Source organism: Hemiscyllium ocellatum, chromosome 28, assembly GCF_020745735.1.
Source record: "Hemiscyllium ocellatum isolate sHemOce1 chromosome 28, sHemOce1.pat.X.cur, whole genome shotgun sequence".
NCBI lineage: Eukaryota > Metazoa > Chordata > Chondrichthyes > Orectolobiformes > Hemiscylliidae > Hemiscyllium > Hemiscyllium ocellatum.
The window spans coordinates 47976142-48047732 of NC_083428.1; the positions used below are offsets into that span (position 1 = coordinate 47976142).

General features: G+C 43.9%; 3 protein-coding genes across 3 annotated transcripts; all 3 read left to right on the plus strand.

The window, feature by feature from the left end:
* Positions 1-211: 211 nt before the first annotated feature.
* Positions 212-28218, plus strand: LOC132829047 (cystinosin-like). Its single transcript, XM_060846334.1, has 11 exons — positions 212-272; positions 2826-2904; positions 3779-3863; positions 5872-5975; positions 10084-10221; positions 13995-14094; positions 14923-15042; positions 20404-20574; positions 25602-25719; positions 26397-26499; positions 28164-28218. Exons 1-11 carry the CDS (start codon positions 212-214, stop codon positions 28216-28218), a joined length of 1134 nt encoding a protein of 377 aa, XP_060702317.1.
* A 13417-nt stretch (positions 28219-41635) lies between these two features.
* Positions 41636-50547, plus strand: LOC132829049 (zona pellucida sperm-binding protein 4-like). Its single transcript, XM_060846335.1, has 5 exons — positions 41636-41840; positions 47186-47375; positions 48149-48296; positions 48413-48485; positions 50432-50547. The coding sequence occupies exons 1-5, from the start codon at positions 41636-41638 to the stop codon at positions 50545-50547; spliced, it is 732 nt and encodes a 243-aa protein (XP_060702318.1).
* A 12498-nt stretch (positions 50548-63045) lies between these two features.
* Positions 63046-71430, plus strand: LOC132829050 (zona pellucida sperm-binding protein 4-like). Its single transcript, XM_060846336.1, has 9 exons — positions 63046-63250; positions 66789-66967; positions 67043-67140; positions 67223-67356; positions 67450-67639; positions 68715-68862; positions 68973-69045; positions 71107-71214; positions 71291-71430. The coding sequence occupies exons 1-9, from the start codon at positions 63046-63048 to the stop codon at positions 71428-71430; spliced, it is 1275 nt and encodes a 424-aa protein (XP_060702319.1).
* The last annotated feature ends 161 nt before the right edge of the window (positions 71431-71591 follow it).

Consider the following 71591-nt stretch of genomic DNA (forward strand, 5'->3'; position numbering starts at 1 on the left):
ATTGGATGTGTATATAACTTAAGTCAAATGATGGTAGATTTGGGAATTCCTATGCTTTGAGTTGTACTGCATTGCTGAATGGTCTATTTGGATTGGACTGAATTGAAGTTTTTAAATTTTTTTTCTATCATCCCTTGCTAGACATGGGTTAGTTTTAAGAAGGCTCATCTCCATTAATGCCTCTTTGTACCTTAGGTCTAAAACTTCCAGCATGAAGCTCCTGGTGTTCCTCTTGACTCTCTCTTACAATCTGATCAACGTGCTACAATGTGGTAAGCTTTCAGGTTAAAATGGCTGCAAAATTTCTCCTGACCCTCTACTGCTCTCTTCAGTGTGATAATCACTGACCAAGCTATTTCGTTGTCTCCTTAGTTTTTAACTATTTCCAGCAAGTCCCGTTACATGTTTGGCTTGATTTTTGTTAACTGAACATTTTTCATTTGAACCTCTGGAAACCTTTCACTAAACTAGCCCTAAATTCTTGCAATGGAAAGAGTTTCATCAGATAACTTTGAAAGTGTGTACTCATGCAGAATCATTAAGTATTAATAGGATTGCTTTTGTATTAGTAAAGCTGAGCCATCTTCAAGAATGAAGGGATTATCAGAAAGAGGGTTGCTGGAAAACACTGACCATAAGGATATGAATTTCAAGATGAAAAAGCAACTTGTCATCTGGCTCATAACTGCTTAATAATCACAATTAACTCTCTAACTCTAACATGAAGCAAGGAACTTTTTTTTTGTGGAAGAAGACGGCCTTGGAAGCAAACTATATCATGTCACATGATATTCCAAAGGTACACTTAGCACTGGGGGTGTCAGTTACCTCAGTTGACTGGACAAGTGGGATGCAGTTGTGATCCAACAGTAGATTAAATTACAGCACCTGTTAAACTCTCCATGAAGGCTCCTTCCCAGCCTCTTTCCTCACCTGAGGTGTGGTGACCCTCTGGTTGAACCACTTCTAATGGGAGCAGCCCTTTGTCTGGGACTAGAGCAACTTTAAAAAGCAGATTTTAGAAAATAAACAGAATCTAACTAGATATTTTATCTGCTCCAAGATAGCAGTGGAGTAGGCTCACCTGAGTATTTGCTTTTCCTCCTGGTTTTTCAAAAATTTTTTGTTCTCTTTTCAGCTATGTCCTGAACTCGGTTGAAGCTAGTGTGGGGCTGTTAGAAAGATTTTATTGTAACTTTTTTTATTTCCTTAACTTATTCCTATGATCAACAGTAATGTTGGACTTTAACTTTTTGATAGTTCCTAAGAATTTGCACAAAATCTTAAATATGTAGGTACTTTTATACCCAAGATGGTGTTGTAAATGATGACTTGTAAATGTTTTACTGTACTGAGTTCATGTGACAAAACTAATTCTGATATGGGAGTAAGGTTCCAAAACTGCATGAGGTATATTTCTCTTATTGGGAAGGGACTCAAATAGGCAAGGTAACAGCTGTTCCTAACTGCAGCTTGACCCCAGTAACACTGGGGACTGTGGGCATTGCTTACCAAGGATCTGTTGTCCTTGGAATAAATAGAACAAAACTGAAGACACTGTCTCCCAATATCTTGACTCAAGCCAGCCTCTTCTGTATTTCCCAACTGGGAATACTCCCAACTATGGAGATGTAACTAAATTGTACTGATTCCCATGTGGAACAAATGTTTTGCTTTTATTGACCCTTTCAGACATTTTTTTCCTCAAACTGGCTTGTTTCTAATTGGCAATATTCTTTACTTTGTGCAATTTCTGAGGCAAAGGAAAGTTGAGCATTCATTTTTTGAGAAATGTAGTTACTGTGGTTTCAAGGGTGAGAGCAAGTATCCAAGTGAGATTACAGTCGTACTTAACCCCATGTATTACAGATTTTTAAACTCCTATTCCTGGTTGGCGTAGATTTGAACACTTGGCTTACGTTCCTTTTGGATTATAAGTTGACACATCTAATTGAGTGGATTTAACGAAGGGTGTTCAATAGTTTGAATATTTTGTGAATCCAAAAGAAGGTATTAATGATTGAATGTTGTAATAAGTTTGGTTTTGATCAAAAACAGGTCTGATTCAAACCATATGCTCAAAATGAGGGGAGAGCTTTGAGTCCTGTACAGCTAGAACAATGGTCTGTCAAATGGCACTGCGGATCTCCTATAAGCACATGGACTCTCTCTAAGGCAGCTCACCATACCTTTGAAGCCAACTAGGGATGGGAATAAATTCTGGTCCTGAAGGGCTTTTGCCTGAAACATCAACTCTCCTGCTCCTCATGCTGCCTGACCTGTGCTTTTCCAGCACCACATTTTTGACTCGGATCAGCATCTGCAGTCTTCACTTTCACCTAATTTTGGTCCAGCCAGCAATGTCAATGTCCCATGAGTGAATAAAGTGTTGGTTGGTTAGTGAGGTTGCAGACCATGACTTTTTGGATGAAACTTTCAGCACTTATTTTATCTTGGGTCGGGACTGTTTGCTGGCTGGACCAGGATTAGATGAAAGTGAGCACTGCAATGCTGCTGGAGATCAATGTTTGTAATTCACCTTGAAGGTGGTGGTGAGCTGTTTGTAACAACTGCAGTTGTTACAATGTAGTTAAAGCCAATGATGATGTGAAAGGAGCTCTAGTAGTTGTTTTACTGTTTCATCCAAATCCATCAATACAGTTCCTGGATGGGAGAGAATATGCAGGTGACAGCGTACTTTGTCAACTCTTGTTCCCTACCTTGTTCCAGAGGTGGCTAGATCAGAAGTGCTAGAAGAAACCTCTGCATTGCCACAACCCTTTGTGTAAGGATACATATGAATGACTTGTCACATTGCTTTGCAGAAGCCTCTGTGATGCTGAGTGTGCCAGAGGTTGTTCGCTTGCAAATAAACAGTATGAAGGATATCAACATTGCTTTGAGGTAGGTCTTGTTAACATAGAAAAATACAGTGCAGTACAGGCCCTTTGGCCCTCAATGTTGCGCTGATCCAAGCCCTCCTAACCTACACTCGCCCACTATCCTCCATATGTCTATCCAATGCCCGTTTAAATGCCCATAAAGAGGGAGAGTCCACCACTGTTACTGGCAGGGCATTCCATGAATTCACGACGCGCTGAGTAAAGAATCTAACCCTAACATCAATCCTATACCTACCATCCCTTTAATTTACAGCTATGCCCCCTCGTAATATCTGACTTCATACATGGAAAAAGGTTCTCACTGTCAACCCTATCTAAACCCCTAATCATCTTGTACACATCTATCAAGTCACCCCTAAACCTTCTTTTCTCCAATGAGAACAGCCCCAAGTGCCTCAGCCTTTCCTCATACGATCTTCCTACCATAGCAGGCAACATCCTGGTAAACCACCTCTGCATCCGTTCCAGTGCCTCCACATTCTCCCTATAGTATGGCGACCAAAACTGCACACAATACTCCAGATGCGGCCGTACCAGAGTCTTATACAACTGCAACATGACCTCAGGACTCCGGAACTCAATTCCTCTACCAATAAAAGCCAGTATGCCATATGCCTTCTTCATAGCACTATTTACCTGGGTGGCAACTTTCAGAGATCTGTGTACATGGACACCAAGATCCCTCTGCTCATCCACACTACCAAGTAGCCTACCATTAGCCCAGTAATCCATCTTCTTGTCACTCTTACCAAAGTGAATCACATCTCACTTAGCTACATTGAACTCCATGTCATGTCACTCTTGTAATCCAAAAGTACTTTTAAAAGCATGTTGTGGCTCCTTGTAACATGGTTTGATTTTATCCATCTTTTTAGTGCACCCCTGCAGGAGACAGTAATGATTACAGTCAATGTGACCTTCTCATCAAAACAAACTTGCATTGTTCAACTACCTGAGCAAGTAAGTAAAAGCTTTAGTGCAAAAAGGACTGACAAACAGGTGGTTCAGTGGTTAGCACTGCTGCCTCAACACCAGAGGCCTGGGGTCAGGAGCTTGCACATTCTCCCAGTCAGTAGGTTTTTTCCTGGGTGTCCAGGTTACCCCCAAGATATGCAGGTTAGCTGGATTAGTGAGGCTAAACTACCCTGTAGTGTGCAGGGTAGGTGAGCTAGCCATGGAGAAATTCAGGGTTACAAGGATAAGGAGGGGAGTGGGATGCTCTTTAGAGGGTTAGTGTGGAACCAGGCCACTTGGTCCAATGAGGGATTGGATTCAAAGTAAATAATCATTCTGGAAATGTTGGAACCAAATCTTTGATTTTTGGCCAGACACTTGATACAGATCATGCATCCTAACTGCATAAAACAGGATATTTTGCAATTCTTCACAAATGTGGGTTTACAAGTTCCCTTTTTACTGGTCCAGAGTTGATTCAAAGTTGATTGCCTGAGTTGACTGAACATTACTGAAATGGAAGTATAGTAATTGGAAATTGGAGCTGATCTTTGAGCAGAAGGACTGGCCATTGTAAAGGCAAGGTGCTCTGAACTGACTGAGGCAAACAGCAAGGAGAAATCAGACTGACATCCCCTTGAAGGCTGGTCAGGGCTGCTTTTTACAAAGGCAAGATAATATCCCTCCATCTTATGGGGCTTCTCCCTTGTTCTAGCCTTTCTGTAGGCTGCAACTGCCCACAGCTGGCATGAGTTCTGCTTGCTGCTTTTGAGTAGCACTAAGCCCTCACTTGTATCATCTACCCATCGGTAATACCAGGTGAAGAACAAATCCTCACCTTGAATGAGGCATATATTTGAGTGACAACTAGCTTATTCCATAAAACATTACAGATTACATTTACTACATCTGCCTGGTTAGCTAGATCCTTTAGAGATACCTAACTGACCAAACCCATAAGTTATGGCTCTTTAACTAGAGAAGGCTCCAATTTGTATCTGGCAGCTCCTCAGACACCAATGGGTGTGGCCTTTCAGAAAAGCAGGTATTTTGTCAGCAAGCAGCAGCTCTGAAGTTAGTGACTCAGTGAGAGCACTTCATTAGCAGGCTGTTCAACCATGAGAATCTCATAGGAGAAAATTCTTTGTCTGGTTTTATACTTTGTACACCCCAATCAAACAGCTTACTGCTATAGCTGCTTGGTACGTAAGGAAATGTGGGGTTAGGGGCTGGGAAATCTGATTCCTTGGCATGGAATGTTGTGTAGGGTTTCTGTCATGCCAGTTCCAATCCATGAATCATGTGAACATCCTGTACAGGACGTGCTGCAAGCAGGGCTTCAGCATTACTGACTAATGTGTTCAGTGGGATTTCAAACCAATGCTGAAATTGCTGGTGTAACTCAGCAGGGGACAGCGTCCATGAAAAACTAGAATCCAGTTGAATCTAGTGACTCTTGAGTAGTGGGATTTCAGTTACTTTGTCTTGTACAAGCACAGTAACATTACTGCCTGGCTTGACTTCACCTGCACCTTGTGCTGACTTCTCTGCCAAATAAACAACCTTTTTCCTCAGTTGCTTTGGTCTTTATAATCATTCATCTTGTACCAAGACTCTGTATGGAAATTGACGACTCATACCAACAGTCTGACCCTTTTTTTACTGACCTCTTGTGCCCTGCCTTTTGCTAAATGTCCTTACCCCCTGTAAAGAGTCCACTAATGAATACTTCCCAGTTTCCTTTCTCTGCTCGTCCAAACCATTGTGTAACATCCTTCACACATGTATGCCATTAACTGACCCTGTCAATCTGTTTTGGTTCCTGTCTTTAATATTTAAAACATTCTTTCCTGATAAAATAACAATCTTTGTATCCAGACATTTAAACTATTGACAGCATTGAGCCTAATCTTTAGTGTTCTTTACACAAAGCTCACTGAAATGTACCTAATGTGACCAGGATTCTGGTCTCCTTCATCTTCTCTCTAAAATAACTGGAATTGTCCTTCTTCAGGTAAGGCTGCCTAAAGATGTAAACTCAACAAGTTTCACCATTAGAGGAGTTGAAGTCGGGCAAGTGACTACCTACCTCCAGGCCAACAACAGCAAACTGATCAGGTGTGTGACTATCTCCACATTGAATTGCTGTGTGAAACGCTCTCTTATTACTGATGGGCAGAGATTGTTCTGACCATCGCTCTCCTTAGGAAGTGGCCAAGTTCCACCACCTTATCTTGAGAATTTTTCACTGTAAAACTTCACTGAATCAGGGTGAAGGTTTTTTGTGTATTAGGAGGGTAAGAGCAGGAGGATGTGGCAGATGAATGCTTGGCTAAAGAATTTTGGGAAGGGATTCAGATTTTTAGATCATTGGGATCTTTTCTGGGATATTTTCAAGAGGGACAAGTTGCACCTGAACTGATGGGGGACCAAATGACTGCCAGCTTTGCTATTGCTGCAAGGGAAGTTTTAAACTAGATGGGCAGGGGTGGGTCCTCCACACAGGCTGGATGGAGAGACTATCAAATAGTAAGTTGGAGAGGTCAGACCAGAACATGACAGGGAGGGAGGAATGCCTATTGGGTTAAATTGCATTTATCTCAATGCAAGAGGGCATACAAGTAAAGCAAATGAACTCTGAGCATGGATAAGGATATGGGACTGGGATATTATTTCTACTACAGAAACCTGGCCAAAGGAGGGACAGGACTGGCAGCTTAACATGCCAGGGTGCATGTGCTTTAGGACAGTTAGTGGAAAGAGGGAACAGGACATGCATTTTTTGATTAGGTAAGTATCACTGTAGTATTCAAATGAAATAACTGAAGGATCATCCAGTGAGGCTTTATGGGTAGAGCCATGTAGTAAGGGGGTAGTGATATTGGGGTTTGACTATAGGCCCCCAACAATCAATAGGAATTGGGAACAAAATATGCAGGGAGATTGGGGAGACCTGCAGGAGTAACCAGGTTGTCACAGTAGGGAATCTTAATTTCTTTAATAGGACAGGACTCCATGTTTAGGGCTTAGTTGGTTGGAAGTAAGTGTGTTCAGTAAAGTTTCCTCAAGCAGTACATAACAGGTCCTACTTGGGAAGGGGCAAAGCTTATTTGGGGGGTAATGGGGCAGGACAGGTGACTGAGGTGACAGTGGGGAGCATTTGGGACCAGTGACAATTCTATTCCTTTTAAAGTAGAGGGGGACAAAACTTGTCCACAGGTTCAAGCTCTAAATTGGAACAAGGCAAATTTTGATGGAATTACACACTAACGTGCAGGGGTTGGAGTAATTCCTTTGTAGGCACAAGGAACTGCAGCAAATGGGTGGCCATTAAAATGAGGTTGCCAGAGTTGGAGGTTGATACCTTCCTGAGTGTGAAGGGTAAGGTTGGCAGGAATGGGAACCCTGGATGAACTGAGATAGATACTCTGGAGTGTGGCTCAGGGTATAGGCAGCACAGATAAATGAAATTTCAAGAGGTATGGAGGAAATTAGAGGGTGAAAATGGGACATGAGGTACCTTAATCTTCTCAGCCTAGGCTGAATCCAGAGAGTTTAAGTACGTTAGAAGGAAAAAATAGAATAGGGCCCCTCAGGACTAAAGTGGATATAGATGTGTAGAGCTGCAGGTAATGGGTGCAGTTTTCACTGAATATTTTTGACTGGAGAAAGACCTGGGAAAGTTGGTGGTGATATCCTGGAGACACTCCATATCACAGGTGTTGGATGTATTTTAATATGAAGGGGAATCAATCCCCTGCTCCTGACCAGATCTATCCAAGAACTCCTAAAGGCTAGGGAAGAAATTACAGGGGCTCAAGCTGACATTTTGTGATTGTTAGCTACAGGTGAGGTTCTAGAATACTGGAGGGTAATGAATGTTGTGCCCTTAAGGGCTGCAAAGAAAAGCCTGGGAACCATAGACTAGCAAGTCTAACACTTGTGGCGGGTAAGTTACTAGTGAAGATGAAGATGGAGATGCATGCATTTGAATGACAGGGTTTGATTAGGAGAAGTCAGCATGGCTGAGTGGGAGCTCATGCCTTAGTATCTATAGGCCAGTGAGTCTCACTTCTGTTGTGGGCAAAGTCTTCGAGAATTGTAAGGGATAGGATTTATGAACATCTGGATAGGAATAATGTGATCAAGGATAGTCAGCATGGTATTGTGAAGGGCAGGTCGTGCCTCAAAACCTTATTGAGTTCTTTGAGAAGGTGACCAAGGAAGTGGATGAGAGTAAAGCAATAGATGTAGTGTATGGATTTTAGCAAGGCATTCGATAAGGTACCCCATGGTAGGCTAATGCAAAAACTACGGAGGTATGGCATTGAGGGTGCATTAGAGGTTTGGATTAGGAATTGGCTGGCTGGAAGGAGACAGGGTAGTAGTTGATGGTATAGGTTCATCTTGGAGTGCAATTACTAGCAGTGTTCCACAAGGATCTGTTTTGGGACCATTGCTATTGGTCATTTTTATAAATGACCTGGAGGAGGGGCTTGAAGGCTGGGTGAGCAAGTTTGCGGATGATACAAAAGTCGTTGGAGTGGTGGACAGCGAAGAAGGATGTGGCAGGTTACAGTGGGATATATATTGCAGAGCTGGGCAGAAAGGTGACAAATGGAGTTCAATATAGCTAAGTGTGAAGTCATCCACTTTGGTAGGAGTAACAAGAAGATGGATTACTGGACTAACAGTAGGCTACTTGGTAGTGTGGATGAGCAGAGGGATCTTGGTGTCCATGTACACAGATCTCTGAAAGTTGCCACCCAGGTAAATAGTGCTATGAAGAAGGCATATGGCGACTGGGCTTTATTGGTAGAGGAATTGAGTTCCGGAGTCCTGAGGTCATGTTGCAGTTGTATAAGACTCTGGTGCGGCCTCATCTGGAGTATCGTGTGCAGTTTTGGTTGCCATACTATAGGAAGGATGTGGAGGCATTGGAACAGGTGCTAATCTTTCCGCTAATGGAGTCAGCTGCTACTAGGGGACACAGCTTTAAATTAAGGGGAGGTTGGTATGTTAGGGGTAGATTCTTTACTCAGCGGGTTGAGTGTTCATGGAATGCCCTGCCAGTAGCAGTGGTGGACTCTCCCTCTTTATGGTCATTTAAGCAGGCATTGGATAAGCATATGGAGGTTATTGGGCTAGTGTAGGTTAGGTAGGCTTTGGTCGGCGCAACATTGAGGGCCGAAGGGCCTGTACTGCGCTGTATTTTTCTATGTTCTATGAAGGGTTTAGAAGGATATGGGCCAAGTGCAGGGAAATGGAGTTGTCCATGCCAGAGTACCATTAGGCTTAGTTTAGGCCAAAGGGCCATCTCTGCTGTAAGACTCACTCACTGAGGAGAGCAAGTTAAGATTAACTTGAAGGGCTTGTGCCCATAACCTCAATTCTCCTGCTCCTTGCCTGACCTGCTGTGCTCTTCCAGCACCGCACTTTTGACATTTTGAGTTACTTTTCATTTTCCACTGGAAAACTAACAACACAAATTGGAGAAACTATAAAGTCTGGTAGCATCTGTTGAACAAGTAGAATTAATATTTGAATTCAGTGACTTGAATGAAAACCACTGCATTCAACAAACATGTCTCTAACATGGTACAATATGCTGACTATAATCAGGAATAGGCAGTTTAGCCTCTCCTGCCAATGAAGTCATAGCTAATTCAACACCTTTGCCCACTTTCTTGCATTTTCTCTTAATCCTTGCTTCCCTGACTGAACAACTACTTGTCTCCACTTTGTATATCCACAGAAGCTCTGTCCCTGCAGCTGTGGTCAGGAGTTCCAAAGACTGTCAACCCTCTAAGAAATTACTGTCTTAAATTGGTGCCACCTTTATCCTGAGACAATGCCCTCTGATCCTAGGCTCTCTAAGGGAAACACCCTCTCAGCATTCACTCTATGAAGAGCCTTAATCTGAGATTAGATCGTCTGTTCTAAATTCCAGTCAGTAGGGTCCCAACATGTTTAGCCCTTGTTTCTTATCAGGGCTCAACCTAGTGAATCTTTTCTCTGAACTGGCTCCAATGAAGACTAACTATTTCTAAATATTATCCACCTGCAAACTTCTAACACCCCTTGATCATTTTAATAAAGTTGAGATTTTATTCATGAAGTTTACATTGAATAGTTACAACAGGCTTGTGCTTAAGGGTCTTGTTTTTAATTTATATGTAACTTAATTTAATTGGAGCAAATTTTAATGGTCTGAAATATTTTGCAGGGCTCCAGTTAAAATGCGATTTCTAGTGGTGCACAGCAATGCTCTGGTGATAATAAACCAAGTGATTGGATGGATTTACTTTGTGGCTTGGTCCATCTCCTTCTACCCACAGGTTATTGAAAACTGGCGGCGGAAAAGGTAAAGTGTAAATGATTATTTGCAGAAATTTTAGACTGAGTTTTACATATCGCCTAAAAGTAAATTTTTTTTAATTTCAAAAACATACTTTATTCATAAAATTATTTGGATCTCTATACAATTGGTCATGCCATTCTTGTGCACACTACATGTCCTTACAGACAGCAAAAGTTTTTTTTTCCTACATAAGTCTGTACACTTACTATCCAGCTTTTGAGGTGTCAGCAGAGCCCAAATGACTGGGTGGGCCCCCTGTTCTTAGGCAGGCAGATGTTACACGGTGGTCTTTCCCCACCGCGCCTTGGCAGCAGCTGGCCAAAGCTTCAGCACGTCCATCAACACGTAGTCCTGCACCTTGGAATGTGCCAGTCTGCCACACTGTCAAGGTTAACTCCTTCAGCTAGAAGATCAACAGTCTTCAGACAGACCAAAGAGCTTCTCTGACCAAGTTGATGATCCCCGAGGCACAGTTGATGTTCGTCTCAGTGTGCTTCCCGGGGAACAGACCGTAGAGCAGAGAGTCCTGCGTCACGGCGCTGCTTGGGACTAACCTGGAGGTATGTGACAGTCTCGTTTCTTTTTTCCCCCCCCACCGCAGCCACTTCGAGGGCAGCATGTGGTGCGGCTGAGTGTCTGAGTGTGCATAAAGGATCTCGCAGGCTGATCATCCTGGACCAGGAGAAAGCCTTTGACAGGATATCACACAGATATGAGATGTTGTCTCCAAAAATGGGCTTTGGGGAGGGAATCTGCAATTGGATCAGACTGCTCTGCACCAACATTGTCAGTGCAGTGGGAATCTGAGCTTCCCAGTAAGATCTGGAATCAGGCAGGGCTGCCCTCTCCTGCCTTGTTTGTGTGCTGCATAGAGCCATTTGCCGAGTCCATCAGGAAGGATGAGAGCCTGAGGGGTGACTATTCCTGGCAGCGGGGGCCTGCAGGTTGAGGCCTCCCTGCACGTGGATGATGTCGCTGTTTTCTGCTCGGATTCACTGTCCGTATGCAGATTCGTGTGCATGTGACCAGTTTGAACAGGCCTTGGCAGGGGACCCAAGGTAAACCGAAGAAAGAGCGAGGCCATGCTCTTCGGGAACTGGGCCGACCAATCCTCTATCTCCTTCAGTCAGAACCAACCACCTGAAGGTGCTGGGTATTTGGTTCGGGGGCTGGGGCGTGTGCCAAGTCTTGGGAGGAGCGTATCAGCAAAGTGAGACAGAAACTGGGCAGATGGAAGCTATGGTCGCTCTCCATCGTGGTTAAAAAACCTGGTCATCAGGTGTGAGGCACTGTCATTGCTATTATACGTGGCACAGGTCTGGCCTATTCCCAGAACCTGTGCGCTGCAGTCACCCAGGCCATCTTCCAGTTTATATGGAGTTCAAAGATGGACCGGGTCCGAAGGGACTCGCTGTACAAAGATCTGGGCGACGGGGGAAAAAATATACCCAATGCCACCCTCACCCTGATGGCCACCTTTGTGTGTGGCTGCATCAAGCTGTGCGTGGATCCCTGGTACGCAAACACCAAGTGTCACTACGTACTGAGGTTCTACCTGTCCCTGGTGTTACGAAGGATGGGCCTGGCCTCGCTGCTGCGGAATGCTCCGAGTAGGTGGACCGTTTCATATCACTTCTCCTTTTGTGGAGAAGTTTGTGAAGAAAAACACCTTTGACCACAAGTCCATCAGGAAGTGGTCAGCACGTAGTGTCCTCGAGACCCTTCGGGAAATGGAGAGGGCGGATCCTATCGAGCGGTTCCCTGAGCAGACCGTCAAAGCCATTTTGGCAGAATGCCTCATTGCCAGAACTTTCCAACCAGCACCAAGACCATGGCTTGGCTGGTGGTAAGGGATCTGCCTATGAGATCCTTTATGCACGCCTGGACACTCAGCCACACCGCATGCTGCCCTCAAAGTGGCTGCAGGGGGGAGAAGAGACTGGCACACACCACCTTCTGAAATCTGCCTATGCAGAGGAAGTCTGGAGAGGAATGCAGTGGTGTCTGTCTAGGTTCGTCCCAAGCAGCACCGTGACACGGGACCCCATGCTCTACGGCCTGTTCCCCAGGACGCACACCGAGACGAACGTCAACAGTGCCTGGAGGATCATCAACTCGGTGAAGGACGGTCTCTGGGTGGTCCGAAACCTGTTGATCTTCCAGCTGAAGGAGTTGACCCTGACTGTTGCAGACTGGCACATTCCAAGGTCCAGCACTGTGTTGAAGGACATGCTGAAGCTTGGGGCAGCTGCCACCAAGGCACGGTGGGGAAAGACCATGTGTAATGTCTGCCTGCCTAAAGAAGAACTGGGGGCCCGTGCAGTCATTGGGGCTCTTCTGACGCCTCAGCTAAAAAATTGTAATTGTACCGACCTGTAAATAGGAACAATTACTGTTTCAGTATGCAAAGAAATGGAATGTTTACATATGTATAGCATGTCCACTTATATAGATCATCAAAGTATTTTATGAATAAAGTATATTTTTGAAATAAAAATGTAGGTGACTTTTTTTACCTATTTCAGTAAATGTAAAATGTAAACCCTGTCCCTTGACTCGTGTCTGGCATACAACCCACAGGTGGTGATTGTTTCTCCATTAGATCTGGAGAACAATTAGGTTTTGTTTGTTTGGCCTTCTCTTAACCCTCTAATCAAGAACCTGTCTATCTTAAATATCCTCTTGCTGAGAAGGTAAGTTTCCTGATCTCTTGCTCTTTAGGACAGCTTCAAACAGCTAAGACTTTAAAGATATGACTTTCTGGGATGCACATCCAACATTTCGCTGATTTCCATGTTTAGTTTCATTATCATCCTGACTTGGCTTTGTCAAAAGTTCATAGACAAATGGTCGACTATATTAAGGTAGTAATGAAGATTCATTGCATTCAATCTAATACTTCTGCAGCAAGATGATAACTGGGCTGTTAGCTCTGAGTGCTAGTTGATTTTCAACACTTAACATCAGACAGAATATGAAGTCCCCAGCATTCTGCCACTTCAGGGTTCCTTTCAAACCCAATAAACTGTTCATTACGCACTTAAGTGCTTTGGAAGTGCTGAATTGCAAACATATGCCCATAAAACATATGGACAGAAATTAGTCCATCTAGTCTGCTCTGCCAATCAATCATGGCTGACAAGTTTCTTGATCCCATTCTCCCTGTAATCCTTGATAGTCAAATATCAAAAACATACAAGGTGAGCATTCAGGTTTGAAGTGTGCAGACTTCCTTTATAGGAAGCATAATTAAGCTGGAGAGGGTTTATAGATTTACTGAGAAGGGAGGTTTTGAGTTGAGGATATGTTGGGAGTTTTCACTGGAGGGTAGGTGGTTGAGGGGTGACCTTGGAGGCTTAAATCATGAGTACAGATAAGGTAAATGATACATGTTTTTCCCTAGGGTGGGGAATTTCAAGACTGGGCATATTTTTAAGGTGAGGTGAGAAAGACTTTATAGACAGAACTTTTTGTGGTTTGTGGAACTGTAGATATAATACAGCCAAATGTTTTAAAAGACAACCTACACAAGACGCTTGAAGTGATATGGACCAATTGTAGGAAGGGAGGAACTATTATTTGGGATTATGGTCCCCATGGGCTAATTGAACCAAAGCATCTGTTTCCATGTTTGATCTAAAGAACAGGTTTTATAGAGAGTCAATCATACATTAAGTTCAATAGTGTGATCACTTCTGATTTGATTCAACCAAGGGAATAAAGCTCATTTCTCAAGGCTGCCTAGAATTTAGAATGATCTGTTCTCTTTTAAACAGTGTGATTGGACTGAATTTTGATTTTCTGGCACTGAATCTGACTGGACACTTGGCGTATGGAGTGTTTAACATCAGCCTTTTTTGGGTTCCAAATATAAAGGTAAAGTTTCTAATTGCCTAGAAGCCTTAAACCAATAAGGACATGAAAAGAAATAGCGGAAATTGGATTTTTTGGGGGGGGGGGTGCAGGGGTGTGCAATAGTTCACCACAAATAATTGCCATAACCACAATTTGTCTCGGGTCCTCAGTTTGGCTGCAGAACTGTCATCTGTCTTGGGTTAAACTCTTCCTTCCAGACTAAACAAATTTGTTGAATTCAACAATTAATTGGGCCAATGGTTCACTATGTAATGTTTAGCTTATTCCTTACACATAAAACCCAAAGGGAAAGTAGTTCCCGACTAGTAATTTGTTCAAATCTCTTTTTACATCTCAAGCCAATTGTTCAGACCTTTACTCCTCTAGCAGTCTACTAGTTTTCTAGGTGAAGAACTAGACTTTATCTCTCCAGAGTAACTGAGCTGCTGGTTCTGATCTTCCAATGCAATTGCAAGGAAGCATTTCAAATCAACTATCCTCAAGATGGTTCATGTTCAGTCATAATGCCTTAATATCTGATTCCCAACTTTAGCTCGGCATATGCATTTTATGCACTAAATTGTTACTAGTCGATGCGCTCCACTCAGGATGTAACTAAGTTTTAATCTCGTGAGCAAGTTAAAGATAAGTAAAATCTTTTTTGATACCAACAACAGCTCAAACAGAGGCAAGACTTCTGGGGCAGTCTTTGATCTGATATACCAGCAGATAGCCGTTAGACCAGCCTGTCTGTGGCATGACTCTGGTTTCAGCTGGCCAGGTTACAATTGTCTGTGTCTGCAAGCTGTTCTTACAGATTTGTCACTGATTAACCTTGTCTCTCTACAGAAACAATTTCTGGAGCATAACCCAGATGGTGTGAACCCAGTGGAAGCAAATGATGTCTTTTTCAGTATCCACGCCATATTGTTAACAACGCTTACTATATTTCAGTGCCTCATCTATGAGGTGAGTAACTATGCAGCAGTGATGCAAACTTCATCATTGAAGATGTAAGACTGCTTGACTACATAAAGTATCTTGGTCATATGGCACTGATCAACACCTAACCCTCCCTCCTCCCAAACTTTTTATTGCATTTCTACACCATCTAGGTTGTCAGTGTTTCTTATTTTAAGGGAATAAGGGTGGCTGTTGGCTAGGCCACATTATTGCCCATCTGTAATTGCCCATGGAGCAGTTCAGTCAACCACGTTGTGTTCTAGCGTCACATAAGCCAGACCAGGTAAGGATGACAGCTTCTCTCCCTGAGGACATTAGTGAATCAGATTTGTTTTTTTTCCCAATAAAATGAGTGGGTTCATGGTCACTAGACTCTAATTCCAGATTACCTTGTATGAGAAGTAGCTTCATAAATGACATTTTATCTTAAGCAAAAGAGGAGATTTGGAGCAGATGGGAGGAAAATCCTTTTTACATGGTAATGGAAATCTGGAACTAAGGGTAGTAGTGGCAAAACCTTCCAAAGTGCACTGTTAACAAAGCATACAAAACTGAGCCAAGTACTGGAAAATTATAGTTGGGTGGCTTTTCACTGGATGGGTTGCAGAACCTCTGCTATAAATCTGATTTCTGATCAATGTTTCTAATTTGGGTCACTCACTTAGACAAGTGAAGCCAAATGTTGAAGACCAACAGCTGCCTCTTCTATACAAACCAACTTTTAATTTGAGATCCAAGGAGTAGCTTGATTCAGTGACCACAAGGTTGGATCATATTTGGATAGCTTTGATTAGATTCCCTACAGCATGGAAACAGGCCCTTCAGCCCAACAAGTCCACACTGACCCTCAGTAACCCACCCAGTCCCCTCCCCTAGCACTACCCCTGACTAATGCGCCTAACAATGGCCAATTCGCCTGACCTGCGCATCTTTCTGAAACCCAGAAGAAACTCACGCAGATACGGAGAATGTGCAAGCTCAAAACACTGGTCAGGTGGGAATTGAACCTGGTGCTGTGAGGCAGCAGTGCTAACCACTACCACCATGCTGCTCCTGTTTGGAATTCTAAAACTGTTACAATTGTAACAGTTTATCTTGGAAGGAGCCGCAAATGAGGCTTGAAGACAGATTAGAGGGCAGCTACTTTACTGGGAGTGTTATAGGCCTCTAAAGATTCAGTGGAGAAATCAAGTAAACATGCAGAAGGGAGAAAGTGCCGATACTGGAGATCAGTAATGTCCTGCTGGAAAAGCATAGCGCGTCAAGCAGCATTAGAGCAGGAGAATCAACATTTTCGGGCATAAGCCCTTGATCAGGTATGAGGCTTGTGGGTTGGGGTGGAGATAAATGGGAGGGGGGGTGGTAGCTGGGAAAGTAATAGGTGGATGAGGGTGAAGGTGATAAGTCAGATGGGCAATGATTGACAGGTCTGGAGGGCTGTATAGAGTTGGAAGCTTGGGACTGGGATAATGTGGGGGGAGGGGAAATGAAGCTGTTGAAATCCATACTTTTCCAGTGTGGTTTGTTGGGTCCCTGACAAGGGGGGGGGGTCTCTGGGAATTTTGGAATGCTGATAGGGGTGGGGGAGGGAAACCTCTCTAGGGCCACTTCATAGGTGGTGGAGGATGATGTGTTATATGGGGAGGACGGGGTGGAAGGTGAGGACAGGAGGTTTGGCCCTCTTTTGTTAGTAGGGGTGGGGTTCAAGGTCAGTAGTGTGTGAAGTGTTGACGATGCCCTCCAACACATCTACAATGTGGGAAGGGAAGTGGTGATTGTGGAAGGAGGCCATCTGTCTTTTGAGGTGGAATTACTCCTGAGAACACAACTGGCAATAAGGGGGTGTAGTTTCTACAGGACAGTAGTCTCGGTAGCTGCAGGAGTCAACAGGCTTGTCAGTTGCCAGAGACTGGAGATTTCCAGAAAGGAAAGGGAGGTTTCAAAGATGGTCTAGGTAATTGAGGTTGGGGTGGAAGGTGTTGGTAAAATTGTTGAATTGTTCATGCTCCTTGTGGGAGCACATGGTGGTGACGATAAGTCATTGCAGCAGAGGAACAGGTGGGCTGTTGGTGCTGATGTAACTGTGAAAGATGGACTGTTCCACATACCTGACAAACCAGCAGGGTCCTATATGGGTGCCCATTTGCTTTGGAAGTTGAGGGTGTGGACCAGTTGAGGGTGTTAGTGGAAGGATACTGGTTGGGATGGCATGAGGAAGAAAGGCTTGGAGACCTTGGTGGTGGATTGATATGTGCAGGGACTGGATGTCCTTGGTGAAGAGGTGTTAGGGTCTAGGAAAACTCCTCTTGGAGGAGGTGAATGACATGGGTGGTGTCAAATGCAAGTTGGGGTTCCTGGATTAAGGGAACAGGACTGTCAAGGTAGGAAAAATGAGTTCAGTGGGCAGGTGCAGGTTGAGTCAATGGGTTGACCAGGGCAGTCAGGCTTGTGGCTCTTAGGAAGGAGGTAGAATTGGGCTGTGTGAGGTTCACTGACAATGAAGTTGAAGGTCCCTAGAGGTCATGATGGTCTTGGTGATGGGAGGTGAAGTTGTGATCAAGGGGGCAGTTGGCACCTGGGTTTGTGGTGTAGAAGTTGGTGCAACACTAGTATGCAAAGGGTTGTGTTGGAGGTGGGAGAAGGGGTGCTTGGTGGGTGGGCTGGTGTCTTGGTTGAACAAGTGAGCTCTGAGGCAGAAGAAACATTCAAGGTCGCAGCATGTGTTGAACTCCTTCCTCTGGGAGCATAGAGGGATAAAAGTGAGGCCTTTACTAAGGACTAAATATTTGTCCTCCAGTGAGAAGGTCTAGGGAATGGTGAAGACATGGCAGGTATTGGAGCTAGGACCTGGAACAGGGCTGGAGCTCAGTGGGGATGGAGACTGTTGCTTGAGTGGGCATGGTTATAGGGCCAGTAGCAACATCACCAACTGGCATACTCGGGGCAGAAGTGGCAATTATGGCTGTTAATGACACTGGAAATGGCACCATGTAGACAGTTCAGAGGTGTATAAGAATAATTGGATGATACACTAGGGGATTTCAGCTTTTGCAACATAACACTGACTATCCCAATTTAAGGGTTGATTTCTTGAAATGCATCTAGAGAATTTTTCTGTCAATCTATCGGAAGCCCAACAAGGGACAGTGAAGTGCTGGATCTTTTTTTGGGAAAGAAGCTAGATGCCTCTCCCTGAAGTGTTACACCTGAAATGTCAACTTCATCTGATGCTGCTTGGCATGAGGTGTCCTTCTAGCCTCCTGCCTGTCTATTTTGGATTCCAGCATTCTGCAGTTTCTCTAAACAAATTGGTATTGGGGGAACACTTGGGTGATAAGTGATCACATGGTATGGTCCAGATGACCTTTGAATGAGTGAAAGATGATTTTGGGTTGGGGGAAGCAGATTGTTAATAAACACAATCTGGCCACAGTAGACTGGGGACAGCTCCTTTTCTGGGTAAGTCTAAAGCAGGACAGTGGTGGGGGCCTTTAAAAAGGAGCTGGGGAGACTACAGTCCAAAACGTGCCCTGCAGAGGTAAGTGCCCAAAGAATAAATTTAGAACCCTGGATGTCGAGGATGATCCAGGACTGGATAAGGAAGAAAAGGTAGGGCTTTCATCAACTCCTAAGGGAGTAATTAAGCTGTGGCCCTCTGAATAAAGGAAATTTGGACTGAAACTTTGTCGTTGGAACAAAAAGAGCATGGAAAAAAAACTTGCAAACAGTATTAGGGAGAATCCTAATATCTCCTTAAATGCATTTAAAGGGAAGTTAACCAGTGAAGGAGTAGGGACCAAGGGGACAACCTCTATGTAAAGATGCAGGATATTAGTGTTAAATGAATACTTCACTTCAGCCTTCTCTGGAAAAGGAGAATATAGATGCAGAAGTCCAGGAATAGACTGAGGTACTTGCAAGAGTCTCCCATAAGAAATGGAGATATTGGAGACTCCAGCTTAGAAATAGACACCATGCACTGGCCTAGACTTCAATCCCAGGCTATTGAGGTGAGGCAAGAAGCTGCAGGGGTTTGGAGACCAATTGCTTTCCTCTCTGGCTGCAGGGAAAGTGCCACCCTCATGCCACTCTAAGAGGGATGGTAGAGTTGAACCAGTGGGAGGGAACTAAGGAAGTGAATTATATCCACTTGACAAGGCATGGGTTAAAGGGATAGCTGGCATAGCTTCAGAAGAAGGTCATGCCTGACCAACTTGTTAGAAATTATTTTGTAAAGTGATCATGTAGAAGTTCAGTTAATTGAATATAGATTGATAAGGTTCCATGTGGGAGACTAAAGCACATGGACCTCTGGGAATCTTGGCAAGAGGTCAAACTGGCTCAGTAATGGGACAAAGGGAGCCTTGAGTCCAGTTCTTGGGACTGTTATTGTTTATATTGATAGTTAATAGATGAAAATGTGGAGGAATGTTAAGCCAACTGCCAAGTGGCACCAAAATGGTAGTTGAAAATGGTTGTAGAGTACAGAAAGGTATAGATATGTTGGTCAGATGTGCAGGCCCATTTAACCCTGATAAGTACCAGGTGATGCACTTTAGAAGAAACAACAAGATAAGAGAGTATGTAATGAATGGCAGGACACTGGGTAGCTTAGGAACAGATCTTGAGAGAATTATTCAGATCCCTGAAGTCGTAGAGCATGTGAATAAGATAGTGAAGGGATATAGGACATTTGCTTTCATCAGTCATGGCACTGAGGATCTGAGCAAGGAGGTGATGTCTGTTGTACAGAAGCTTGTTCAGTCCACAACTGGAGTACTGTGCAGGAGGGGTGTGATTGCACTACAGGGGGGTTACAGTCGAGGTTCACCTAGGATGTTGCCTGGGATGGAGAAATTCCTATTGAGATTGTATAGGCTTGGATTCGTTTTTGAGCAGAACTGGGAGTGTGCAAGAACAGGTACATGATTGAGGCATGTAGATAAGGAGAATAGAGCAGCTGTTTTCCTCCTTTTGAGGGTTCCATCACGAGGGCTCCCCTTTAAGGTAAGGGGCAGGAAACTCCATTTTTGAGGGGGAGAGGGTATTCACTCAGGTGGTGGGAATCTGGAATATACTGCCCAGTAAGGTAGTGGAGGCTGGGAGCTTTAAATGGTATTTGGATCATTATTTCAAATGTCCCATATCTTTGTTTTGATTAAGTGCAGAAAATTTGGATTCTGTTTTGACCATTTTGTGCTCTCCAACTCAGCAAGTTTCTGTATCTGTAGGGTTCCCCTCCTGTTTAAGATGTGCAGATCTTTGTCACCTATCCCAGTATCTCATATGGCTCTGAACTTTGATATCTGTGCTTTGTAAGGATGTTCTATAACATGTTTACTGATCTATTCTTTATTTCCCTGATAGAGAGGGTCGCAGAAAGTATCCAAGATTGCTACTGCACTGGTGGTGGGTTCATGGCTGTGTGCTCTTGTCACCTCTATCATGGCATTAGCCCATCAGATAACATGGCTTCAACTTGTCTATTACTTCTCCTACATCAAACTTGGCATTGTCCTGGTGAAATATGTCCCTCAGGTAAGATTTTGACATGCTATCTAAGTAGATTAAACGGTTTGTATAAATCTCTGCTTGCGCCACCCATATGGATGAATCTGAGATCAGTGGGAGCTCTATACTTTATACTCCCTCAGTATGTTAGTGAGGGAGCAATTGTCTCCAAATGTTGATTAGTCCAAAATGGGGCAGCTCCGTGGTTCACACTGTTGTTTGTGCCAGGGGCCTGGGTTCAATTTCATCCTCTGGCAACAGTTGGGAGTTTACACTCCCTATGTGGTTTCCTCTGGGTGCTGTTTCTTCTCTCAGCCTGAATGTCTTTGGACTAATTCTATCATATTGTAATCCCCTTTTTTTAACTGGGTAATGATTCACTAAACTTGGTTCATTACACAATCAGATTTGGATCCATAACTTTGCTCTCAGAAAATTTGACTTGAGTATGCTGTGCATTCTTGCTCACTATCTCTGCCAATCAAGCTCTGCTAACTGACCTCTGTTTAAAGGCACCCATGAATTAATATCACCTTTTTACACACTTAGTTCTTGCCATTTTCTGTTGTGTTTAAAGCTATTTGGGGCTCAAGGCTACTCCAGCCCAATGTGGTCTTCCCCTTTTGTAACCTCCATCTGTATGGATTCTACATTTTGAACTAAGCTTATTTCTTTCTTTGGTATTTGTTCTATCTCACACTAACAGCGACGCCACCACCTAACGTTTTTCTGGAAAAGTTGTAAGCCACAGTTAATAAATCACTGCTTTAAATCTCCTGAACCAAGTCTCTGGCTATCCACTATAACCATAAACTCTGTTAATCTCTAATTCACTACTTGTTCCAATACACCATCTTTTAAGTGGCTAACTTTGCCTTGAGTGACTTACTTCCACACCCCCAACTCAACTGTTTTGGTTTGTATACTGTCCTTGCAGATTGCACTACCTTTTTATAGATATTTTTATTTGAAATTTAACATTTTTACAAGCTTACAAAAATAAACAAAACTCTCAAGTGCAAACATTGATATACAATTAAATCTTAAATATTTAATAACCAAATTTAACAAAAGAAAAATACTGAAAAGAAAAAGCAAAACTCAACTAATCTAACTAGAGTGTATAATTGAGTCTCTTACATTATTCAAAGAGGAAAAAAAACAACAGATAACATAGAAATACATAGTGAGATACATGCTCAGAATGTGTTAACATCAAATGTAACAATCCGTATTCGTGGGGGATTCTTCTCCCAAGGGGCCCCGGACCAGCTAGGTTTACGAACTCAATTAAATAAAAGCCCTTGTTAGAATGGCCGAAATATCTGTATTCATATAATTCAAGAAGGGCTGCCATATTTTAAAATAATTCAGTCTTTCTGTGCACCATATTTGTAAGGAAGTCAAGGGGAGTACATTCCATAATTAATCTGTGCCAATTTGAAAGTCCGGGGGGCCCTCAGCCACCCAGTTCACCAAAATATTTTTTCCTTGCACAGAAGGAGAGAATAGAAAATAGTCTCTTCCTGTGCATGTCCAGGGAGGATAAGTTTGAAAAGCCCAAAAGGAGAGATACGGGGTCCACTTTAATTTCCATTCCTAAAATTTCTGTCAAGGCACTTGCTATTTTAGTCCAGTGCCTACGGACCTGTCATAAGATCCGTAGATAATGTACAAGAGTGTCCACCTCTATTTTACATTTGGGACACATTGGGGATGCCCCTGCCTTAAATTTTGCCAATTGATCTGGTGCTATATGGGCCCTATAAAGTATCTTCAGCTGGATAGCCTGGGTTCTGTTCCAAATGGTGATTCTTCTGGTATTTTCCCAAATGTCATTTCACGTTTGTCGACTTTCTAGTCCCAAATCCTGATCCCATGTTTTAAGCAGATTGTCCATATCTCACGATACTTCATGTAGTAAATGATGATAGATAGTACTGATGAAGGATACCCCCATTGGTCATAGTACTCTACACTCTCTTTCTGATTTATAAGGACTATCTAATAACGTAGTCTTTGTCTGTATATAGTCTCGAATTTGGAAGTATCAAAGAGGTCTCCATTAGGTAATCAGAATTTCTGACGCAGCTGTTCAAAAGACATCAGGTCCTTCAAATAGGTCCCCTAGACATGAGATACATGTGGATCGCCAGACTTTAAAAGTGGCATCTGTTAAACCCTGGTTGAAATCTCCATGCCCCCACTATTGGCGCATAGGGGGATGTTTTACGTGAGTTGCCCTCATTTTGCCACATTATATTCCAAGCTTTAATTGTGATTAGTATTATAAGGTTTCTACAGTGATCCATAATGACTTTCCTCTTGTCTGAAAATAAAAGGTTAATAAGTGGGCATTTTACTTGAAGCTTCGATGTCTAGCCAGATTGGGTCCTGTCTGATCCACAATCAATCAGTTATGTAACTTAATAGGGAACTTAGCTGATTTCCTAAAATCTGGGAAGTCCAACCCTCCCCTTGCCTGTGGAAGCTGTAGCTTCTTCAGCTTAATGAGAGGCTGTCTCTTTCCAGATAAAGGAACCCAACCAACCATATTGATTGCACTACCTTTAAAAAGAAAACCTACATTATGATGCTGCCTTTGTTTTTTGTTCTTGGCTCTGGCTCTAGGCCTAAATCTCTAGATTAAAGTCCTCCTGTTACAGCACTCCTAATTCAATTGGCCTGAACACTGCCTCCAGGGAAGCCCATCCAGATGCACCATGGCTTGGTATGGCAACTGTTCTGATTAAAACAGTAAAACCAGAGTGGTGTACATTGCCCCAGTCCATCACAGAAGCCACCCTTCTATCTATTGACTGTTTGCCACCTCAGGAAGGCAGCCAACATCATAGACCCTTCCCACCCAGTTATAATCTCTTTTTTAACCTCTTCTGTCAGGCAAAAGCGTAAACATACGCCAACAGATTCAAGAGTGGCTCTTGCTCGTAAGATTAGTTTTACCCCAGGCATAGACTGTATGCTAGAAGTGAGGAAATTTGAGAATTAATCTGCCTAAAAAAGCTACATTAAAAGCACAAATCCAATAGATACTAGGGTCTCAATTGCCTGGAGTACGTGAAGATCTAAAGTTGTGAACTCACTATTGTTTCCTCAATTTTTTTTGGTGTCAGCGATGATGACTTTACAATTTGACAAATCTCTTCCAAAATGGAGAGAAGTAATTGTAGACATGTTGGCCTAATGTCAGTCATTGAGGGAAATGCTGATATCTTATGGGCAGCAGTGACAATGGTTGGTACTGCTGCCTCAGTGCCAGGGATGACATAACTGTCTGAGATGGAATTGAAACTGGATGTGCTCCAGTTTCCCCTCAGTCCAAAGGAGTGTGGGCTAGGTGGATTAACTATGGGAAATACAGGGGTAGAGGGGCGAGCCTGAGTGGGATGCTATTCAAAGGGGAATCTGATATTAAGTAGGCTTCTGATCTAGTCTGGTGGCTTGACAAAAATTTTCATTTGATTGCTTTAGTTCTCCTGGTACAGTAGATGAAGTGGACCACACAATTTTCTAAAAACACACTCCCTTTTTGAGTTCGTGAACAGTCGGGAGAGAGGAGGTGAATGCTGAGAATGGGCACTTGCTATTTTTAGCCAACAGCATGCTTCAAGGTTCTCTTTTTTTAATATATAGGGATCCTATGTCAAGAATCTCATGTTTTGCATATACTCAATGACTTGTCTCCAAGCTTCCATGGCAATGGATTCCTTCATCACTCCCTGGCTGAGATTTTTCTATCTCCATTCTAAAAGTTCTTCACATTACTCGAAGGCTGTGCCCTCCGGCCCTAGTCTCCTACCAATGGAAACCTCTTAACAAGCAGTCTATTGAGGCTGTTCCGTATTTGTATGTTTCGATTAGATTCCCTCATTCTTTTAAGCTCTGGGTCTTGACTCAAGAGTCTTCAAACCTTGTGTTAAGCCTTTTTATTTCTGGGATTATTCTTGTGAACTTCAGGGCCAATATATCCTTCCTGAGATGTGGGGCCCAAAATTACCCAGATATTACTGTCTCTCCTGATGCATGTTTTTAGTAAGGTGAACAGAGGAAGCTTAAAGTATGATCTTGTACTGGAGGCAGTACAAGTTTCTAAGCCCTAACTCTAGAGATGGATATCATTCAGAAGCTTTGGGCCTAAATTCAATGTCTGTCTCTAAGTAAAGTTTGATCAGTGAGTTTAACACCGGACACAGTCTCTGCATGAGGAGCAACTCATTTGGAGCAAAGAAACAAAGTTCCCTGCAGTTGTGAATCTTGGGAATTCAAGTTGAGGTTTGTAGTTGCTTGTAATGAAGTTGTGGGTAGATAATCCCCTCTGGAAAGAAGGCAACTGCTGTTGAAGCCTTTTGGATCTGAAGACCAAACTTGTTAATGGTCTGGCTAGGGACTGTAACACTTTGTCACTGAAAGCAGAAGTTGCTGGAAAAGCTAGGTCTGGCAGCATCTCGAAGAATCTAAGTTAATGTTTCTGGTCCAGTGACCCTTCCTCATTGATTTGATTTCTTTCTAGATGCTGCCAGAGCTGCTGCACTTCTGTTTTTTTTCTGATTTACAGCATGTGCAGTTTCTTCACTTTAGTCAGTTTTTAAGATCCCAGCTACTTGGAGAATAAAGTTCAGGATTAAATGGTTCTAAACAAACCAACTGTACTAACTTTTTTAATTGAAAAGTATTGAGTATATGTGAAGTATCGATAACAGGCAAAATGGCCTAATGTCCCTTTAGAACACCCAATAATCCAAGTCGCAAAGTAATTTTCACTGGTTTTTCAGCCACCACTTTCCACATCATTCCTGATTTTTGGATCACTAGCTAACCCATTAACTGCTCCATCAGATTGGTGCTTCAATGTATTCCTACAGTATTCCTGGAACTGTTGGCTGCTCATGAGCACAAACAAATATATCTCTGCCCCTCCCACTTTGGAACGCTGTTTATGTATTATTCATTCCTGTTTAATTTTGTTTTTAATTGAAATCCTCTAATATTGGTTTAGATACTGGCACTTCTGTAAAAATAACATCTTTTTCCAGGTCTACATGAACTACCAAAGAAAGAGTACAGTTGGTTGGAGCATTTGGAATGCACTGTTGGATATTACTGGAGGCACTTTTAGTCTCCTGCAGATGTTCCTGCAATCATATAACAATGGTAAGGTTCCCAAGCTTGAATGCTAACAGCTCCCCAATCAACTGTGTGCAAACACTTCTGGAGTCTTAGTTCAGAAGTACAGGATGGGAATAAGTAGATCAGGGTTTTGGAAACATCTAGATGTGATTTCATAGATGTGAGAACCTGCTTCCAGGCTTTGTTCCTTACCTGGAAATAATTTACTGTAAGGTTCAGATTGGGCTTTTTATTGCAATAGCTTTTGTGCTGCATATGAAGGCACCCTCTAACTCTAATCTCTTGTCAATAGATATTACTTGCACCAGTTCATATCCTGGTTTGACTTATTAATTCTTAATGTTGTTAGTATTACCTGAGCCTTGACTACCCAACTTGTAATATCTTGATCCTGAGGTATACATGCTCTTCCTAGTGCCTCTTTCAGTTATGATCAAGCTGGGCTCTTCCATTTTTGCAAGCAAAGATGGATATTTAATGTTTCAATTTATTTTTGGTTTTGCTATTGAGTGGATGAACTTGGCAGGCCTGATAGCAATTGTGGGAAGAAATTAATGTGAATTATCTTTGGAATGTCATTTTTGAATTAAGTATTTACTGTTTGAGGTTGCTAGATCAGCATTTCACTAAATTGTTTCAGATCTCCAGCATTTGCAATGTTTTAATACTGTATTTAATTTTGTTAATCTACTTTTTCCTAGATGAAGAGATGCTGATCTTTGGAGATCCAACTAAGTTTGGCCTTGGACTGATATCAATATTGTTTGATATTATCTTCCTGGTGCAGCATTATATTCTGTACAGAAAGCACAAAGCCTATATGTCACTAAATGATGGAGCCTCCTCTGTCAGCTAGCATTCCAAACGCAGGCATCCACTTGGCACAGTTCAATTTGTGGTAATGATTTTGAGGACAGCACATGAAAGGCTGGAGGAAATGTCAGCCACATTACATGGTTATTTATCAGCTTGCTGCTTTCATTATGGTTACCAACTCCACCCCTTCCTTAGTAAACCTGAATATCTTTTGCCACAGGATTGAAATTCTCCCCTCCAATTTTCCCTGGTAGACAACCAAAAGTATCAAGACTAAGGATGAAGCAGAAGATGCAAAAATGATTTGAGGAATGAGAATCTATCTCTGAAGCCACTGTTTTCAAATTGAATGCTTTATTAACTTATTTATGTAACTCTGCACATTGGGTGAAGTCACTTTCTTGTTTAAACCGATTGTGTTCATGATGTGGGTTAGGTTTCGATTTGCAACTTCAACTCTTCACTAGAATCTCTCTTGAGAAAGAAATTAATCAAATTCAGTATTTATTCAGCAAGGGGTCTTTTGAGAAACCTGCCAGCATGATGGCCTCAACTGTTCTGATTGTAGTAGCTGAAGTGTAAATTGGGACCATTTTCATCTTTCACTTTTGAATAGCTAATTGTTAAAACATTCTTGCTCATCTTTGTGGTCTTTGAAATTACTGGGATTGCAGGTTCTCCCTCTGAATCAAAGTTGAATGTTGCTGAATGAAGTATGTAATGAAATGAAACATTTTTTTAAATTGAACTGTTACCTTGTATTCCTGAACCGGAGTTAGAATTCTATTTTATAATAAAACGTTTTGTTCAAAAATGCCAGAGTTTCAGACCAATGGAACTTCTGTTCCAATTAAGATGTAGGCCACTTAGCCTACCAAGTCTATTCCACCATTTCAATGAGAGGGGCTGATATTTCTTTCAAGGTTAGCATTTTGTCTCCACATCAATACATTGAATGATCCAGCCTCACTAGCCCCTTGCAGTAAATAATTCCACATGGAGGAATTTCTTTAACCTGCCTGTATCTCAAATGAACAAATCGCAGTGAGTCTGTCCTTGTTAAAGAGACCATATTAAGACCAATGTACCCTCTTGTGTTTTTGAATCTTTCAGAAAGATCTTTTCTCCAGTTTTCTATATGCCATGAATACCAGCCCAACCTCTTCCAACTCTTCCCATTTAAGGAAATCCTTTAATCTTGAATCTACCCTCTGGGCTGTTTTTCAGTGCCATCTATACCTTTTGGATAAGAAATGAAAACTCTTCAGTATTTCAGTGTGATCTTTGAAGTAACTTGAGTTTAAGTGAGACCTGCAGCGTGCTCTTAGCTTAAGTTCAGCAACTTTTCTAGATCTTAGTTTTTCTTAGTTGTGCAGGAAACACTGTTAGCAAGTGAGTATTGTTACAACTGATTCCAGATGCAACACTCCAAGCTCCCACCCTCTTCATCTAGCATATAATGGAATTCCACCCTGTTTCCTTGCCTCAGTTGGTCACTGCAAGCTTAATGAATTCATTTTTCCTCATGACTATTTTTGAGTTCCAAAGTTTGTATTTCAAAACTAGCTAATTTACTTTTTTGTAACTCCAAGAAAAATCTGATTCAGTCATACAGTATTAAGGAAGTGCAATAAATGTTAACATTAGTGAATAAACTCCATGGGTGGGGGAGAAGAAATACAACCAAATCAGTTGCTGTATCAATAGCCTTTCTACTGCACCACACCACACCCCACCCCAACAACAACCTCCACCACTGCATAAATGTTGCACTCCATTCTGCTTACCAGCTGTCATTTCCACTCAACACTAGTGGCTTGGATGATTCCTGACTGGCTGTGATCCCAAAAGTTTTTGTTTTGAGAACAAAGCCAGTCTTCAGCTTGTCTGTGAAGGATGGTGAGGCTTTGCAGCCATTCAGCCGGGTGGTTCTGCTTCTACTGACCTCCCTTGTTTTCAATGTGGTCTGGATCTTTAAGTTCAGGAAGAGTTGATTTATTTTATTTAGCTTTTCATCTCAGCAGATTGTAAAAAATTTCTCTCCCTTTCTCCTCTTGCCCCCCCCCCCCCCCCCACCTCTGCCAAATGGGTGCTCTTCAGTTCTGACCATTTTCAGAACTAGAACACCCAAAATAAGACCCACATCTCTTCAGTTGGTTTTGCACACCCTTCTCTCTTTTTTCCATCTCCCAACACACTATCCATTCTTGAGGGGGCATGCCTTGTTTCTTGCACGCTGCTTTCTTCTACCCTTGTGTATTTGGTCTGTTACACCCCATCAGAAGATGATAATTCACCTTTCAATATCTGACTGCTGGAGTTAAGACAGATGTTAAAACTGATTTCTCTTGCTGAACGCTCCCCAGGTCTAATGTTCTGTGATCTCTCAAGTATGAGCATAACCCAAACAATCCCTGATCTATGTTCTTGGAATTTTCTTTCCAAGGTGTTTCTTTTGCATGTCTTATTTGTTCTCAAACTTGTCTTACTAGTTACATTGGCATTGTCTCAAATCATGAAATTTATCATTGTTACTATTTGACTCTTGGGAAAAAACTCTTGGCAAGTGCCTGAGGTGACAATGGGGGAAGCTTTTTTGAGCTAGTGACCATAATTATATTAGTTTAAAAATTGATGATGGGAAAGGGTAGACTAGATATAATGGTTGAAGTTCTAAATTGAAGGCTAATTTTGACAAAACTTGCATAAGTTGATTTGGAGGCAGGTGTTCACAGGCAAAGGGATACTTGAAAATGGGAAGCCTTCAAAAATGAGATGACAAGAGTCCAGAGACCATTTACTCCCATTAGGGTGAAAGGAAAGGCTGGTAGATATAGAGAATGTTCAATAACTAGAGAAATTGAGGTTTTGGTTAAGAAAAAGGAAGCATGTCTGGGAGAGACAGGATGGATCAAGTGCATCCTTAAGCGTATAAAGGTAGTAGGAGTATGCTGAAGTAGGAAATGAGGGCAAAAAGGGGACATGAGAAATCTTTGGATTCTCCTTAACTCCATTTGCCAAAGGGTTTTCACAAATGAAGGACAAAAGGGTAATTAGGGAGAGAATGGGCCCCTTAAAGATCAGCAGGAGATGGTGGATATACTAGACAAGTATTTTGCATCAGTGTTTACTGTGGAGAAGGACATAGAAGATGTAGGGAAATAGATGGTGAAAACTTGATTTCCTTTTTTACAGAGGAAATAGTGCTGGATGTATTGAAAGGCATAAGTGGATAAATCTTCAGAACCTGATCAGATGTACCCTAGAAGTCTGGGAAGCTGGGGAAGTGATTGCTGGGCCTCTTGCTGAGATATTTGTATCATCAATAGTCACAGGTGTGCTGGAAGTAGAGGTTAGTTAATGTGCTAGTATTTTAAGTGGTAAGGGCAAGCCAGGGAACTATAGACCAGTGAGCCTGATGTCAGTGATGGGCAAATTGTTGGAGGGAATCCTGAGGGACAAGATTATATATTTGGCAAGGTGAGGTGATCAAGGATAGTCAGTGGTTTTGTGTGGGAAGTCATGTCTCATGAACTTGATTTGAGGTTTTTTAAGAGGATTGAGGACAGAGCAGTAGATGTGATCTATGTGAACTTCAGTAAGATGCTTAACAAGGTTCCCCATGGGAGACTGTTGAGCAAGGTTAGATCTCATGGAACATGGAGAACTGGCTTGAAGGTGGCTGATGGAGGGTGGTAGTGAAGGTTTGTTTTTCAGACTGGAAGCCTGTGACCAATGGAATGCCACAAGGATCAGTGCTGGCTCCACTACTTTGTTCACTTTATGTAAAATGGTTTGGATGTGAGCATGGCAATATTGTCATCGGTTTGTAGATGACGCCAAAATTGGAGGTGTAGTGGACAGTGAAGAGGGGTTACCTCCGATTACAACAGAATGTGGAGGAGATGGGCCAATGGGCTGAGAAGTGGCAGATGGAGTTTAATTCCGATAAATGCGAGATGCTGCATTTTGGGAAAGTAAATCTTAGCAGGGCTTATACACTTAATGGTAAGGTCCTAGGGAGTGTTGCTGAACAAAGATATTGGAGAGCAGATTCATAGCTCCTTGAAAGTGGAGTCACAGGTAGATAGGATAATGAAGGTGTTTGGTATGCTTTCCTTTATTGGTCAGAATATTGAATACAAAAGTTGGGAGGTCATGTTTAGATTAGATTCCCTACAGTTCAGACAGGCCCTTTGGCCCAACTACTCCACACTGACCCTCTGAAGAGTAACCCACCCAGACCCATTCCCCTAACTAGTGCACCTAATGCAATGGGCAATTAAGCATAGCCACCTCACCTAACCTGCACATCTTTGGTTGTGGGAGGAAACCCACACAGACACTAGGAGAATGTGCAAACTCTACAGACAGTCACTTGAGGCTGGAATCTAAGCTGGGTCCTTGCTGCTGAGAGACAGTAATGCTAACCACTGAGCCACCATAACACCCTATTTTTTTTTTGGTGGGGGGGGTAAAATTGTTGTGGCTGTGCAGGACATGGGTTGGTCACTTATGGAATACTGCATGTAATTTGGAGTCCTTCCTATCCGAAGGTTGTTATGAAACTTGAAAGGGCTCGAACGATTTACAAGGATGTTGCCACGGTTGGAGGATTTGAGCTATAGGGAGAGGTTGGATAGGCTGGGGCTATTTTTCCCTGGTGGCTTTATTGAGATTTATAAAAATCATGAAGGGCATGGATAGGATAAATCGGACAGTGCCCTCCTTGGGGAGGGAGGAAGGGGAAGAGAGTCCAGCCGTAGAGGGTATAGATTTAGGGTGAGGGGAAAGATATAAGGAGACCTAAGGGGCAACTTTTTCATATGTATGGAATGAGCTACCAGAGGAAGTGTTACAATTGTAACATTTAAGAGGTATCAGGATGGCTATATGAATGAATAGGAAGGATTTGGAGGGACATGGGCTGGGTATTGGCAAATGGGACTAGATTGGGTTGGGATATCTGGTCAGCATAGATGAGTTGGACTGATGGGTCTGTTTCTGTGCTATATGTCTCTATGACTCTGACTCTAATTAAAGTTCCCCACATTTTTTACAGTGAGCCCTCTGCCAGGGAGGGGACAGTAAAGTGGTGATTTGTATGGGGTTTGATAAGTAGGGCACAGATCAATTGTAAGCAAGGTAGGCAACAAGTTATGTGGAAGACAACTGTTGGTAAAGCAAAGGCTCCAACATGCTTTCCAAAGTGGAGTTGCCTACAGTGGGACCATCAACAGAAAGATAAGAGAATGAACTAGAAATCTCCTCAGTCAGGGGAAATGTAGAGTAATAGGTAGGGGAATGGTTAGGTTATTCTTTGGAAAGTCACTGTGAACTTGTTGGGCTAAATGGCCTATTTCTGCACGGTGTAGAGATTCTACGAATTAAATTAATAGTTACAATCACTGAACTACAAACCTTTTTGTGTAAAGAATAGCAGATTGGGGAGAAAGATGCATACCTGAAGGAGTATTGCGGGTACGAGGGGCTTTGTTTCAGGAACATGAACGCCATTCCCCACTTCTCTGCTTGGAAGGGGTTGTATCTCTGGGATATCCTGCAGAATCTGAGCTCTTTCATAAAGACTGGGGCTGAAAAATACCTGGCAACTAGGTGGGAAAGTCGTAAAGAGGAAGGATTAGATTACTTAGTGTGGAAACAGGCCCTTCGGCCCAACAAGTCCACACCGACCCGCAACCCACCCATACCCCTACATTACCCCTTACCTAACACTACGGGCAATTTAGCATAGCCAATTCACCTGACCCGCACATCTTTGGACTGTGGGAGGAAACTGGAGCACCCGGAGGAAACCCACGCAGACACTGGGAGAACGTGCAAACTCCACACAGTCAGTCGCCTGAGTCGGGAAATGAACCCGGGTCTCAGGCGCTGTGAGGCAGCAGTGCTAACCACTGTGCCACCGTGCCGCCCACAATCTGCCTTAATGATTAAGGATGAAATAATTTTCATGAGGTAAGTAGTAAATAATGATTTTATAGGTGGAATCAAGAAGTGGATTGAGGACTGGCAGCGGTTAAGAAGTAATTGGTTATATACGTCATGAAAATTGACAAGTATGTAGCAAAGATTTTTTTAATGAGGAATCTTTATACAAATTGCGATACTCAGAATAGCATGTTAGAGATTTGAGGGACAGGCAGGAAACCAGTCTTAATAGACTTACTAATAAATAGTGAACTAAATTTAGATAATCACCTAAATTAGTGTGTAAGTATTTGTCTAATGGTGGTTCAGATTCTGATTGCCTTCACCCGTGCATTTGTGAAACTTAGATTGCCCATCAATTCCAAGAAAACTCAGATCCTCTATCGACTGTCACCAACTGAGACAAATTGGACAGAAACATTAATTCGATTTTGGTGAAACAACCCTGGAAAGCATAGACCCCTTTCTATATTTTTGAAGTCACCTCTTTTCCAACATCAACCTTAATGATGAGATCCAATGCCATCTTGAATGCACTGGAACAGCTTTTGGACATATCCAGACATGAGTCTTGAACATTTAAGAGTGGTTTGGAGGGATATGGGCTGGGTGCTGGCAGGTGGGACTAGATTGGGTTGGGATATCTGGTCGGCATGGATGGGTTGGACCAAAGGATCTGTTTCCATGCTGTACATCTCTAGGACTCTATGATCACGACATCCAGACAGACACCAAAATGTTAGTCTACAAAGCAGTGGTGATCCCAATGCTTCTGTATGCATCAGAAACTTGGAAAACATATCGACGACGTCTGAAGGCACTTGAAAAGTTCCATCAATGCTGCCTTCGAAACATCTTGAATATCAGTTGGGAAGATTGACACTGGCTCTTCTATGTGCTGAATGAAGCAAAAACAACAAGCATTGAAGCCTATGTCATCAAGAACCAACTAAGATGGAGTGATCATGTTGTTCGGATGAAAGACTAACATCTGCTGAAACGAATCTTCTACTCCCAGAAGAGATTCCAAGACATTTTAAAAAACCAATATGAAGAAACGTAACATTGACATCAATGATAGGGAAACCATTGCCAAGGACAGGAAACTCTGGCAAACTATCATCTGAGAAGGAACAGCAACTTTCGAAGCCAACAGATGGGCAGAACGAGAAGAGAACAGAAAGCAAGGCAGCAACTACCAAAGCCCAATCTGTCATCTGGAACTATTTGTTCTGAATGTGGAAGAACTTTCAAAGCCAAGATTGGACTCTTAAGCCACCTGAGAGCCCATAAATAGAATGACGACCATCGTCCACGACCTGGCGAGAGAGCCATGATGATGGTGATGTATGTTTGGAAAGGAGAAACTTGAAACAACAACTGAGATTCTAGATCTAGGCAAGGCTCACTTTACTACGATGAGACAGAGGCAAACAGATAAATCTGTTGGACAAGCAGCTGACCATTTTAAACCTTGTGACGAGCCTTTATAAAAGGTGCATCATGCCTGAAAAAGCTGATTAGTCATCTCTTCAAAAAGAAAATTCTAGAGAGGTGGGCAGGGAAATTTCTGTGCAAGTTTATTTATATGGATTGTTTTGAAGGCATTTAATTTTAATTCCTTTAGTTAGCTGGTCTCAAGTTGAAGGTCATAGAATTGAGGGAGTAATTAACAACTTGTTTGGGGAAATTGGCTGAGCTGAAAGAGACAGTAGTGACAGTGGGCAGTGTCACGCCTTCGCATAGCCTATTTTAAATATGGCATATAAGTTCTGCAGCTGTTGTTCATTTTAAACTGGCCACAAACAAGTGGCTGGCATGGGTTAGGAGACTTTAGCCCTGTATATATCAGTATTTCAAGCTTCAGAGATCCTAACTGAATAACTCATTATGCATTCCTCCCCCTCAGACACAAAAATCTAGAAATCTATGAGTTCAACATGTAACAAACATGATATGCAAGGGCCCATCAACCACAAGTAAATGCAAATGACTTCATCTGTTACCTATTGTGTAGCAATGATCTTGTACTTCCAAACCAATAGCACTTCGTCACATGACTGACCTTGTCTTCAGCGTTTGATAATACCATAAGGCCATTGACTACCCTTATCACTAGATTATTAGTCCAGAAACTCAGATAAATGTTCTGGGAACGTGAGTTTGAATTCTGCCACGGCAAATGGTGGAATTTGAATTCCTTAATAAAAAATCTGGAATTAAGAATCATTCACCATGAAATCATTGTCAATTGTCAGAAAAGCCCATCTAGTTCACTAATGTGAAGGAAAGGAAACCGCTATCCTCACCTGGTCTAGCCCATAGCAATGTGGTTGACTCTCAATTGCCCTTTGAAATGGTCTAGCAAGTTAATCAGTTGTACCAATCACTAAAAAATCTCAAAGAAATGAAATTGGCTGGATCACCTAGCATTGACCTCAGCACTGAAAAAGACAACAGCAGAAACAGCCCTGTCCCTGCAAATCCTCCTCACTAACATCTGGGGGCTAGTGCAACAATTGAGAGAGTTGTCTCACAGACTTGTCAAGCAACAGCCTGACATTGTCTGTAAGATATGATTCCATGAGTATGACAATGTTCCAGACAATGCCATCACCATCCCTGGATATGTCCTGTCCCACTAGCAGGACAGACCCAGCAGAGGTGGCAGCACAGTGGTATACAGTCAGGAGGGAGTTGACCTTAGAGTGTTCAGCATTGAGTCTGGACATCAAGAAGTCTCATGGCTTCAGGTTAAACATGGGCAAGGAAACTTCCCTCTGATTACCATGTACCGTCTTCCCTCATCTGATGAATTGGTACTTCTCTATGTTGAACAACACTGAGAGGAAGCACTGAGGATGGTTAGGGTACAAAATGTATTCTGGATCAAGGATTTCAATGTCCACCACCAAGAGTGCCTCGGCAGCAGTACTACTGATTAATCTGGTCAGGTCCTAAAGGACACAGCTGCTAGACTGGGTCTGTGGCAGGTGGTGAAGGAAGCAACAAGGGGAAAAAACATACGTGGCATCACCCTTACTAACCTGCCAGCTGCAAATGCATCTGTCCATGACTGCATCAGTAAGAGTGACCACCGCACAGTTCTTGTGGAGATGAAGTCCTGCCTTCACACTGAGACTAACATCCATCTTGTTGTGTGGTACTATCATTGTAGTATATGGGCCAGACTTCAACCAGATCTAGTACTCAAGACTGGGCATCCATGAGGCACAGTGGCCCATCAATAGCAGCAGAATTGTACTCCAGCACAATCTGTAACCTCATGGCCCAGCATATTGCCCACTGAATCATTACCATCAAGCCAGGGGATCAACCTTGGTTCAATGGAGACGGCAGGAGAGCATGTCAGGAGCAGCATCAGACATACCTGAAGATAAGGTATCAACCTGGTAAAGCCACTAAACAAGACAACTTGCATGCCAAACAACATATGCAGCAAGTGATAGAGCTATGCAATCCCACAACCAACGGATCAGATCTAAGATTTTGCAGCAATCATCAGCCAGATGTGTCCAGCGGATGATCCATGTTGGCTCCTCCAATGATCCCCAGTCAATTCGATTCACTCCATTTGATATCAAGAAATGGTTGGAGACACTGGATACTTCAAATGCCACTGGCCCTGACAATGTTCTGGCAATAGCACTGAAGGCTTGTGCTCCAGACCTTGCTGCTTCCTTAGTCAAGCTGTTCCAGTACAGTTACAACACTGGCAACTACCCAGCAATGTGGAAAATTGCCCAGGTTATGTCCAAAAATAAAAAGCAGGACAAATCCAACCTGGCCAGTTTCCACCTGTCAGTCTACTCCTCATCATCATTAAAGTGATGGAAGGTGATATCAACAGCACTAACAAGCAGCACCTGCTCAGCAATAACCTGCTCAGTGACACCCAGTTTGGGTTCCACCAGGGTCACTTAGCTCCATTCCTCATTACAGCCTTGGTTCAAACATGGACAAAAAAGCTGAATTCCAGAGGGGAGAGAAGAGTGACAGCCTTTGACATCAATGCTATATTTGACTGAGTGTGGCATCAAGGAACTCTAACAAAACTGGAATCAGTGGGTGTCGGGAGGCAATGATTGGGGTCATACCTGACACAAAGGAAGATGGTCGCGGTTGTTGGATGTCAACCACCTCAGCTCCAGGATATCACCACAGGATTTCCTCCAGACAGTGTACTTGGCCAAACCATCTTCAGCTGTTTCGTCAATGACCTTTCCTCCACCATAAGTGGATATATTTACTGATGTTTGCATAATGTTCAACAGCATTCGCAATTCCTCAAATACTGAAGCAGTCCATTTCCAAACGCAACAAAATCTGGACAATATCCAGGCTTGGGCCAACAAGTGACAAGTAACATTTGTCTCACACAAATGCCAGGCTATGACCATCACCAGCAGGTCAGGCAGCATCCAAGGAACAGGACATTTGATGTTTCAGGCATAAGCCCTTCATCAGCCTTATGCCCGAAACGTCGAATCTCCTGCTCCTTGGATTCTGCCTGACCTGCTGCGCTTTTCCAGCAACACATTTTCAGCTCTGATCTCCAGCATCTGCAGACCTCACTTTCTCCTCTATGACTATCACCAATAAGAGTCACTCTAACCACCGCCTCTTGACATTCAACAGTGTTACCATCACTGAATCCCCCAATGTCAACATCCTGGGTGTTATCATTGACCACAGACTCAACTGGACTCACCACATAAACACATGGGTACAAAAGCAGGTCAGAAGCTAGGGATACTGTGGCGTATAATTCACCTCCTGACTACTCAAAGCCTATCTACCATCTACAAGGCATAGATCAGGAGTGTGATGGAGTATTCCCCACTTGCCTGAATTGCAGCTCCAGCAACACTCAAGAAGCTTGACACCATCCAAGAGAAAACTATCCACTCGATTATCATTATAGCCACAAGCACCCACTCCCTCCACCACCGATGCTCAGTAGCAGCAATGTGTACCACCTCCAAGATAAACTGCAGAAATTCACCAAAGATCCTCAGAAAGCACCTTCTAAGACCGCAGACTCCCCCCAGACGTGATCGACGATGCCCTCCACCGCATCTCCTCCACTTCCTGCTCCTCTGCCCTTGAGCCCCGTCCCTCCAACCACCACCAGGACAGAACCCCTCTGGTTCTCACCTACCACCCCCCCAACCTCCGTATACAGCGTATCATCCGCCGTCATTTCCGCCACCTCAAAACGGACTCCACCACCAGGGACATATTTCCCTCCCCTCCCCTATCAGCGTTCCGAAAAGACCAATCCCTCCGTAACTCCCTCATCAGGTCCACACCCCCCACCAACCCAACCTCCACTCCCGGCACCATTCCCTGCAACTGCAGGAAATGCAAAACTTGCACCAAACCTCCTCCCTTACCTCTCTCCAAGGTCCCAAGGGATCCTTCCATATCCGCCACAAATTGACCCACACCTCCACACACATCATCTATTGCATCCGCTGCACCCGATGTGGCCTCCTCTATATTGGGGAGACGGGCCGCCTACTTGCAGAACGCTTCAGGGAACACCTCTGGGACGCCCGGACCAACCAACCCAACCACCTCGTGGCTCAACACTTTAACTCCCCCTCCCACTCCACCAAGGACATGCAGGTCCTTGGACTCCTCCATCGCCAGAACATAACAACATGACGGTTGGAGGAAGAGCGCCTCATCTTCCGCCTGGGAACCCTCCAACCACAAGGGATGAACTCAGATTTCTCCAGTTTCCTCATTTCCCCTCCCCCCACCTTGTCTCAGTCGATTCCCTCGAACTCAGCACCGCCCTCCTAACCTGCAATCTTCTTCCTGACCTCTCTGCCCCCACCCCACTCCGGCCTATCACCCTCACCTTGACCTCCTTCCACCTATCACATCTCCATCGCCCCTCCCCCAAGTCCCTCCTCCCTACCTGGTATCTTAGCCTGCCTGGCACACTCTCCTCATTCCCGATGAAGGGCTTATGCCCGAAACGTGGAATTTTCTGTTCCTTGGATGCTGCCTGACCTGCTGCGCTTTAACCAGCAACACATTTTCAGCTCTGATCTCCAGCATTTGCAGATCTCACTTTTTACTCGAAGATAAACTCCATTGAGGAGTGACCCAGAGTCTTCAAACATTCCCCATATGTTAAGCTTTTCATTCCTGGGACCATTCTTGTGAACCTCCTCTGAACATGCTCCAGGGCCAGTATATCCTTCCTGAGGCATGGGACCCAAAACTGCACACAATACTCCAAATGTGGTCTGACCAGGGCGTTATAGAGTCTCAGAAGTAAATCCCTACTTCTATATTCTGTCCTCTCAAAATAAATGCCAACATTGCATTTGCCTTCTAACTACTGACTCAATTTGCAAGTTTACCCTGAGAGAATCCTGGATGAGAACTCCCGACTGTCTTTGCAGTTCAGACTTCTAAATTTTCTCCTTGTTTAGAAAGTAGTCCATGCCTCTGTTCTCCTTACCGAAGTGTATGATGTCACACTTTCCCACACTGTATTCCATCTGTCACTTTTTTTACCCACTCTCCTAACCTTCTCCTGACTCTCTGCCTCCTCAGTGCTACCTGTCCCTCTATCTACCTTTGTATCGTCTGCAATCTTAGCCAGAATGCTCTCAGTTCCTTCATCTCGATCAATAATATATAATGTGAAAAGTTGCAGTCCCAGCACTGAGCTTTGCAAAACACCACTTGCCATTCTCAGAAAGACCCTTTTATCCCCACACTCTTTTTTTTCTGACAGACAGCCTAGCATTTTTACCTCTAACAGCATAGGTCCTTATCTTACTCAGTAGCCTCCTGTGTGGCATCTTGCCAAAGACCTTCTTGAAGTCCAGGTAGATAACATCCACTGAGCCTCCTTGGTCTAACCTGCTCATTACTTCTTCAAAGAATTCTAGCAGATTTGTCAGGCATGACCTCCCCTTGATGAAACCATGCTGACTTTACCCTATTTTACCATACCAGCCTCTATTACGTCCTCTGGCAGCTTACTCCATACACACATCAGCCTCTGTGTGAAAAAGTTGCCCCTCAGATCCCTTTTAAATCTTCCCCCCCCCCTCACTTTAAATCCATGCCCTCCAGTTTTGGACATCCCTACCCTGGAGAAAACACCTATTGTTTACTTACCCTATCCATGTTCCTTATGATTTTATAAATCTCTATAAGGTCTTCTCACAGAGTCTGATGCTCCAGGGAAAGTAACCCCAGTCTATTTGGCTTCTCCCTGTACCTCAAACCCTCCAACCTTAGTAACATTCTCCGAAATCTTTTCTGAACCTTTTCAAATTTCACAACATTCTCCCTATAGCAGAGAGACCAGAATTACACACAGTATTTCAGTAGTGGCCTAACCAATGTCCTGTACAGCCGCAACACCGCGTCTCAATGCCTGTACTCAATGCACTGACCAGTAAAGGCAAGCATACCAAACAAAGGCAGTAAGAGCCATATTTCTTAAAAAAAAAATCTGGTGACTGTTTCATCTTAAAAGGCTCCTCCGCATTTTTCAAAATCCACCAGACCAGATACTGATCTCTTGAAGAGAAACATACAAGTGTCTCATGTCAGCAAAATCTTGTAACCAAAGAAGCTTATATCTAAGTTGGCACTGTAAGTAGCAACTAAGAAACTTTTCACTGCACTCATTGATATATGTGACAATAAAGGCTAATTCTAATTCTAATTGATGATTGTTGAACATCCATATCTTTGAAAGAATCTTAGAATAAACCCAGGATTGGAATTCAGCCACTGAACACACATACACTATTCTTTCAGAAAGTAAACACTGCACTTATTACATGTAATGACAGATTTTTACTAAGAAGGACAAAATATATAAACTGGCTTTTGTTCACCAGTTGTAGAAATGTTTTCTTCACTGTTTCATTTCCATGGGTGTGATGTAACAGTTAGACTTTCACAATGACTGTGTTAATAAATGACCCTGTTTATTTAAACACAGGAAGGAATGCTTAGTGCTGTTAATTACATTGGCTGCAATGCACCAAGGCCTGAAAAACATCCACACCTTCCTTTTCACAAAGTACACTGATAATGGAGAGTGAGGGTAAGGCTGTAAGAGTTTTTTTATTCTGACCTGGGCCTGCCTGTAACAGGTAGGCACTCTGATTAACAGGGTGTAACTCATCATTCCCCTGCAAGGAATATTCACATTGTGTTAAGAATTGAGAGTTGGTTTGCAAGGGACTAAAGATTGTCAGCAATGCTGATGAAAGGATAAAATTACAAGGTGATCTTGGTCGATTATGTGATTGGGTACAAACTGGAAAGTGTAAGTCTTGTAATTTGTACATAAAACAAACAGAACCGGGACTATCCCGAATGGGATCAGCTAAACATTATGAAATGTTTGAAGACACTTGAGTCTTGGTACTTAGGTCATTAAAATGTACAGAAAATAATCAAATACTCATCAAATGCATACCTTAAATCTCAAAACATCGAATACAATGGATAGATGTAATTTTTAAATATATAATTACACAATGGCTGTGAACAATATAGCCACCACACCCTTGGAAAGATGCATTATCCTTGATGGAGTATGATGCAATTTGTATTGTCGGGTGGGTGCCCATTCCTGATTGTACTTAAAGACCCACAGCACTGCAATTGGCACTTTACTGCCCTGTGAAAGGTCTGACCAAGCCACTCCATGAATAACTGCCTTGCCATCAATGCCCACATCCCATGGAAAAAAACACTAATTTTGCAACTGAGTTTGACAGATTTTCCTAAACTATTTATTAAGGCATTTCAAGTAAAGATGGATATATGGAGTGAGGTCACTGATACACCGTGATCTCATTGTTAAAAATCACACAACACCAGGTTATAGTCTAACAGGTTTATGTGGAAGCACATTATCTGAAATGGCAAGTTTAAAGAACAGTGAATGAAACACGAAAGGAAGGAATTACTTAACAAGCCGCGTGTTCCCAGGCCAGTCACAGATTGCAATAACCGGGACAGAAAGAATCGATTTATTGGAATGGGGAAACCCCCCGTGAGGCAGGGAGCTGCTGCACTGCGATTGGTTTCCTCACCAATTAGCGGCTATAAAGCGGGTTGGTGCTCAGGGGCGGGCACAGATTCAGGTAGCGCGATGGGATATTGGTTGGTTTGGTGTCTGTGCCTTTGGGCCACTCGGCCCTTCCTGGTCTCTGCTGTGTGTCCTCCGGAGCCGGGCTGGAGGCTGCCGTGTGGCCTGGCCACTATCAACAGCACTGAGTGCATCAAGCAGGGCTGCTGCTTTCAGTCCCCGAGTCTCAGTGGGCAATCCTGTTTCTACAACCTGAGAGACAGCCCAGGTAAGCAGCACAGCCTCCTCCTGGAGCGGAGCCCACCCCGAATGGGGGGGAAGGAAGCATGAGGACCACCCCAGCCTGGCACTGAGGAAATAACCCGGGACTTGTTGGTGTTTCCTTGTACAATGGTGAAGGGCTGTTTGTGGGGAGTCAGTGGGAGGGAGGCAAAGGGACCTGCCCCTGAGGAAATAGACTAAGAGAAACCAGCGCCCCTCCTCCCTACCTCTTACCTTGGCTCGCTTGGCACACCCTCCTCCTTCCTGAAGGGCTTATGCTCGAAACGTCGAATTCTCTATTCCTGAGATGCTGCCTGGCCTGCTGTGCTTTGACCAGCAACACATTTTCGGCTTATGCCCTAAACGTCGATTCTCCTGTTCCTTTGCTTGACCTGTGCTTTTCCAGCAACACACTTATTATTCCTGAGGAAATAACCCAGGAACATGATGCTGTCCCTCCCTCGTTGTGTTGGGGACAGTGAAGCTGCTGGTTGGTTTGAAGGATAATATTGTTATTAAAAGTCTGCTTCTAAAATAACAATCTCTTTGAAGAAGGTTAATTGGATGATACTGCATAGGTTCCTAATGTTGAGGTGGTTATCACTTGCTGTAACTGCTAAGAGGGTATTTTTGTTTGCTGTGTGAGGGTAGAAACTTGCTGCTGTTGCTTGGAACACTTGTGTTCTTCCCAAGGAAGAATTTGAAAACCTCCATGTACAGGCAATGGAGAATATCAAATAAGTGTTTAAGTAGATAAATGCCAGGGTCTATGTAGCCTGCCTGTCCACATTGGTGGGGATAAATTGCTGTATATCAACCTTCACTGAGCTTGGGTGTCAGAGGGAAAAGCTAGCAGCTATGGGTCAGTTTGTCTAACAGTGGGTGTTTCTGTAAACACTTGAAGCAAATCAGATCTTGACCTTGTTGTAGAAACTTGAATGAATTAAATGCCAGTTTGTGATTGGCAGACTGTCTAAATGTTTCTCCATCACCACATGGTGGGTATTGCCTTGATATCTTGTAAGGGGAAAGACTTATGACCTGAGGGGTAATCTCTTTGGGCAGAATGGTATCTGTATGGAATGGACTGCCAGAGAAAGTGAGGCAGGTACAACATCGACTGTTCATGATAAAACTTTGGGAAGGTACATGAATGGGAAGGGTTTGTGGGGATAATGCCCCAAATGTGGGTTATTGGAACTAGCTGGGTATCATGATCAGCATGGATTCCTTTTGACTGAAGGATTGGTTTCCATGCTGTGTTATCCTAGCTTTCTAAAAGCATGGATAATTATTGTTTGAAAGCAAAACTCATGGAATGGGGATTGAGACTTACAATGGGTCTCATGCTGGAGATATTAACATGAGGCTATAAATAGGACAGGACTTGTCAAACTGGTATCACATTTTCTAATGTGATTTACTGTCTGTCTTGTGGGGAAAATGTAACATGGTTACACTCTAGCACTATTTTAATGTTTTTGGGGGGGAGTGGAATAAAGCAATACATAAGCCAGAAGCGTTCATCTTTAGCCTTTGTGATCTGTCATGTTCCTTTGCCATGCTGCAGTTAGATTAGATTCTCCACAGTGTGGAAACAGGCCCTTCGGCCCAACCAGTCCACACTTCTCTTCTCTTCTGAAAAGCAACCCAGCCAGACCTATTTCCCTCTGGCCAGTGCATCTAATACTATGGGCAATTTAGCATGGCCAATCCACCTTAACCTGCACATCTTTGGCTGTGGGAGGAAACTGGAGCACCTGGATGAAACCGAGATGGGGGAGAATGTGTGGAGTTTGCACAGTCACCCAAGGCTGGAATTGAACTTGGGACCCTGGTGCTGTGAGGCAGTGCTAACTACTGTGCTGCCCTTGCTGTGACATAAGTCACCATTCTCTCTGGCACTATCCCTCCACCTCCACCTGGAGTCTGCGTTGGGCTCAGCTTGTTGTCACCTCCATGAATCTGCACAGGACATAGACACTGCCAGGAACCCAAATATTTTTCACCCCCCTTCCCGCCCCCCCCCCCCTGTCTTGAGACCAACTGGTTTGGTTAAGATGGATGTTTGGCATAAATGTTTCTTCCTTTTTGCTTCTCTAAAACTACAGTCAGTATTATTGTACTGAAACATTCCTATGCTTCCTGAAATCTTTACCTCTTGAGGGTTATAATGAAATGTTTCTGCCAGCATTGATTCTTTAGACATAAATGTCTAACTTGTTTGAATCACAGTCTTGAGTATCTCAGTGCATGTGACAATGCTAGGTGGTGTTCTGAATTTAGCTTGTTTGGCCCCTATTTGTTGAAATTTCAAACAATACAGTATTAAACTTGTTTGTCTAAGATGAGGCAGAAGTTTGCTTATTACAAAACTGGTATTACACTGTTATGAAGGTACAGCATGGAAAGAATTCAGTCCCACTTGTCTATGCCAACCAGACATACTGACTAGTCCAATTGCTCGGACTTGGTCTGCATCTCTCTAAACCCTTCCTATTTATATACCCAGCCAGATGTCTTTTTAAATGTAGTCGTACCAGCCTGCACTACCTCTGGCAGCTCATTCTATACTTGCACCACCTCCTGGAATAGGCTGTCCCTTTTTTTATACCTCCCATCTCACCCTAAACCTATGCCCCTCTAGTTCTGGACACTCCACCCTAGGGAAAAGACCTTGTCTATTTACCCTATCCATGCCCTTCATGACTTTAGTCTCTAAATGTGAGATGTTGTATTTTGGAAAGGCAAATCAGAACAGGACTTAGACACTGAATGGTAAGGTTCTAGGGAGTGTTGCTGAACAGACATCATAGTGCAGGTTTATAACTAAAAGTAGACTCAAATAGCAGAGTGAAGGTGGTGTTTCCAATACTTCATTAGTCAGAGCATTGAGTATAGGAGTTGGAAGGTCATGTTGCAGCTGTACAGGATATTGGTTAGGCCACTATTGGAATATTGTATCCAATTGTCCCTCTATTGGATGGGTGTGGTGAAAGCTTGAAAAGGGTTCAGAAGACTTCAAGGCTGTTACTGGGGTTGGAGGGTTTGAACTAGAGAAGTTGAATAGGCTGGGGCTGTTTTCCCTGGAGTCTCAGGTTGAGGGGTGACCTTAGAGGTTTATAACATTGACAGGTATGGATAGGGTAAACGCCAAGGTCTTTCTCTGGGGTGGGGATATCCAGAACTAAAGATTTAAGAGGGGCCTGAGGAGTGACTTTTCAGGCAGCAGGTGGTGTATTGAATGAGCTGCTGGAGGCTGGTGCCTTTCCAACACTTGAAAGGCATCTGGATGGGTATATGAATGATATGGAGGTGCCTGTGTTGGACTGGCTTGGCCAGCCCAAGATAATATAACAGCATGTTATCATACAACAGCTTTGGCTTTAAAAACCAGCTTTCAAAGCTTTGCTCTTTTTTCAGGTGTTAGGGAGGAGGATGTATTGGACACTTGCTTGGTAACTAAAAGATGAAAGGGTCATACAGTAGATTCAAATTGTTGAACAAACCTAGACGATGGTGGTTTTGATCAGCTTGAGTGGAGATGCAGGTTTTTATTGAAAGATTGTGGGATTTTATCAGTTACTGCCCCAAGATAACTTGAGCTTTTGTCAGCAGAAGACAGACCTCTTCAGTCAGATGTTTGTGATGCCTTAGTTAGTTTCCATGACTCCTAACATGAAGTCAGACTGGTTTCACTTCCAAAGCAGGAATTGTATAATGCCACATAGCAGCTCAGTAGTTAGCACTACCTCAGGACCAGGATCTAGATTCAGTGCCAGCCTTGGGTGACTGGAGTTTACACACTTCCCTCATGTCTGCAGGATTTGCTCCAGGTGTTCTGGTTTCCTCCCACAGTCAAGACCCGCAGGTTAGGTAAACTGGACAGGCTAAACTGCCCATAACGTTTTAGGATATGTTGGCTAGATGCATTAGTCACGGAATATTAAGCAAAAGGGTTGGGAAATGGGTTAGTGTGGACTTGTTGGGCCAAATGGCCTGTTTCCACACTGTAGGGGCTATAATTGTCTACAGATTCATTAACAACAGAATGAATCAGCAATGACAAATTGACCCCTAGATTTGTGAAGAAGGGCCACATGTAGTGTGACACAAACCAAGATCTTTGAAGCCATGAAGTTCATGGCTACTGAACCCAGTCTCTGCTTGGCAACACTACATTGTGTATCCCTGAAATCCACCTCAGATATTGACCTAAAGATCTGAGGCTGAATGTCCTTCACTGCTGAACTGTATCCCTCCAGGAGGGATATGGTGCTGTGCTAAACTAAACTAGTTTGTGGATGGGGTGGACCAAAAGGCTGCTGTCTACTGTGCAGCTAACGGTGCACCTGTCTCAAATTTGAGAAACTGCAGATGCAGGAATCCAAAATAAACTAGCAGGAGGCTGGAAGAACTTCAGCCAAGCAGCATCTGGAAATGAAGTCAGTGCTTCAAGTGTCACCCTTCAGGACTCTGTCTCAAATTTAGGATCCTGTGACTGTGTAATCGATATCATGTAAGATGTTTTGCTTGCATGCAAATGTTGGATTACTGTTTTTTAGATCTCTGCAAAGACTCAAAAGCTTTGGCTTTTTTTGTGGGGGGTTTGAGGCTTCATACCCCCCTTCCAATGATTTGGAGGCCATAACCACCAATGGGGAAACTGAACATTCATATTCTCTCTGCAGTGTGCACAGCAGATGACCAGTTCATTGTAGCAATCACCAGGAACCTGACCCGTCCTGCCCTCAACCTGTCATCTCTGCACGTGAAAGATGGACATGAAGCTGAGTGCAGGCCTAAGCTCATCACAGCGGAACTTGTAGCCTTCCATTTCCCAATTGCCTCTTGTGGCTCGACCCAGCGGGTGAGTATTGGAGGCTCCAGCATTCTGTCCCTTTGAACAGGCCAGCTCCCTATTAAACAGTGTCTTCCCTTGCAGGAGGAGAATGGGAGCTTTGTGTATGAAACAGATGTCTTGGGGAAGAGGATGATTCAGAGGGGGCCACTGGGCTCAATAACACGGGACAGCACCTTCAGGTGAGAGGGCAGTGGGATTTGTGGGTATGGAGAGGGAAGTGTTACTGACTGAAATTCCACCACCTATTTGTGTCTCAACAGCCTGCACGTCCAGTGCAAGTACAAGGGGGAGCATGAGGCAGGCTTACAAATCAATGTCTCAGTTTACACCCTCCCTCCACCACTAGCTGCTTCTGAAGATGGGATCCTGTGGCTGGAGCTGAGAATAGCAACAGGTAGTGCTGCCCTGGTAATAGGAGCACTGGGAATTGTATCCCTTCAGGGGAGTGACTGTTTTGGTTTGTTCTCCTTTTATTTTTGTCTGTTTAGATGGCAGCTACAGCTGGTGGTACAAGGACAGTGACTACCCCATTCAGAGAATCCTTCAGGAGTCGGTGTTTATTGAGGTTCGTGTGAAGGATCGCACTGACCCAATGATAGTCCTGAGATTGCGTGACTGCTGGGCAACTCCTGTGCCAGCCCCTGACCATGAGGTGCAGTGGAGTCTCCTGGTGAATGGGTAAGTAAATGGATAGGGTCATGGCTTTAGTTCACCAGACCATGATCAGCTGTTCCTGCCAACGTTAATGGATAAATGTTTCCATGCCCTTGGAGTCAAACAAATTCAAAGCAATTGATCCATCTCTAGGTTCTCCATCAAATTCACATCAGCCCACCTGACTGTTGCTGAAATACTGAACTCCATTTACATCCCACTGCAAACTAGTATAGGTGGTGATCTTCCACAATTACAGATGTACACAACTCAACATGCTTTTTTTCCTGTCATAAAAGTCCAATACAATAAGTGCTAGAGAAACAGCATCTGTAACTAGAAATCCTATGCAGTCCTTGTATTAATCCACTTGTTTGTCCATGTTATACCCACTTTTCTGTGAACAGATGCCTCTCCTTTCAGATCAAGTAACTATATACCACAGCCACAAATGGCCCTGTTAACATGGTTAAACCTGCCCTCTGTAAGGACTAGTTGAAATAATTGATCAGAAGATCCAAATGATCTTTCTAACTGAAGTGTGCATCAGGGGGCGTTTTGACAATACCACCACTGGACCGATTCTAACTTGACAGCTTATTGTAGACTCACTACAAACCAATTCTAAATTAGTTGTTTTCTTTAACCTGGAAGAACCGACTGGATTGGAGCAAGGGTGAACAAGGGAAAAATCTCCAACTTTCACTCTAGCCTTGATTACTGCTGTCATAAATGGCCAAGGTATTTATTGCAGTGGATCAGTCACTCCTGTCAGTGACTAAACCTTCCTGTTTCAGGTGTCCCTATGAAGGTGATGACTATCTGACCCTCCTACACCCAGTAGGTGTCTCTTCTGGCCTGCAGTTTCCAACCCATCACAAGCGGTTTGAAGTGAAGACGTTTGTTTTCTTGGATGGAGTGTCTGAGCAGCCCCTCTCTGGACAGGTAACCAAATGGAAGGAATGAGGCCAAGCTCATGAAATCCTCTTGCTGTGTCTCTGTACTGCAACCTGGGCTATTGATCCATGGGAAGCTCCCCTAACATCTCTCCTTCTTTCTAGGTTTACTTGCACTGCAGTGCTGAGGTTTGCTCTCTCTCTGCTCAGGATGACTGTACACCCATGTGTGGTCCAAGTGAGTTCCTCTTTTGTGGGAGGCAAAGGGTATTTAAATCTCTTGAGAATGTAATGAGCCATGTGAATAATGGAGAATTGTCAGATGTCATGTTTATTGAAGCATTTATAGGTTACAAAACAACTTCCCAGTGCAGGAGTATAACACGAAGTAAGGGGGTTAGCTCTCTTCTAAACCAGAAAGCATGAATTGGTCATCTAAGCTAGCACAAAATGAATGTTGGGATTCAGTTCACTAAATCCCCTTTGGCTCCTCCATTTCATGTGAATGTGCAATAGCTAAATTTGATTGCTGAGATGGGTAAAGGTTTGTAAAGAAAAATAGATGCTAATGTCTCTGACCTAGCAATACACCACTCCAGAGTAAATATTCTGGGGATCTGGGTCAAATCTCACCCCAGTCGGTAACTTGAATTCCAGAAGTCACTAGATTAAAGCTAGTTAATGGTGACCATGTAACTGATGTCAGCCTCTTCAAAAACTTCCTTTCAGGAAGTCTTCTGTCCTTGCTGGGTCTGACCTTCATTTGACTACTCCAGAGCCACTGCAAAGTGGCTGAATTTTCATTGCCCTCCAGATGGGTCTGAATTTTGGCTGGACCAGTTAAAAAGCACATAACATCAAGTGGGCAAGAGTTCTTGTAGCTCAAACAGTGAGCTTTTCCACTTCAGCAGGAAGACTACAACAGCATTGAGGGAAATAATAGCAGTAAAAGACTCTCCCCATATATGGATCATAGTTTGTTCCTAAGTGACTGCTGCACCTCAGGCTTCCCAACAGTTCCTTCAAGTACCAGTGAGATGATATTCTAAACTGTACAGTCTGGGTCACTGCCTTTCTAAACACACTCGAAACCCATTCAGAAGGTTTGTATTGACTGCTGGAATGATGGGTGAGCATAGTGGTGCCAAGGCTGAGGGGGAGGGGTCAGATAAGGTGACTGCTGAAGGATGACCTCTGGTTAGAGCTAGGCTCACTCTATGAAATGAGTGATCCACTGGAGATTCAGGCCCCCTTAGTTAAACTGTTGCAATTCAATAGTAGGCCCACTAAGGTAGACTTTAGGCATGATAGATTGAGGGCTAGACAATGCTTTGCAGCAGTTCAAGAAGGTTGGTCACCATCTTTGGGCAACTAGGGATTGGCAATGAATGAGCATTAATGACTGGGCCATGTCCCACAAGTGAATGAAGGAGTCAAGAACCCAATCTGATCTACCACCAAATGGTAGAATAGGTCGAGGGGCTGAATGACTTGGGAAGCCATCTGCTTCAGATTTGGAGTAACTTGCTTGTTGATGGAACTTCTGCTGTCCTGTCTGAGGCTTGATCCTTATACAGACTGAAAGGGATTTTTATTTCAATAGGAACTGAAATCCATGTCTGAAGCACTAACTTGTCCCCTTCAATGCCAATAAGAAAACAGGCCTGGATTTAATGGCCACAGAATCATGGCCCTTCTCTGAAGAACCAGAGATATAACAATCCACAGCAAGAACTTGCTCAACTGTTTGTGAGGGAATAGTTGTTTTGAACAAGCATTGTGAATGCTTACTTTGATTGCATTCTCCAACCTCCAGGTGAGACCAACAGCAATATTGAGCTTCCTTCCTGGCACTTCCCATTCCCAATAAACAACTGTTACATATACTTTATATTTCACTGGTCCATGAAATATAGTTGCATAAAAGGGTTCTTTCCAACTTCAATGGTTTGAATCATCAGTGTCCAATGCAGCCTTGAGTGAAAGCAGTGACTACAAAGTATGAAGGTTTCAGTTTTCACGAAAACATCAAATTAGGAGCAGGTAGGTAAGCATTTGCTACCTGCTGCAGAGCTGGATGAAGTACAGATGGTTCTCCACATAGTAACATTTCTGATCTTAGAGCAAACTCTCAACTAACTCCCCTAGCTTGGGTCAGAACTGTCTAATCTTTGTCTCCAACAGGGCAGCGCAGGAGTACCCATGACCATGAGGGGACAGTGGTGAGTGCACCTGGCCCAATCCTCCTGGGAGGGAGCAGCTACATTGCAAAGAAACAACTTGAAGCAAATGGTGAGTGAAGCCTCTGCAATAGGTCACCTGTGACCTCCAGCAAAAGAAACCATCCTCTGATCTCCTTTTTTCTCACTCCATAGATGTTGCTGGGACCCCTTGGGTTCTGCGTGGAGCAGCTATTGGCCTCCTGATGGTGTCTCTATCACTGCTGGTAGTGATGGTTGCAGTGTACATGAAGAGACCAAGAACTGCTGCTGTTTCTCCATGTGGTGAATTGTAAACCCTGAACAGAAATAAATCACATGGTGAAATGTGTTATGAGTCCTTGAACTGTCAGAGCAAACATCAAATTCTGATGCTGGTGAGGGATTGGGAACTGAAGCTATGCTGTTAAATCCAGAATCCACAATTCAGTCAGTTTGGTTCAGTTATACTGATTTTTTTTTTTAATCTTCCAAAGCAAATTGAACCAACCCAATAGTTTGGCCTCCATTGGAACAAGAGCAGTGTTCTGACCTGCTTAGCCACTGAATAATGTTCCCCTTGAATATCATTCCTATTTACCCTGAAATGTTTTCATCCACTACTTGGATGACTTTAATATTGAAGGCAGGTGTGGATAGATTCTGACTAACTCATCAGGGAATGTTCCAGAGATCCTAAAATAGGGAGGGGAAACTTAGGTTTAAATGGCAAACCCCAATTTGAGACCTCCACCCAAGAGGGAACATCTCCTCCGTCAACTAGACAATACTCACCCAACTTCATTGAGATTCCATGCTATTAGATGCATGTCCAGCCTTTCCTCATTCGTAACACTCCAGATCAGGGTTTGATCTTATTAGCTGCACTAATATTCTTCCCACAGCATAATACCTAGAAGTGTCTTATCAGTCTTCCAGTCTGTAGTTTTTTGCTTCCTTTCAGATTAACTCTTTCTGAATTAGTTGCATATATTAAACCCCCTCCAATGAAGGATATTTCAGATTAAAACAAATTCCTTCATCTCCAGAAGGTGAAGGCTCTCAGGACCTGGACACTTCCCAGCCTGTTGCTCTAACTGTTTGCTCATCTTTGCATTTTTTTCTCCTTATGACCACAGCCCAGAATTGATTTAAACTAGGAAATCTCGCTGTATCCTGAGATCTACAAAATACTTATCATCCAGTCTCTGGATCATTCCTGATGAGGTATGAGACAAAGGAAACTTATGTTTGGTACCCTCTAATCTCCACTCAGTCCAAACCTGATTGCTATGTACCTTTTGCACATTACTTTTCTCCTTGTGCATCTTTCCCTTCAAAGTGTGGATCCAGCATTTGGTAACTTGTCATCCTAGGATGGCTCACATTGAATATTTTAGATGTCTGCCACAGCACTTTATTGATCTGTCCTGAATTTATCAACCCAGCTTCTATACATGTATTGGCCCATGAGCTTAATGGCTATTCACACTAATGCATAATTCCATGACCACTACAAAGGAGCAGCAGGAATGGTCTTTCCCCATGGCTCCATGCCCAGTCTAGTATACAGCCTGCTCACTAGTTTTCAATGCATCCTATTTTAATATGGAAGTTAGTTCAGTTATGCTGAGGCCTCCAAGTTAGGTGCCCATTACTCTTTCTACATACCAGGCTTGGTGTAAAGTCACCTCAATCATCCTTGCACCTCAAATAATCATTCCTTTATGCTTCACCTTGCCACAAGGTCCACTAGAGGGGCACTGTACACTACTCCCATATGTAACTTGTCTTTATTACATAATTATCCCCATCCTGGTTTGCAGCTATTTACTACCAAATAACTAATACCAACTTCTACCTTTTTTTCTAGCTTTGCCTTTATGTTTGAGACCTGTATTGAGTCCTAATTAACAAAATGTAGTTACCATTTCCTACATTATTTTGTGGACTTCACATCATGGACTTCAGTAAAGTGTTTGACAAGGTTCCTCATGCTTGAGTGGTTAGATTCCCTGGAATACAGAGCAAACTAGCCAATTGGATAAAACTCTCTAAGACACTAATACAGTAGTAGAGGGTTACTCCAGACTGGAGACCTGTGACCAGTGGTGTGCCATGAGGATCTTTGCTGGGTCCACTGTTTTTTGGATTTAAATGATTTGGATGTGAACATAAGTTTGCACATGACCTCTCAATTGGAGGTGTAATGGACAGTGTAGGTTACCTCAGAACAAGATCTTGATCAGATGAGTGTAGGAATGATGTGGAGTTTTAAATGAGGTGCTGCATTTTTATTCTTGGAAAGGCAAATCCATGTAGGACTTGTATACCTTAATGGTAAGGTCTTCAGCAGTGTTGCTGAACAAAGGGACCTGAAGTCCCAGGTGGACAGGATAGTGATACTGTTTAGTATGCTTTACTTCATGGTCAGAGCATTGAGTTGGGAAGTCCTGTCTGTACAGGTTACTTCCGTTAGGTCACTTCTGGAATATTGGTGCATTCTGGTCTCATTACAAAACTTGAAATAGTTCAGAAGATTAATGAGGATGTTGCCAGGGTTGGAGGATTTCTAAAGAGAAGTTAAATAGGCTGGGGCTGTTTTTCCCTGGAGCATCGGAGGCTGAGGGGGTGACTTTTTTTAAGAGGTTTACAAAATTGAGAGGCACGGATAGGATAAATAGACAAGTCTTTTGCCTGGGGTCAGGGAGTCCAGAACTAGACGGCATAGGTTTAGGATGAGAGGGGAAAGATATGAGACCTTTAAGGGTAACTTTTTCAGAGGGTGGTTTATGTATGAAATGAGCTGCCAGAGGAAGTGGTGGAGGCTGGTACAACTTCAACATTGAAGAGTTATTTGGATGGGTATATGAATAGGAAGGGTTTGGAGGGATATGGGCCAGGTGCTGGAGGTGGGACTAGATTGGGTTGGAATATCTGGTCAGCATTAGATGGTTTAGGGTCTGTTTCCATGTTGTACATCTGACTCTCCCCTCTTAGTTGAACAGAAGATCTTCAACAATAACCCCTTCCCTCATGTGGATGTTTTTCCCAAAAGCCAGTAATTTTTTTTAGACAAGGTGCCAATTTAACCAGCTTTTGTGAATAAAGGGAATTGATTTAATTTGAATGAGAATTAATAGCAATTTATTTCAAGATGGTCTTTGAAAGATAGTTCAGAATGGATAGTTGAATACTGCTGCCATTGCATTTGAGGTTATGAGGAATGTTAAAGGATTGTGAAGCCACCTATTTGTCTATAGATTTTAAGATTCTACAGTTCTGACACTCAACATCAAAAAAAATATCAGTGCTCAGGGTGAGACAAGAATCCTTGACTTGTAGTACTGAGGATCTGTCCCTGAAAATCAGGAGGTAACCTAGGGCAGAGTTCTCTGGCTGGTGTCACTTGCCTGAGTAAGCTATTAAGCTGTAGTAGCCTCCTGCCTGAAAATGCAGATGATTAGCTTGGCTAACCAGCAAGGGATGCTGGGTTCACTGGCAAAGTCAAACTCTCAAATCTCACAGTAGCCACATGCTATAACTTTTACATGATATTGATGTCATCATGGCAGACATACCCCAATAACTCCTCCATGGACCAAAGGAGGGCCCTGATCTAAAGGTATTGATTCTTACTACATCCAGAATAGGGGGTCCCACTTAACCACAGATGGCTGGAGGTGGCAACGTGAGCCGTGGACCCCCAAAGACCAGCAAGGTCCACCCGGACAGCAGGGAAACGGAGACTGGTCGCACCCAGAAAGAAGAACAGGCTGGAGTGGAGGAGGCAGCAGCCAGCGGAGAGACACAGCAGCTGATCCTAACTCTAGCTGGGCCGATGGAAGCAATGGAGGAGGAGATCATCGAGGAGTGGATACTTTTTTAAAAACAGGAAGAGAAAATCCTGCCAGGCCCCCAAAGCCTCCTAGCAAAAGGGGAAAAGACAGCTGCACGAGGGAGAGACGGCCATCTCTTCGGATGGGGGAAGACGGGTGCGAAGAAGAGACAGAGCGCCGTAGATAAAGAAGAGGGCATTTCCTCCCAACCAGGAAACAACGGATCCCCTGAAGTCCACCCTCCACCCAGTGAGAACCAGGGGCTACCCACTGCCCCACAACTACAGGTAACTGAAAGCTGTGATCCTCTGACAGTCCCATTGTCAGACACAGAACTAGACGGTGTGGATCCTTGCCTTGGCTCAATGACACCAGAGCGGGTAAATGACCCCAGTGAGGAGCTGGATAGCTACCTCAGCCCAGCGAAGGTCCAGCAGTTCGTGCTCACCATGGGGATGCAGACAGCTACCCCAGAGACAGGACAGTCAAATGGACAATGGTAACCCCATAAACTGGGGATTAAAGAAGGTTCCTTTGCTATCGTATAACAGGGCACCCACTCACTAGGTGGGTTCCGCTGAAGCCACAGCTAAATAATGAGACTGGATGGTTAATAAAGGGAACAGTAAATAGGATAACTGTACAAAGAACAGCTTGAATTAATTGAATTTAATGTTAAGACATGCAATGTATGGATCTATGAACGATATGACAAATTGTACAGGTACCAAAGATTTATATTTATGAATAAAGTATATTTTGAAATAAAAATAATCCAGGTACTAACAGTAGCATATCATCCAAAAAACTGATGACTGTAAATGATTAAACAATCTCCAATTGGCTGGAATTCCAGAAAATAAAGTCATTAAACAGGGTTCATCTGGAGTTGCTGTTGGAATTGTCTGAGACCTACCAAGGAGACCAACATGGCAAGCAGAAGAGATCAGGTGCCAGGGGTGGGGTGGAGGAGGGGTGCAGGATGCTGGGCAGAAAGAGGAAAGTAGCTTTGCAGAGTCAGGGAGAGAACAACAGCATAGATCTATAAGAGACTTGAAGTATTGCAATCTTCAGGAGCTGATTGGTGATGGTTATTGTAACTTTGTTCCTAATAAAGTTGGGACTCTTCTGTTGGTACTGGTTTGTATTGTTGGATAGCTGGGCAAATTCATAACAACATTCTGGTTGGCGTTTTCTAAATTATTTTAAGGAGTGAGAAGACAAAGATAAACTCAACCACAAAATAAAGAATCCTGGCTAGTGGAAATGAGAAACTATAAACATAGCCCTATTAACCCTGCACAGCCTTTCTTAGCTGAGAGCTAGTGCTAAAACTGGGAGAAATGCCTGACAGTTGGTCAAGAAACACGCTCTCAGTGTCATCCAAAATATTGAGGTATGACACTATCACCAGCCCTGGGCATATCCTGTCTCCCTGGCAGCACAATGGTATATGGTGGAGAGGCAGCTATCCTAGGCATACTCCACACAAAGTCTCATGGCATCAAATCAAGTATAGGCAAGGAAACCACCTCCTGCTGATTAACATGTCCCATGCCCACCTCTAGGCTACTGCATCCATAGTCCTTTATGTTCAACACCATTTGGAAAAATCAAAGACGTTAGCAACAGTATAGAATGTACCCTGCGTGAGGAATATCAATGTCGTCCACCAAGAATGGCTTGGCAGTAGCACTGCTGATCAAGTCCTAAAGGATATTACTGCTAGACTAGGTCTGCAGTAGGTGGAGCGAGAAACATATTGTGTTTAAGCCAAGATTGTCATCTCATTTAACTCCAGGAAGTTTTCCTCTAATGTAGAGACCAAGGTGGCTCTATAGATTCCTCCCAGGAAAGAGGATGGTGACAGAAAATCTACCTGATGGATCTTACACCAAAATGAGCTGTGATGAGGATTCCGCTTCCAATGACTGACTGCTTCAGGACTGCTTTCTGTAGCTGGTATTGAGTTGAGTATCACCTGCTAAACGAGTTAGCGGGAATGAAAAGTAGAAAATGTTAACACGAGCTCTGAATAGGTATCCAAGTACTTTTAAAATCAGAGTTTCCTGAGCATGGGGTGCTCAGTCATGCACACTTTTCAATCAGCCATTTGGCTCCTGTCCTACATGGACTGAGTCAGACCAATGGCCTGAGTCAGACCAATGGCCTGGAGGTTATGAAGGGTGTGTGTTCATGACTCAGTGCTGGAGAAACTTGGCAGTGTGTAGAATGAATGCCATTGATGTTAAAAAATAAAAGCAGCTCACTTTAAGACATCAGCTTGAATTGCAAATTGCCAAATACTAATTGGTGACCCATGACACAAAAATTGCAGATGTTGAAATTCAAAGTAGACAAGTAGGAGGCTGGAAGAACACAACAAGCCAGGCAGCATCAGGCTGGAGAAGTCAACATTTCGGATATAACCCTTCTGGATGGAGGTGGGGGGGTTCGGTGGAGCTGCAGACAAAAGAGGAAGGGTAGGTTTTGGGTGGGGAGAGGGGCAGAGTCGTGAGGTAATGATAGGTGAATACAGGTGGTGGGTATGACCTGGTTGGTTGATGGGATAAATGAATTCAGTTGGTAGCTGAAAGGAAGGGTCGATTGGAGGGATGGAATGGAGGAGGCGGGGCTAGAAATGGAGTCCAGAGATGGGTGGGAAGGTTGTTTGAAATCGGAGAACTCAATGTTCAGTCCTCTAGGCAATAGGCCGCCCAGTTGAAGATAAAGTGTTCCTCCAAATTGCACTGATTCATTGCGGCAACGGAGCAGGCTGAGGATAGACATGTCGGAGAGGGAGAGGGAATGGGAATTGAAATGCATGATGGCTGAGAGGTCAGGTCGGCCCCTGTGGGCCCAGCTGAGAGTCTCAGCGAAATGTTCCCTTTGTTTACATTTGGTCTCCTCGATGCAGAGAAGACCACATCGGGAACACAGGATACAGTAAACTAGGTTGGAGGAGAGGCAGCTGCACCTCTGTTTCACCTGGAAGAATTAAGCCCTGGATGGAGATGAGGGAGGTGGTGTACCAGCAGGTTTTGCATCTTTTACGGTTGCAGGGAAAGGTGTGATGTTGCTGCTCCTTTTAACAAGGTTATGTTGTCCTTAGTTTTTTTTTCAGAGGGGTTGTGAAGACGCAGGTTCCGAAATGTCTGGGTTTATCGATCTGAAGAAGTTTAAAAAAAACTTGTACAATGAAAGGGGAGTGGTCCGTTCACCCAGCTCAGCTTTTCTCTGGTTAGTTTGGTTTGGCTTTAGCATGCAGTCAGTTTTGAGGCTGCTGGTCAAGGAAACAGCTCCATGCTGATTCTCTCTCTCTCCGATATCTCTCCTGTTGGAACCTGTTTGACTTGACCTTTTTTTGGCCAAGGGGGTTTGTATGAGGATGTTGCAACTGGGTAGAACAGCATTAATAAGTTGCAATGGAGTTGATTAGGTTTTTGGATAGGTCAAGTTATTTTGCATTCTGTTCTTTTTTGTTTGTGTTTCATTTGGTACTCTGTAAATAAGTTCGGCTTTGTTTAAAACCAAGGGGTTTTGATCAGCAGCATCCCTCCTGGAATATCCACTCTATACCTGTTCAAAACAAGTAGAAACGTTAGGGTCTGGGTTACCTTCTTGAAATGTTTTGACGGGGTGTGGCCTGGTCCAGAACAAAGGTACTTGTCGGGGTGGGGAGGGAGGGGGAGGTGGGTGCTGAGTGTTTTGGTGGGGAGGGTGTCATTAAATAAGGAGTGAAGGAGGGAACAGTCCTTCTGGAAGGCAGAGAGGGGTGGGAAGGGGAAAATGGTGCTGGTAGAGTTTAGTTGGAGTTGTGGAAGTGTTTGAGGATGACGCCATGGCTGTGTGTAATTTTAGAGTGGAAAGTGAGGACTGGGGGACTCTGTCTTTAATATATTTGTGGGGGAGGGCGGGGTTTACAGCAGTGAAGCAGGGAATGAAGGAGGTGCGGTGGAAGCTGTCTGGATGACAGGGGTGGAAAACACATTATTTAAAATAGATGAACATCTGGGAGTCTTGGGAGGTGAACCTCTTTTCATCAGAGCAGGCATGATGGAGACCGAGAAATTGGGAAAACAGGTTGGAGTTTTTGCAGGTTATGGTGTGGGAGGAGGTGTAGTCCAGGTAGTTATGGGACTCTGTGGATTTGTAGGTAATGATGGTCCATAAACTGTCACTGTAGATAGAAACAGAGAGGTCAAGAAAGGGGAGGGAGGCGTCTAAGATAGACAAGTGAATTTCAAGGCAGGGTGGAGTTGTTGGTAAAGTCAATGAACTGGAGCAGTGGATGTGATCTATATGGACTTCAGTAAGGTGTTTGACAAGGTTCCCAATGGGAGACTGGTTAGCAAAGTTAGATCTCATGAAACACAAGGAGAACTATCCATTTGGATACAGAATGTTAGGATATCTGGTCAGCATAGACAAGTTGAACTGAAGGGTCTGTTTCCATGCTGTACATTTCTATGGCTCTAACTGCTCCAGTTCAGCTTGGGTGCAGGATGCAGCACCGATGCAGTCATCAATGCAGAGGAAGAGTTGGGGAACAGTACCTGTGTATGTGCTGAAGAGGAATTGTTCAACGTAGCCTACAAAGAGGCAGGTGTAGCTAGGGTCCATGCAAATGTCCATGGCCACCTCCTAGATTTGAAGGAAATGGGAAGAGTTAAGAAAAAGTTATTGAGGGTGAGGACTAATTTGTAAACTTAGGCAATGTTTTGCTGAGCATCTCAACCAGGCCCGCAGTGGCCGACCTGACCTCGTGATCACCACTCATTTCAATTCCCTTTCCTACTCCGTCTCCTACATGTCCATCCTCGGCCTCCTCAATTGCCACAATGAATCAACCGCAAATTGGAGGAACAACATCTTATCTTCTGTCTGGACAGCCTATAGCCCAAAGAACTCAGCATTGAGTTCTCCAATTTCAAATAACCTCCCTTCCCATCCCCTGACTCCATTTCCAGCCCTGCCTCCTCCCTTCTATTCCACCTACCGATCTTTCCTTCCAGATACCAACCCATCCATCCCATCGATTAACCAGGTCGTACCCACCACCTCTATTCATCTATCACTCCCTCACCACTATGCCCCTCTTGCCACCCATAATAATTCCACCCCTCTTTATCCTCAGTTTCCCCTACTCCTACCTCCATTCCTGAAGAAGGGTTATACCCAAAACAAGGATTTCTCCACCTCCTGATGCTGCCTGGCTTGCTGTGTTCTTCTAGCCTCCTGCTTGTGTAATTTGTGACCCTTGCCACTTTATGCTGAAACAGTAACTTGCCCACAGCCTCCTTGTGGGATATAGGGGTGCTGAGTTAGTGCTGTCAATTTTTCCATTACATGTAACATGTTAAATGGTGTTGTGCATCTAGGATAATCAATGAAAGAATGACTAGCAGGGAGCTGTTGAGGTTGGGTTGTTAAATAGAGAGAGACAGATTTTTAATCTGTAAATGATGGGGAAATACAGTAAAATGGAGCTGAGAATTCAGATTAGCCATAATTCCACGAGTCAGTGGACCGAAGAGCCAATTTACACCCTTAAATGTTATAGCCTTCACCTTTAAGACATGAAAGGTTAGAGAAAAAGGGATCTCTTGTGGATTGGTGTTACAAATGCAACAGTAACACCATAACAGAGAAAAATCAAGGATAAACTCCCAGATGAAAATTTAAAAGCTGAAATATCATTCTGATAAGCAGAGTCTTGATTAGAATAACAAATCGTGTTTCCAGTGAGAACTATAGCCATTGCAGAGGATAAAGCAAGCTGGAGAAACAGTGAGATTAGAAAATTTGCACTCTCTAGAAAACAGCTTGCCTCCCAGGAACGGTTGACAGATTCAGAAGATCATAATGTATGGGAGCAGAAAGAGACCATTTGGCCACTCGGGTGTGCTGCACTATTTGATGCAGCTAATATGTTTCACAACCCTATTCCCCTGCTTTCTCCCTGTATTCCTCACCAAGGACCAGAGCGTGAGTCCATCCTTCCCGGAGCTTCTGTGAGTCTGTGTCCATACTCAGAATCCTTGATGCCTCACTCAGTCAAATTCTGAAGAGGGGCCCTCCCAATGGGCCTGTTTCCCTCATCTTTAATTTTCCTTTCGCTGCCCACAGATGAAGCCTAAACTGATAGACCTGGTGTTGAAAACCTGTATTAAATTATGTATTATCTGAAAAAGTAGTAAGGGTTTGCCCGAACGAATGAACAAATCACAGAAACCCTACGTGTAGGAATCAGGACCCTGCACTTAGGAATCAGGACCGTTTGACTTGTTTTTTTTAGTGAATCGGGGATCGTGCTTGACTTTAGCCACAGGGAGAAGAGGCGGGGTAGACGAGTTTCCTCTTGCTCATGGATTGTTCTTATGTCCTGCAGTTTCAGGCCGTCTGGTCCAGTGGCACTGTTCTCGTCTATCCCCTTGATGACCGCTTCAACCTCCTCTACCTCTATGGGTTTCACCAAGCACCCGTCATCTACTTTGCCAGCGTATGGGGCACACTTATTTATGTTTTATTTTTTATTTTGTGCTGACAGTTTCTCACGGAAACATGTCTCCAACTCCTCTTTTGAGAGAGGACAAGCAGATGAGGTCGGCGGCCCCATGATCTCGCGAGCTAGTTGGCACCAGTTGGTTTTATAAAGCTGTTGTGTTGCTCTAAACAGTGCTTTACGCGCTGCCCACCGTTTTTTGGCTCCGGTATTGCTACCGGGCCTTTTGTCTTTCTTGGCTCGATCTTTTTGAGGCCACTTGTGTTTGTCCTGTCTTTTCCTACTATTCATTAGTCGGTCAGTAATACTGTCCACTAGTCCGATTCCGAGGGCAAGCGTGTCCGGGTCATTCTTCGTGCTCAAGTGCTCCTCAGCTTGTGTAAGCTGGTCATCTACGTCCCGATGTTTAGGGATCGAAGCCAGTGTTCTTTGGCTGGCTCTTTGGCATTGGGCTTGATCGTCAGAATTTTCCTGGACACTCTCTGCCTCAGAATCATGCGAGTTTATACCCGTCGTTGACTCGCTGATCATGACCCCCATCGGGGTGTTTGCCAGGAGCCTGCGCTTGTCTGAGATTTGCTTTGGTATTTTGGTTTTAAGGATGCTAGCGATAGATTTGTTTATTAAATTTGCATCCTGCAAATCACCTCCAATTCCCTCAGAGTGCCACCTCCTCCTGCGGTCACTTCTCCCAGGTTTGCCCTTGACTTTGGGTGCTGGTTTGAGGCATTTCTCGTTTCGTAGAACCGGCTGTTGGTGCCTCTTGTGTGGAGCTGAAAATGTGTTGCTGGTTAAAGCACAGCAGGTTAGGCAGCGTCCAAGGAACAGGAAATTCGACGTTTCGGGCCAGAGCCCTTCATCAGGGCCTCTCGTGTTGACCAAGGCCCAACTTCGTTGAAAACCGTTGGTCACACGCGCTGCATGCAAAGTCCCCAGTTAGGGGTTGTTTTGTTCCCTTGCATTTTGGATAATGGTAGGCGATGGAATGGCATTCTCCTGCTTTATCGCAGTGTGAACATTTTGTTTGGATGTTCTTTATTCCGTGCACTTTAGTCACATGGGTCTTAAACAGGCTCACTGTGGGGAAGAGGGTGTTACAGTCCTTGCAGAACAGCCCATCGACGGGATAGTGGATGATTACCTCCGAGACAGATGTTCTGTCACATAGTGGCTTGATAACAACTCCGTCCATGATGGCAGTTGCATCAGCTGTTTCCTCGCCAGTCTCATTTATAGTCTTTTTTAGGTCTGAGCCCTGCATTATGTCTCGATAACTTTTGTTGTAGAAGGTTTGGGTGGCTATGCTCGTCTCACCCGCAGGGTGAGCTGCCCTCACGGTGCCTTCTTCAATGTTATCTATGTCATCCGTTACAGTGTGAGCTGGCTCCCTGGGAGGGGTGACCAGTCTCAGCTGCATGTAAGGTAGGAGGTAACGTCTCAAGGTCGCTGTCTCGGTCTGGACCGAGATGGACTTTGTTGCGGGGTTTAAACATGAACAACCTAATGACTGATCACAGCTCGCAGTTGTGGGTGAGGCTGCAGGGAGGTGGTTTTTCCAGGACGCTTCCCAGCTGGACTGCTCCATTGAAAATGGAAGAGTCATTCTGGTTTTTTGAGAGCAGGTCAGTCTAGACCAGGGCCGTCTCATACTTTTTCTGGTCGTTTGGTCACCCAGCATTCAGGACTGCTGGGCTTACCGGGAGGCACGACACACACTATGCGCCAAAAATATGTGAAAACGCCATAGTCGGCAACTAGGCTTTCCTAAGGGGGTTTAGTCAGAGTTACTCCCACCTGTGGGAACAGGCCCAAGTCCACACCAACCCTCCAAAAGGTGACCCACTACCCTAACTAATGCACCCAGCCTAGACATCCCTGAGCACTAGGGGCAAGTTAGCATATCCAACTCACCTAACCTGCCCATGTTTGGACTGCGGGAGAAAGCCCACCCAGGGAGGGGGACAATGTGCAAATTCCATGATGGTGATCAGCTGAGGCTGGAATCGAACCTGAGTACCTTGTGCTGTGAGGTTCCGGGACGAGCCACTGAGCCACGGTGCCTCTGAATTGTTTAATAAGTCCCCTGTTCCCAGGCCAGTCACAGATTGCAATAACCTGGACAGAAAGAATCGATTTATTGGGATGGGGAAACCCCCCGTGAGGCAGGGAGCTGCTGCACTGCGATTGGTTTCCTCACCAATTAGCGGCTATAAAGCGGGTTGGAGCTCAGGGGCGGGCACAGATTCAGGCAGCGCGATGGGTCATTGGTTGGTTTGGTGTCTGTGCCTTTGGGCCGCTCGGCCCTTCCTGGTCTCTGCTGTGTGTCCTCCAGAGCCGGGCTGGAGGCTGCCGTGTGGCCTGGCCACTATCAACAGCACTGAGTGCATCAAGCAGGGCTGCTGCTTTCAGTCCCCGAGTCTCAGTGGGCAATCCTGTTTCTACAACCTGAGAGACAGCCCAGGTAAGCAGCACAGCCTCCTCCCGGAGCGGAGCCCACCCCGAATGGCCGTGTGTGGGGTTTGGAAATTGAGGTGAACAAATCAATCTAATACTGAAGAAATAACCCGGGTTATACTATTTTCTTCGATGTGGAGTTGTCTTGTTTGCTATTTTCAGCCCTGCTCTCTGCTAGGGGGGAGTGCAGGGAAGATTAGAATACTTTTGGGGGCTAGCCCTCATTCAAGTTAATCTTTCTTTACATCTCTTTTGCTTTGCATTCTGTTCCCTTTCCATGATATATCTATAATGGCCTGGATAGTGTGCTGTCATATCTTGCATGTGGCAACACTAAAACTTTAAGTTTAGGACTTGAACCTGTGATCTCTTGAAGGAACTTCAAGAGGGAAACTAACTAGTTGATGGGGAAATAATTGAGAATTCTGTTACTGTCCTGTTATACAATGGAGAATAGTGGGTATATAAACACTTCACTACAAATATCCTCTCATGTTCTGAGGAATTGACTTCAGCTGTGAAGGCTGGACCTGGTTCTTTTGCTCAGCTTAAGGGTGCTCTATCATGTTGTTCCTAAAAGCCATGATTCTGAGCTAATTTATGGAAATTTCTAGGTTGATGAGACTAATGGTTCAAAGTAATTGTGGACTGTATCTTTTCCCTCCATTACAGGAGTATGTTCTAGCAAAAAAACTTACAATTATTAGTCACTGGGTGTGCTGGGGTGATAATCTCTCAGATGTCATCTGGTTGCTCTAGAATGAAAGATCAAACTAGCTTTAATGTTAATATGTAGTAATACCTCACTAACTTGATGAATAATTAACAAATGTTGCTTTATTCCTAGTAAGTCTTTCTGAGCAGTTGGCCACATGTGACAATGTGGCCAGCCAGTGATATCCACATCCCATGGGTGAATAATTGACTCCCTTCAGTGAGGTATTTTAAAACAAATACTAAATCTGAAATAGGCTGATGGAAAAACCTCCTGCTTGAGGAGCAATACTTGATTCCAGATCAATTGAGGAACCCTGAACTATGAAGGTGCTCTAATGACTTGGCCCATTCCTGATGAAGGGCTTTTGCCTGAAATGTTTAGCAGACTTCTACCCTTAATGGTAAGGTCCTAGGGAGTGTTGCTGAACAAAGATCTTGGAGAGCAGATTCATAGCTCCTTGACAGTGGAGTCGCAGGTAGATAGGATAGTGAAGGTGTTTGGTATGCTATCCTTACTGTATTGAGTACAGGAGTTGGGAGGTCATCCTGTGACTGCACAGGACATTGGTTAGGTCACTGTTGGAATATTGTGTGCAATTGGAAGGATCTGAAACTTGAAAGGGTTCAGAAAATACTTAGACTGTTGCCAGGATTGGAGGGTTTGAACTATAGGCGAAGGCTGTTTTCCCTGGAGCATCAGTGGCTGAGTGGTGACCTTGTAAAGGTTTTATAAAATAGGAGGTGCATGGATCAGCGACTAGTCTTTTCTGAGGGGTCGGAGTCCGGAACCAGAAGGCATAGGCTTAGTGAGTGGGGAAGGATGTTGCCTACAGTAACATCTTTACACAAGGTGGTAAATGTATGGAATGAGCTGCCAGAGGAAGTGGTAGAGGCTGGTACAATTGCTTCCTTTTAAAGGAATCTGTGGGTATATGAATAGGAAGGGTCTTGGAGGGATATGGCTGGGTGCTGCCAGGTGGGACTAGATTGGGTTGGGACATCTCGTCAGCATGGACAGGTTGGACTGAAGGGTCTGTTTCTGTGTAGTACATCTGACTGTGGTGTGTACACAACTGGGCATGGTAATGTTTCACTTTAGATTGAGTCATACAGCATGGCAACTGGCCCATAGCACTGCAGCGGACAGCAACTGACAACCAGAAGCGGCAGGGACAAGTCACTATAAATGCCGAAGGAAACATGACGGAAGCGCTTCACAGGAGGCTCCCAAGCACTGAGGATATCGCCTAGAAAGGGAACGAAACATTTGTTCACCGAGCTGGGAGTTTTTGTTGCAGAATCACAACGAGCACTCGAGCTACAAATCTTCTCCCAAACTTTGACCCTTTGGCCCAACTTGTCCAACCTGACATTGCAATCTGGCCTGTATCCCTCTAAATCCTTTCTAATCATACTGCTGCTCAGATGGCAGTTAAATGTTGTGGAGGTGGGTGCAGCTTTTACTTCCCCTCTAGCTTGCACAATGCCCTCTGCGTGAAAAAGCTACCTCCAGTCCCTTTTAAGCCTTTCCCCTCAGCTTCGATCCATGCCCTCTATTTTTGGACTCTCCAACCCAGGTACAAAGACCTTGACTAATCTCCTTATTGATGCCCTGCTGATTTTAAAGCTAAAGTCTCCCTCTTTTGAAGTAAAGCCCTTCAGCATTCCGTCTTTTGAAGACTAACAAATCCTTTCTACAGAAGAATGACTGGAATTGTAAGCATTTTCCAAAAGTAGCCTCACCAATCCTATAATAGTCAAACATGGCATCCTAACTCCATACTCGATGCTTGTCTGAAGGCAAGCCTACCAAATGCCACCCTGTCTACTGTGGTGCATTTCAAGGAACTGTACCTGCACCTGAGGTCTGTTTGACAATACTCTACTGCTTACTGTGCAAGTCCTGCCCTTGTTTGCCTTGCAAAAATGCAGCAGCATGCTTTATTAAATTAAACATCACTTCTCTATCCTTGGTCCATGAGATCAAGGTTCTGTTATATTGAGGGGACCCTTCACTGTCCATGGCACTCTTCTGGTGTCAAACCCACTAAGTCTCCTATATGCATGTCTGGATTAATTATATCAATGACAAAAAGCAGTGGACCCTGCACAGATCACCACCTTGTCTGAAAAACATACACTCTGTCTCTCTCTCTTCATACCAGTTTGGTATCCAGCTGGTGAGCTGCACTGGATTCCATGTAATCTAACGTTGCTAACCAGACTATCATGCAGAATCTAGCTGATTCTTTGCTGAGGCAGTACAGACAACATTTGCCACTCTTTAATCTTTGCCACCTCTTCAAAAAAAACTTAGTCAAGAACTAAGCGGAAGCGGCAAGAACAAACCAATATAAATACCGGAAGAAACATCAAAGCAGCGCTTCACACGAGGCTCCAACAGCACTGATGTTCCCTAGCCAGGGAACGAAACGTTTGCAGCAAAAACTTCCAGCTCGGCGAGCAGAACCACAACAATGGATACCCGAGCTACAAATCTTCAATCGGATTTTAAAAACTTAGTCAATATGACTGAAATTCTCACTATCCCCAATAGTCATTATCTTTCCAGATATGTAAATTCTATCACATAGAATCCCATTTAACATTACTGTCCTGTTTGGCTCAGTTCAGATTCCCTTTCTCTGACCCTCTGATTTCCCTTCAGCCTAGTTCCTAACTACTTTTGGTTTCACCAACACTGTTACTGTAGAGCCCCTGTACACTGACTTTCTACAGTCCAATAAGGATTTTTTATTCAGTGAGGGAGACTCCAGCTTGAATTAGAACTGGTTTATTCTCCTGACCTGTGTTGTACTTCATTGCAGTGTGCACAGCAGATGACCAGTTCATTGTAGCAATTACCAGGAACCTGACCCGTCCTGCCCTCAACCTGTCATCTCTGTACGTGAAAGATGGACATGAAGCTGAGTGCAGGCCTAAGCTCATCACAGCGGAACTTGTAGCCTTCCGCTTCCCAATTACCTCTTGTGGCACAACCCAGCGGGTGAGTATTGGAGGCTCCAGCATTCTGTCCCTTTGAACAGGCCAGCTCCCTATTAAACAGTTCCTTCCCTTGCAGGAGGAGAATGGGAGCTTTGTGTATGAAATGGATGTCTTAGGGAAGAGGATGATTCAGAGGGGGCCACTGGGCTCAATAACCCGGGACAGCACCTTCAGGTGAGAGGGCAGTGGGATTTGTGGGTATGGAGAGGAAGTGTTACTGACTGAAACTCCTCCACCTATTTCTGTGTCTCAACAGCCTGCACGTCCAGTGCAAGTACAAGGGGGAGCATGAGGCAGGCTTACAAATCAATGTCTCAGTTTACATCCTCCCTCCACCACTAGCTGCTTCTGAAGATGGGATCCTGAGGCTGGAGCTGAGAATAGCAACAGGTAGTGCTGCCCTGGTAATAGGAGCACTGGGAATTGTATCCCTTCAGGGGAGTGACTGTTTTGGTTTGTTCTCCTTTTTATTTTGTCTGTTAGATGGCAGCTACAGCTGGTGGTACAAGGACAGTGACTACCCCATTCAGAGAATCCTTCAGGAGTCGGTGTTTGTTGAGGTTCGTGTGAAGGATCGCACTGACCCAATGATAGTCCTGAGATTGCGTGACTGCTGGGCAACTCCGGTGCCAGCCCCTGACCATGAGGTGCAATGGAGTCTCCTGGTGGATGGGTAAGGACTCTGAATAGATAGGGTAATGGCTTCATCAGACACTAACATCCTGCTACTCAGTCAGGGTTACTGGACAAATGTTTCTATGGTCTCAAAGCCAATTACACTAAAGCAGTTGATCCAGTGTGAATCATGAACTAATCTCCAAATATCAGACTGCATAATAGTGGCTGAATTGCAGTAGATCAGGGGCAGCTCAGTGGTTAGTATTGCTGTCTCAGCACCAGTGTCCTAGGTTTGATTCCAGCCTCAAGTGACTGTTTGTGCAATCTCCCCATGTCTGTGGGTTTCCTCCCACAATCCAAAGATGTGCCAGTCAGGTGAATTGGCCATGCTAAATTGTCCATAGGGTTGAGGGCATTAGTCAGCAGGAAAGGGCTCTTCAGAGGGTCTGTGGACTGGTTGGGCTTGAGGTCCTGTTTCCACACTGTTGCTGATTAGATCACCTACAGCAAAACTTTGCACTGATGAATTGGCTCACATTTTAAAAACTAGCAATTGCTAATGTATTCCTGGCATGAATGTATAGTGGAAGAACAGCTCAACTTGCTGTCTAGCCCAATAAAGGCCAGGAACAATAGACACTGGAGAAACTCCATTTATCTCTGTAACCTGAGATCCTTTGCAATTCCTTGTAGTTTTAATTGGACTTTGTCCAAGTAATGATCCCGCCCCATCCTGAATAGGTGTAACTTGGATGCAGGCCACCATCCAAGTACTAAGGACACCATCACTGCTGCTTAAAGGGTCTTGTAGCTGGCTAAGCCAGTGCATGTGAATGTTCTGGAAAGACTATCAAATGTACTTTGGGGTCACTTGGAGCACTCCCTTCACACTTTTTCACCTGACTCGTGCATCAGTACACAAGTTGTAACAATTCTTGGTTCAGAATTTCCATTCAAAACATCTTAATATCCCATATTCCTTACTGGGAAGAACCAACTGGGTGAGAACAAGGGAAAACTCTGCCTTTCAAAAGCTTCACTCTAGTCTTGGTTACTGCTAACTAATATTACCAAGATGGTATTGCAGTGGATCAGTCACTCCTGTCAGTGACTAAACCTTCCTGTTTCAGGTGTCCCTATGAAGGTGATGACTATCTGACCCTCCTACACCCAGTAGGTGTCTCTTCTGGCCTGCAGTTCCCAACCCATCACAAGCGGTTTGAAGTGAAGACGTTTGTTTTCTTGGATGGAGTGTCTGAGCAGCCCCTCTCTGGACAGGTAACCAAATGGAAGGGCCAAATTTATGAAATCCTCTTGCTGTGTCTCTGTACTACAACCTGTGCTATTGATCTATAGGAAGTTTTCCTAACATCTCTCCTTCCTTCTAGGTTTACTTGCACTGCAGTGCTGAGGTTTGCTCTCCCTCTGCTCTGGATGACTGTACAACCAGATGTGGTCCAAGTGAGTTCCTTGTGTTTTGTCTTTTTTTTTGTTTTTGAAGACAAATGGTGTTTGGCCTTTGAGAATGTAATGGGCTATGGTTCAAGATGACATGTAGATGTCACATGACCTGAAGATGCCCCAATAAAGCTTATCAAATTTCCCAGTGCAGGGGTGTAATATGGAAAAGGGCCTTAAAACAAAGCATGAATTGGTCATCCAAGCTAGCACAAAGTGGATGTTGGGATTCAGTTCATTAAATCCCTTGACTCCTCCATTTCAGGTAACTGTGCAATAGCTAAATTCGAGTTGGGTAAAAGGTGTGAAGAGAGAAATGGTGGTTGGTAATGTCACTGGCCTAGCAATTCAGAACTCCAGGCTAATGTTCTAATCTCAACAGTAATGAGGCTGGAATTCGAGGAGCTTTTATTCCAGTTACTCCCTAATGGTGACCTCTAACTGCTGTCAACTTTGTTTTTTCAAAAACTCCTTGAGGAAGGATGTCTCTCCTTACATGACATAATGTTTGTTTGACTCTAATCCCAGTGGTCTAGTGATAAATTCTGGCCCAGTCTGAGATGCCCACATCCTCTGAACTTTTCACTTCTAAAAGGATGTAATGTCAAGTGGGCAAGAATTAAGTAGAACACTGCAAAAGGAGCTCTTCTCTTCTAGCAGGAGGAGTAGAACTGATTTTTGTCAAGAAATAACAGCGGTGAAAGGATCTGTCTCCATGGACCATGGTTGGTTTGCAGGTAGAGCAACTATTTGAATATACAGGAGCTTTCCCAATAGTTTTTCAAACAACACATAAACAAACAAAACGGTCTAGGTGATCAACTTTCTAGACACTCGCTAGAAACAGGTCAAACTTCCTATTGACTCTTAGGACAATGAGTGACCAAAAATAGTTGAGCCCCTCCTGAAAAATGAGATTATCATAGTGGCTCCAAGGCTGGATGGGGTCTGAAAAGGAGGCTGCTGAAGGATTCTTTCAGGCAAGAGCTAGGTTCAGTTTAAAAGTTCTGAAGGTCAAGATTTCCTCCAGGTGTTCAGTTCTGGGTATGGACTACAGCAGCTCACATCACTGTTTTCCCAACTAGGGATGGATAATAAATGTTGGCTGGCCAGGAATGCCCATGTGCCTTAGTGACTGGAGTGGAGTCACAATCCAATCTAATCAGCCACCTTGTTGACAAATGGTAGAATAGGTTGAGGGGCTGCTGAATGTCATCCTGTTCATTTCCCCCTGAAGCAATGTTCAGATTAGATTTGAGTAACTTCCTTGTTAAGGAATTTCTAACTGAGGCTTGATCCTGCAATATATACAAAGGCAATGTAATCCATCTGAGCACTGACTTGTCCCCTCATACCCATAAGTCTGCATTTAATGGTCACAAAAATAAGAGTGCATATTCCTGATCTGAAGAAACCCATTGGAGATGTAACTGTCAGGAAGAACTTGTTCAACTTTTGTGAAGGAATGTTATCTTGAACAAGCTCCCAGCATGGAATTATGAATGAAAGCTGGCTTTGCTTATAATTTTTACTAAAGTAAACCTCCAATTAGAACAAATTCATGCTGAACATGAACCAGTACTTGACATTGCCTAACACCAATGTTGATTTAACAATGGTTACAATTGCTGAAGGGGTCATGCCTGAAATGTTGACTGTCTTGCTCCTTGGATGTTGCCTGACCTGCTGTGCTTTTCCAGCAACACATTTTCAGCTCTGATCTCCAACATCTGCGGTACTCACTTTCTCCTTAACAATGGTTATGTACACTTTGTCTGTCACTCGTCACAATTACTAAAAGGGGTTTTCTCAACATCAATGGTTTAATTTACTGTTTGGAGTACAGTGCCATCTGGCTGAAATAGCAACTTAATACTGTCTCAGTATCAGGTTTTTTCACTAATTCCAACTTTGGAGGGGGGTGGTAGGCAAGCATTTGCTAGCTGTTTCAGAGCTGGATGATGTAGATGTTTCTCCACATAACCACACTTCTGATCTTGGAGCAAGCTCTAGTACTAACTCCCCTAGCTTGGGTCAGAACTGTCTAATCTTTGTCTCCAACAGGGCAGCGCAGGAGTACCCATGACCATGAGGGGACAGTGGTGAGTGCACCTGGCCCAATCCTCCTGGGAGGGAGCAGTTACATTGCAAAGAACCAACTTGAAACAAATGGTGAGTGAAGCCTCTGCAATAGGTCACCTGTGACCTCTCTCCAAAAGAAACCATTCTGATCTTTTTCTCTCTATAGATGTTGTGGGGACCCCTTGGGTTCTGCGGGGAACAGCTATTGGCCTCCTGATGGTGTCTCTATCCCTGCTGGTAGTGATGGTTGCAATGTACATGAGACCAAGAGCTGCTGCTGTTTCTTCACATGATGATGAATTGTAAACCCTGAACAGAAATAAATCAGATGGAGAAATGTGTTATGAGTCCTTTATGTACTGCCAAAGCAATCAGCAAATCCTGTTGCTGAGGGATGGGCTGAAACTCTATTAGATATAGCAACTTTCTATTCCAGTTTTAATTCTAAACACCTTCAGTCAGCTTGG

Coding starts and splice junctions, on each gene's coding strand:
- LOC132829047 (XM_060846334.1), top strand. CDS start 212: ATGAAGCTCCTGGTGTTCCTCTTGACTCTCTCTTACAATCTGATCAAC. Junction 273..2,825: donor GATCAACGTGCTACAATGTG/GTAAGCTTTCAG, acceptor ATTGCTTTGCAG/AAGCCTCTGTGATGCTGAGT. Junction 3,864..5,871: donor TTGTTCAACTACCTGAGCAA/GTAAGTAAAAGC, acceptor GTCCTTCTTCAG/GTAAGGCTGCCTAAAGATGT.
- LOC132829049 (XM_060846335.1), top strand. CDS start 41,636: ATGGGATATTGGTTGGTTTGGTGTCTGTGCCTTTGGGCCACTCGGCCC. Junction 41,841..47,185: donor CAACCTGAGAGACAGCCCAG/GTAAGCAGCACA, acceptor TTGTCTGTTTAG/ATGGCAGCTACAGCTGGTGG. Junction 48,297..48,412: donor AGCAGCCCCTCTCTGGACAG/GTAACCAAATGG, acceptor CCTTCTTTCTAG/GTTTACTTGCACTGCAGTGC.
- LOC132829050 (XM_060846336.1), top strand. CDS start 63,046: ATGGGTCATTGGTTGGTTTGGTGTCTGTGCCTTTGGGCCGCTCGGCCC. Junction 67,640..68,714: donor TGGAGTCTCCTGGTGGATGG/GTAAGGACTCTG, acceptor TTCCTGTTTCAG/GTGTCCCTATGAAGGTGATG. Junction 68,863..68,972: donor AGCAGCCCCTCTCTGGACAG/GTAACCAAATGG, acceptor CCTTCCTTCTAG/GTTTACTTGCACTGCAGTGC.